A 60,960-nucleotide genomic window follows, 5' to 3' on the forward strand; every position below is an offset into this window, starting at 1 on the left:
CACCTGCGCTGATACCTACACCAAACACACAGTATTCAGTGTAGAAAAAAATGACTGTATGTGTAACCTATGATACGGGGAACTTTGAATGCAATGTAAAGCTTCTCCTTTCTAGAGGGAAATACACAGTCTACTGGGGAACCAAAGGCACAAATGAACATTTATAAAAGACAGGCTATATGTGTTAATCTATGTGTAGTATGTGAACCGATGACATCTGTTTCTCAGCATAAAGAAAGCTGAGGAGAAAAACAAAATGTTGATGACCCCACTTCATTTTGACATCCAATAATTTATTCAAGAGATGCCCTGGTTTAAAAATAATGACCAAGCACATTTCTTTCCTCTCCTGTACAAGTAACCCAAGGGAGATTTGAAAAATATTGCATGTCTAAATCCAGAACTAGGAGAAAATTGAGTCGACTCAGATTGAGTTTCTTCAACCTGAGAACAGGAGCCGGAAATAGAAACTAAATTGAATTGCGGTAAAAAAAAAATTATATATATATATGTTTTTGCATGCCTGAGACTGTGACTTGAGAATTTTACCCGTTATATATAGGGCAGGAATTATGTTTAAGCAGATATTATAGATAGATAATTAATGGTACAATATTTAATGTTAATATGATATTGATGAAAAAGATACTGTAAGTCTAAGACTGAAACAGAATAATGCAGTGGTTCTCAAATTAGGATAAAGATTGGTAACAACTGGAGAGCTTTAAAAAATATGGATGCCTGGATCCTATCCCCTAAAATTTTGATGTAAATGGATGGGACATGGACATGGACACATCAGGGTTGTTCAAAGGTCCCAGGAAGTTCTAATGTGCAGCCAAAGTTAAGAACCACTTGGATAAGAGGAGGGAGGTCCAGAGATTAAAAGAGATTTTGAAAATTTAAAATATGTTTTCTAAAATTAAGCAAAAAAAAAATCACTGAAATAATTGCAATGGAAGCAGTTAGAAAATGCCCTAGAAAGTAGAACAAAAAGACAGAAACCAAAATATGAGGAGAAAAAGTAAATGAGAGTGGTTTAGCCTACCAAGCAGCTGGAGTTCTGAGCAGAGAGAACAGAGGAAATGGAGGAGAGACATTTTCAGACGGATGAGAAATTTTACTAGCACCAGAGGCCATGAATCACCAGAGGACTCGCTGAGAATCAAACATAACGAATGGTAACGGACTCAGAGCTGGCTACATCACTGTGAAATTTTGGCACAGCAAAGAAAAAGAGAACGTCCCAAGAGATGGTGGAGAGTAAAAACCAAACCAAACCAGGATAGATATATATATATATATATATATATATATATATATATATATATATATATATATATATATATATAAAGGAATATGAAAATGACTGGCATCAGAGTTCTTAAGAGCAGTACTGAAATTTGGAAGAAAATGAAAGTATTTTAATTTTAAGAGAAGTTTGTTTTAAACCATACTCAGGAAAACTATGAATTAAATATGTGTGTGTGTGTGTGTGGTGGGGGAGGGTGAATAAAGCCAGATGTAGACATAAAGGACTCAGATACGTTACCCCTCATTCATCCCTTCCTAGAAAGTTATTTCCTGAATAAAGGAACAAATCAAGAAGGAGGAAGACATGGGACACTGAAAATTAGGGATGCTACATGGGAGAGTATTAAAAGCCATCCTGGAATTACACTCATGCTGGGACCCCTATTGCATCTGGAGTGTTCCAGGAAAGAGCTCGGGTGCTGATCTCATATAATGGAATAATTTTTTTTAAATGAAGATAAATGAAGACACTAGAGAGGAAAAGAAAAACAGTCAGAAATTCTAAGGAAACAGAAGAGCTGACTAAGAAAGGAAATTTATCATAATACTGACATTTAGAATTCTTTGATCTACAAAGTCTTTTTATGTAACCAATTGATGTTTTTTAAAAAATGTTTTCTGCTGATACCATGCTTAGAAAGGCCATCCCAACTCAATATTAAACACGTACTTACCTGTCTTTTTCTCTAGTGCACTTATTATTTTTCTTTAAATCTTTAAACCACATGAAATATATTCTGGAGGACTCGTGGGGGAACAGCTCTGTGCTGGCACCCGGGAGGGACCTTGCACGCATCTCCTTTGGCCACCTAGGCAGGACTTGAATGCAGCTGATCTGAATCCTGGCAGAAAGCCTTGGGAGCCTCCTGGAATGTGGGAACATGGGAGGCTTGCGAGGAGCTGCTACAAGGCTATTTCTCACTCACTTGCTTCTCTGTCCCCTAAGGGGGATGCAGAGATGGCTTCCCATGGCCAGGTTCTGATGAGGTCTGAGGCTTTCTGTCTCACCTCCCTTAGGGCACAGCTGGAAGCTCTGAAGCGTAGCTGCAGCTGACACTGGCTTCTCTGCACCAGGGTGTCCTGTCATCGGCGCTGCTGTCATCTGGTCCTTTTTGTTTTGCAGTTGCCCTGCTCAAGGGCCATAGGAAGCTAGCACCCTTGGTTACTTCCTTCCACGGACTATGAAAGTACTCAAATATCTAAATCTAAAAAAGAGCTTCTTTCTTTACTGGCTGGCTCTTTCAGTCTTCCTCTGGCCTCGTGCATGAAAGTTTATTGACTTTCATAAAGTCAATAAACTTTCCTGACACAATTTACTGAATAGTTCGTTCTTTCCCTATTGATTTTCCTATTGTTTCTTTTTAAACATTTTCTTATCTATGAAATTATTTCACATATTTGCATTTGTGTCTGGACTATGATTATTTTACCCCAGTCTGTGGTATTTTGGGGGTTTTTTGTTTTGTTTTTTAATGGAAGTACTGGGGATTGAATCCAGGACCTCGTGCATGCTGAGCACATACTCTACCACTGAACTACTACCCTCCCCCTTGGATTCTTTATTGTGTTACATCCCTCCCCATTCTGTTGCCAGCACCATGCTCATTTTTGTATATTTCTAATGCATTTTTAATTGGTGGGTAAAACCCCTCTCATTATTCCTTGCCAGATTTTTTTCTGGATATTCTTACAGATTTATTTTAACAGAAAATTCTACAGTGATTTGGTCAAAACGTCAATTAAAAAAAAAAACCCAACCTCCTGAAATGTCATAATAATTTCTTTGGGGTAGGGAACTGGTATCTTTACATTATTGCATCCTCGCAACCAGGAATAGGTATTTCTCTCCATTTATTGTCTTTTTCAATACCCCACAATGAACTATCAGAATTTTCTTCAAGGAGATTCTGCATATTTCTTATTAAGTTTATGACTATGTATTTTACATTTTCTGTAACTATCTTGAGTGGGATCACTTTCCATCGTATTTCTTAAATGGGGCTTGCTTGTTGAAGGCTTTAAACAGCGAAATGGCAAGTTAGCAGTTCTTCCAGGGATGGTGGGAGGGCGTGGCCTGGCGGGAGGGCGTGGCCTGCGGGAGGGCGTGGCCTGCGGGAGGCAGGGAACCCGGTTAGGAACCAAAGGTCTGTTGGACCCGCTGCCCCCGGGGAACGTGCTTTGATGCTCTGTGAGCTTTACCACCCTGTCATCCTAGTTTCTTCTCATCCGCAGCTTTTTCTTCCCTTGTGGCTTCTCTGAGGTAGACACTTCCAGAGAGTGACTGCCCAGTGCTCATTTAACCCACACTCTGGAAATAGGCCTCTGAGATCAAGAATTAGACTTTCAAGGAGGTATGAGTATTGAGGAAATTTCAGGATGAAATCAGAACACTTCCCTCTGAAAAAGTCACAAGGTTATTCAAGTCCCCAGACTTTTCCCCTCCGTCCTCAGACTTTAGTACAGAGACGGCATCTCCCAGGAAGCTGCTTCCAATGAGCCTGGGGCCGTTAGGAGACATTACTCTGCCTGTTTTTCCAAAGGAAGGCCGTTTGAAAATGTGGTGAGATGAAGAGATGACCCTGGAGAGGGAGCCTGGAAGAGGCCTCTCCTACGAGTGAGCACGACTGCTTTCTTCCTCCTCCTGTCCCCTCTCGTACAGCGCCTCTGAGAACGAGGCCAGGTGAGAACAGGACATGTTAAAAAATGAAAAACACTGAAAGGAGCTTCTGTATAAAAATTCCAAGAGCTAGGATATGTGTAGGGGGCCCCGGGGCGTGTGATTTAGAGAAAGGTGTGAGTGCTGCGTCCCAGTGACACCAGCACAGACGAAATGGCGCCCTGCCTTTATTGAAAGACAGCTCCCAGGCTCGTCCTGTTTCTTCGGTGCTCCTTGGACCTTGGCCCAGAGAAGAGGGGTTTGGGGCCAGTATCCCAGCCCTCAGAGGCTCCAGCTGAGCTCCTCTGCCTTTCACTTGCTCCACACTCTCCCCCCAGGAGTGGTTCAAGCCAATTAGTCCTAAGAAGGTGTCTCAGAAATAGGACAAGCCCCCCACTGCTCCCTGCTGCTGGTGCTTCCAAGTACCCAGCAGGAAACTGACCCAGCAGGGCCTGCCCCTGGCAGGACTCCTGGGCCTCTGCTTTCTAGGTCCCAGCTCTTCCGCGCATGCCTGGTGGGTGCCTATGCCCAGGCCTGCACTGGGGCGGGGGGAGCAGAGGGCAGCCCTTGTTAGATGTCCAGCATGGTGCCAGATCCTGAGGGGAGACGCAGGTATTACCCCTGAGACGAGTTACAGCTGTCAAGTCTCAGTTTCTAGATTTTGTCTACCATGTGAGTAGCTGAGTATCTCAATCCGTGTTGGTACTGGAGGTTGTACTGTCAATGCCTCCCTGCTCTTGTCCACATTTGTACTAGGTAACCTGGTCCCTGCCCACTGCACCAACTTTGTCTCAGGACACAGAGGCTCTATTAGTCAGTGGACCTATAAGATCATGAAGACTCCTTTCCAGGGAAGCCGGGAGCAGAAATGAACGAACGACCTCTAATCTTGCAGGAATCTAGTCTTGCAGAGGAAGTGGGCACATGCAGAGAGAAGCAGAGTAAGAGCTGAACAAGAAGTACCTTTTAACTATTCTTAAGATAAACTTCCATTGCACTTTGAGTTTCTGTTACGGGTTTCTAATCCTAGCAACCCATAAAACAATCCCTGTCAAGGCCACACCTATCCCCCAACCCAAACTCTGAGGCACTAGGGAACTTCTTAATACAGAACTAGACCTTTATGATCGAACAAAACAACAGGCTTTCAAACTTTTAGGCAGCCCTTGCTATATGCTAGTAGAGGCAGGTAGAAAGGGAACATGAATGAAATCCCTACTATGTGCCCACCAAGTACTTAACCCTTATATGAATTCCCACCTAACCCCTTCCTCATTACTTTCATGACTGTTGTTTCAAAGGTAAGAAATGTCAGAAAGGCTGTTTAAAACAAAGTCAAGAATAGGCTTCTAATAAAAGACACTTGAAAGTCTGAATCCTGGCCCTATCCCCTTAAAGATTTATGACTGCTGGTTTTGAAATCTCTCTTACAAACTGCTATTTTCTTGTTTATGAAAAGGGGGAAATAATAATGCCTGCCTTACAGGGAGTGGTGTTGGTTAAACGGATGCAGCACAAGCACACCTGGGAACGTTCACTTCGCCTCAGTTAAAGCCCAGGTGACAGCTGGGCATCACACCCAGGTCCATCTGGCTGCCATGCCCGGCTCTGGGCACTCAGCACGGGCCCTTGAAGGGACTGGTTCCCTCACTGACCTGCGCAAGATGTTTTGCAAGGAGGGCGTCAGGCGTTTTCACTAGGAAGGCTGTTACTGGCTTTATAAATCTAGGAGCTGAAACTGGCATTTATGTGTGTGTCCTGGATCTAAGACCAGGAAAAGGGATAAAGAAATCACTGAAATTAGCTTTCCTCTGATTCTTCCTGAAACTATTGGGCTCAAACAGGGAAGGTGAAGGAAGTGGGTTTTGGAGTTAACAGTGCACCCGAATCAGGCACCTGGGCATGATACATGCCTTTCAGAAGCTAAGTTTATATTACTAAGTGCTCTTACTTCTTTCCCTCAAGGCTTTAGCCATAATCCCAAGAGCTAGTTTTGCAAATTTAGATGCTTACTTCCATAAGCACATTTTCATGTAGTTTCAAGGCACTCACGTGAGCCCCATGACGTAGTCACATTGACCTACTCAGCCTGAATTTCATTTCCTTAACTTTGAATAGCCCAGTATTTCCTTCCTAAGTGTTGCTATGAACAAAATAGAAAATGAATGTAAAGGCACTTTATAAATTGAGAAGTTGGAAATAAAAATGTTTCAATATTATTTTTTTCAGCATTAATAAAAAAAAACACTTGTCAAGGTATTTGAAATTTTGTATAAATAAATAGCTCAGTTGGAAAAAAAAAAGCAGGGTATGAACCTGGTCAAGACCTGGGCTACGTTTGCAGCTCTCCTCCTGACTCAGGTTACATACAACCTGTGTCCAAGCTTCCACTGGAGGTCCTAGAGACAGGGGTTTAAATAGCCAGGGAAAAATAATGTTACTTTTGCTTTAAAAGCTTTATCTTTAACCTTACCCAGCTCAACATCATTCACAGCTGAGGAATCCTGTGACTGGGTCCCTACCTGTAGAAGGCCTGATTTCAAATTTTCTATCAAAAATGACATCCTTAAAATCACAGGCCAGGTGTAGGAAAACTTTATTTCCCAGCTGTATAGACACCCCCACTTCCCATATACATGTCCTCCAAGATAAAAAACAAACAGAATCCTATTTCCAGAAGTTTTATTTCATGTATTGTTTGACGCTAAACTTTCCTAGGCTTTGCACCTAATGTGTGTCAATGTGCAAACTCTACCTCACACAGAGGAACACGGCAGCCGAGTACCTAGAACATGGGAGAGTGCCACATGCCTCCTAGGTGTGCTTACAGAGCTCTTGTCCTGGGCCAAGAGAAAAGGAAGGAAGCCCGCAGAAGTGAGGGGTACCCCATGGTCCCTCAGACACACACTTGGGGAGCTTCTTGCTTGATGACACTCTTCCATCCCAACGTGGTGACTCAAGATGGAATCCCTTTCATCATTTGTCACACTCTTAAAAGACACAGAGAAGATACTACGAATTAACTGACCTTAAATCAATGTTAGATGAAAGAGGAGAAATTAGTACACAAAGAAACACAATACACAGAAGAAAATATGCAATGTTTCATAAGCTGCATACATTTCAACAAAAATGTTGGGGACACAGTTTGGTTATTTAGATTATTAAAAATATTTATTACAAGCGGATTTCCTTTCCCATATTCAAAAGAAAACACATGACTGGAAATATTCAGAGATGGAAACTGGTTTAAACCACTTCCCAAGTCCTCATCAAATATAAGGTATCAATAAAGAAAAAGATATTTTGGAACTTAGAATTAGGGAAGCCTGCACACAATTTAGATGGGGGGAAAGAGAAAAAACAAACTAACCAAAATAAAGACAGATCGTTTACAATTTACAGCCTTTAATTAAGCACATAAAACTGTACTATTTAATATATTTCTCCATGAACTTTTTGTGAAATTCAGATCGCAGTGTATCATTTACAAATCTTTTGTCTTTCTTCTGATCATCTACACCTTTTGCACAGTTCTTGAAAACAACATCATCATCCCATCTGAAGGAGAAAAAGAAAATAGAAGAATCTTAAAATGCTTATATCAAGGCAAGAACACCATGTGAACTGCAAAGCTCAGTCATTACACAGAAAGATGCGCAACATGTACATCATTTGATGCCACAATTACACCCAAAAGAATAAAGTGTTTCTTAATAGGTTGTTAGCTTGCTTTTTTATAACAGGAAGGGTAATCCCTATCTAGAACCTACACAACAGTCTTATTTCTCCAGGATAAGAAACTTTGGGTTAGAAAGCAGAAACACACCAAGTTTAATTGCATCAGTATTTAATGTCTGCGGGTCTAAGATGAAGAGGCAGCACCTAGTACTACCCCGACTCGTATGAACAGCTCTAGACGGTAAAGGGCCGACTGACTGCAGTTCAGCTTATGTGGTTTAAGGATTTCATACATACTCTTTCATCAGTTAACATCTAGCAGTCATTCACTGCAGTATTTACATTTAGGACAACAAACGAAGAAACCATTGTGTATAATAATTAAGGCTTATATATTGGCCCACATCTATTAACCATGAAGAAAGAGCAGCCGAAGAGCTTAGGGCAGGACTCTGGTTGGAGTCTACTGGTTGGGTTTCATAATGTATAAGCTTAAGAAAAGAAAACCACCCATGGGTGAGCAATAAAATACACATTTTATAGAAATTACAGAGTATTTCAAAATAGCATCTAGCATATAAAAAGAAACCCATGTATGTCATATATATACCCTCACAAACGTAAGTAAAGTGAAAGCATACATAACGTGTGTCTGTGTGTAGGTGTATGAATGCCAGTAGAAACTACGCGTGGAAAACAAGCCAAGAACGTGGGCATCTTCAAAAACAGTGTTGTTAAGCCATCACTGGTGCAGTGCAGACATGTGAAAAGCTGAGCAGAGCGAGGTCAAACGTGACCTGCATATTAAGAGATGTTTCAATCCCCAATTTTATCTGCATCCAAGCGAGGCAGAACAATTGTCTAGTCAATACGAACAGAAATGTACTTTTTTTTTTTTTTCCCTCTATGCACCCTCTCAACTCACTCCCAAGAGTTTTACCTCTCCTCTTCAACACCAAACGGCTCTTCCCCGGTGCTAACCCCAAAGGTCACCTTGGAGAATTCACGTCACTTGCTGTCATCAATACCTGGCCCAGATAATCACTCCCCTCCTCTTGACCCGCTTTGTTTGTGTGGCTCCAAGACACTCACCGGCCTTTTTTGGTTCAACCCTTCCTCACTGGCTCTTTCTCAGCCTAGTTTTTTTCATTCAAAATTCATTTAATCAGTATTTGCTGAGCACCTAGCATGTACCGATTATTGCTACCTACGAATAATATGGTTTTCCTTCCAGGAGTCTCGATTTTGCTATGTGCTTGGCAGAGGTTGCCTCTATGATTAGCCAATAAAAACCTTGGGCACCGAGTCTCTCATGGTTTTTCTGGGCAGAAACACTGCGCACATGGAAAAGAATGTGCTCTGTGTGACCCCTCGGGGGGTGGGGGGGTCAGAGCACAAGGAGGCGCGCACGTGGAGGCCCTCAGTGCCACTTCCCTGCATGCTCGGGCTGTGGGTCTTCACTGGGCTACTCAGGAGAACAACTGTGTGCTGAGTCCTGAGTCCTTCCAGTGAGTCTCCCAGTGTGGAGGGTGGTCTTGGGGACCCTTGACACACACACACCTACAGTGTAAGCTTTGTAGGGTCAGAGGCCTGGTGCATTGTTCTGTCTCTAGTATTTAGAGCAGTATCTGGTACATAGCTGGTTATTTTAAGTATATCCTGAAAATAAGTTTCTTTCATTCTCTTTCCATTATTCCAAAATTTCATAGAGAAGAGTATCAGTGGAAAGTGGGAATTAGAAGCTTTACATAGTACAGTTTGCATAAAACTCATACTCTATTATGTGTGTATGTGTATATACCCAACTCATTACTGTACCTTCTCTTAACTTTGAAGTTGGCCTGAGGCTGGGATGGGCCAGTGAGGTTAAGGAGAGGGTTTCCACTCAGAATGTTTTCCATTCGAATCCTTTCTTCTTCAGCTTTTTGTTCTTGTTCCTGTCAACGACAGGGGAAGGTTCATATTTACTTACATTAACTCTGGGGTCAGTCTTATTATATAGCTCGTATTTCAAATGACTTAGGATTTTATGAGGGAGATGGGATAAGCATCAAAGTAGCATTGTTTTTTATTTGTTTTTTAAGACATGACAGAAAAGTTCTCACTAATCCAAATAAAATAATTGGGCACTTTCATTATAAACATTTCATGCTTGCCATCATACATTCATAGCCCATTTTCGACTTTGAAATTCTTAAGCTGCGTATTTAAATCTATTCTCTTTTCTTGAAATACAAAGTTCCGTACTTGTTTATTTCAAGAGTACACCAGTAAACATATTCTAATTATTTAAGAATGTGTTAAACATGAAAAAGACACATTTACCAGTGATTATCTCAATTTTTAAGAAAGGGTTATACATAACTGTGATTAAAAGTAATTTTACTTTGGATTATTAACAATGTAAACTTGCATCTCTAGGACTGGTGACAAGTTACTGTTAACTAAGAATCACCTTCTAAAATAAGACAAACCATTATGTAAAAAATTGTATTCAGTTAACATGCATTTCTACTAATTTACCTGAGGTTTATCCATTTTACTCTTATGATTTATTGTTACTGACCTTCTATTTTTATGCCTCTCACCTGTCATTAGTCACATGCTTGTCTTCACTTTTATTTCAGCATTAATCTCTTTAAACTCAAATTACCCTCAGTTTGATTCTTAGAAATATAAAATGTCTAAAATCATTAGCTGTAGCTTCTAGATCTACCTGATTCCATGCTATCTTAAACCAAAGATAAATCCCACTTTGCTGTGTTTTGGGGATGACAGAAAATTGCTGACTTAATAGATCAAGGAAAAAAAGACTTTCTGAGAGTCCATTTAAAACGAACCTGTGTTAGACCACTTGGAAAAATAACCTGATTTTCTACACAGGTTAAAGATACTTCATTTTAATAATCAAATGTGAACATCAGATTTCATTTTTACGGGGCCAAATAATTGGGAGGTGAGAAGATGCAATTTTCAGGGAAATAAACAGGAAAATTCCTTTAGGTCATTTTCATACCTTAAGCAAACAAAAGTCAGGAGCATCCACCATAGACTAAGAACAGACAGTTTCCTAAAAGCTATTTTCAACAAATTATACTGATGCTGAAAGTAAAAAGACTTATCTCTGAGGTGCTAGAAAAATTGGGTATCAAGTATACAACGTATCCAAACTTATGACAACATGTGTGATGAAATACAGTCCGGGCCGTTTGACGTTTGGAATGCTGTCTCCTTCAGGGTTACTGGCTGGCTGCCACCCACAGCACTGGGAGAAAAGGAGCCAACTCTTCCCATATTCAAGCACCAGGTACACTGTTTCATGAACATGGGTATAAGGGCTAGACAGCCTGCGGATTGGTCAAATCCGAACCATCCTGCCCTGTAAATAAAATTTTATTATTATCCAATCACATGCATTTATTTCAGTATTGCCTACGGCTGCTTGTACTACAACTAGCAGAACTGAATAGATAAGACAGAGGCCATATGGCCTGCAGCCTGAAATACTTATTATCTGACCCTTTACAGAAAGTTTCCCAGCCCCTGACACAGGCTGACTGGTTTGAAAGCATTTTGGAACGCCTCAAAGATGGGCCATTAAAAGCCAGAAAGTGAAACAGGGATGAAAGAAATAAAGCTGTCATTCAACTCCAAAAACCACCAATATATTCTTGTACAAAGAAATCAGATGAACCCTGCAAAATTGCTAAGATCTTCTGTCTAAAATGTTTACGTTCCCTAAAGGTCAACCAAATGCATTTAAATGTCTCTTTGTGTATCCAGGGCTGTTGGCGAGGCCAAGAAGAACCCTGAATAGAACACCTGCCCTCTTGTGGTGTGCAAGCAGTATCAGGAATGGTCTTACAATTCTTTAGGACTTACGCTCTCCTATGCTAAATTCTGATGAAAAATGGTTTTTTAAAACATATTCTTCTTCTTCCAATCTGAATTCTGGCAGTCTTCAAAGCCTATCACAAGTTCTACTTCTTTTCTGAATTCTTCCCTGATCCTTCTGACCCACATGAACTCTACCTCCCTAGGTTCCAAGCATTAACCCACGTCAGGCTTTGCATTCTTTTAAATAACAGAACAATTTCTGGCTCAAATAAAATCTTATACAGAAGCCCCTAAAAAGAGCTGCTCTGTTCTGGTTGAAAGTAGAGGCAGATATACGTACTTGAATGTCTCACAGTGCATCAAATTCAGTATGTTCCAAACAGAAATCATCTCTTTTCTCTCCACCGAAACATGCCATGCTTCCGCATTCCCTGAATTAGTGTCCGGCACCATCACCCGGAAACTGCCACATCTGATCACTCACTTTCTCTGGACAATTCTACCTCCTTGATAGGTCTAGCAGCATCTGTTTACTTACTGCCTAATAGGAGTTGGATTTGAGAAAGCTCCTCTATTCCTAAACTCATTACCGCACATGAGAATTACTGGAACAGCCTCCTAGTCAGTTTTTTTTTCTCCACCCACCCTCCACTCCTCGGCCAGAGCAGTCTTTCTAAAATGCATATCCAACCTTACCACCTCCTGCTGAATCCACCAGCTCCAAGTGTCCTTCAGAACAGAGTCCAAACTCCTTCAGCTTTGGTCTACAAACCTCTACTGCTCAGACCTGGTCTTGCCTCCCAAGTTTTCTCTTTTATTGTTACTACTATGCGTAATTCACTAGGAGTTTAAAAGTACCTACTATGGACCCTGTTTACTCCTTCTAACTATCTTTGAGTTAGACTTTCTTTTCTTTCATTGTGTAAGTGCAGAGACTGTGGACTCAGAGAAGCTAGGGAAATTGCCCTCGGTGATACCAAATCTATTGACAGACAGCCTCAGCAAGTGCCTGGAAACAAGGCTGGGGCAGAAGACAAGGAGAGGGAGAAAGATGGCCTCATTATACCTGGGGGTTCTTTGTAGGTGATGACTACATCTTAATCATCTCTGGTTCTTCTGAAACTTAACAGACCCTGACTAAATGTCTGCTGAACAAATAAGTGAATGAAGAGCAACTTAACAAGTACTATCAAGTGTGTCTGAATTAGCTAGAAGAATTTCCAACAAAACCAAAAGACTTAGGGTGTCACAGAAATTACAGGTACTGCAACATCGAGACACGGCAAGGACGATTTCTAACACAAGGTGATGTTACTTGAATTAAAAAAGCTTTTTTCTGCTTTTGTTCACATGAGAAAAGGTAAATATTTAACACATTGATTCTACCTTCCTGGCCTGCTCCTCAGCGCGTTCTTTTTTAATTTTTTCCAGCTCTGCGAGAAGGGCTGCAGTGTCGTCATCGTCACTCTCCTCTTCAAAGTCTTCATCTTCATCTTCCTCCTAAGACAGAATGGTGATGGCCCAGGAGATTGGAGACACAACATACGTTATTCATTTTTTTTCCCCATAAAAACTGCACTTATCAAATCTCTGGAGCAGAATTAATTTTCCTGGTCGGAAGGTAAATGTATCTAAATATGATTAAAATCAGCAACCAACCAAAATGCAAAACAAAATCCCACAAAAAAGCTTACAACTCCTTATTGAAATGTCAACCTCTGACATGGTTTAGACATTGTAACAGCAAGTGGTATAATAAAGTACCTTTCAAACGTACAGGGTCAAAAGGGAATTTACATACGAAAATATTCCTAAAGCCAGAAAACGAACACTTCACACTAATACACAGTACATACTTTGACGCTGGGAGTCAAAACAATTTTATACAGCTCCAAACAACCAGAAAGTTAAGGATAATCAAAAGTACAAAAAAAGGGGCTAAATTCTCAGAAGAAAATAATTTCAATTGAATAATCATTAAACCTCACTTAAAATTGGGTTCCCTATCTTTAATTACTGAGTTAATTTTTAATTCAGTCTGTTAACTCTAGAATGGCTAATATATATGCTTAATTAGATATTACCCTTGAAAAGTCACTCAGATTTTTCCTCTGTATATAGAAATCTGCAAATTAATTATAGACTGTGTGGCCCCACTAAACTTGAATGTTGAAGTGCCAACCATTAAAAATCTTTCACTTAGATCACTTCTTTCTTTGAGAAAAACACCATTAAGTGCACTGAACACCTGGAAGGGGCATCATCAGTAGCTAAGATGGAAGGGAAGGCCCCTGCGATCGCTGTGGGGGTTGCTATGGATAAGGAGCCCGGTCTGAAGCGTGCCCTCTGGAGGAGGATAACTAGTCAATCTCCATGGCTGAATATAGGGAATTATTTTTTAAGGAAGCATATCTTTTAGTAGATCTCTTCTTTTTTTGGTTCTGCAGAGAGCAAACTTGTTCTTGAAGTTTGATTAACCACAAGATAATGCTTTTTGTTTTAAAATAAACTATAAAGTTTAGTACTGAAGTCAGGGCTACAATTGAATAGCAGTAAGTAAAAATGAATACACAGCTCTTCTTAAAGCCAAAAGAATAAAAAAGTATTTCAGAAAAATGCTAAGTAAATTACTACATGGAGATGAGAGGAGGAAGTAAAACATACATCTGTCAGAGGATCATCTGCATCGAGGTTGGCAGCAGGAATCTGGTCTAAGCGAGGCTTCTTTGACACTGAAGAGGAGGTTGTATGTTCTGGGAGAAACAAACATTGTTTAGCTTACTGAAACAAATTCTGCATTTCTTCTAACATTTTAGGGACCCATGGGCACAAAGAACTTATGTTTAAAGCATGACAGTAGGAATTATAACCACAGTGCTTGGTAAACAAGTTCTTGGCAAATATTTGTTGAATGAGTTAATGAAAGGATTGATTTTAAAATGGGAACTGTAGCCTTTATCAGGAAAGTTAGGCAATAGTTTACAAATGCTAGAAATAAAAATGGGAGACTTTCACAGACAGAAATGATGGGACCTCAAAAAGTCTGGCTGCTGTAAATAGTCAAAAACTCCTTGATCTGAACTGAAACAGTAACTGCTAAATATCCTCAGATGACCCAGTTCTTTCTAACACAGAAGCATAAGATGGAACTGGAATCAATTTCATCATCATCTCTAATCTAATCCAATCTAATCTAACTAATCCAATCTAATCTAATCATTTAAGAGTGTTGTATCTCACACCAATATTTAAAGGCAAACAAACAAAAATAGTAATCTGTTCCAACTACCACATGAAAGACAAACTATTGTCAACATAATTCTATCCGAGAAATGTCTGGGGTAGTGTTGGTACCTCGGGCTGGGCGGTCTCTATTTTTCTCTCTTGCAGCAGCTCTTTCTCTCTCTTCCAACTCTCTCCTGAAGTCACGGTTCCGAACCTCTTCAGGGGCATCCTGAGTGGTCTGTCTAAAGTAGAAACAAACCCGGGCAACAGCGCTTCTAAAAACACATGGCTGTAGTAACGGAAGACAATTCACAAAAAGCAACTTTGTCCTTAGTCCCTGAAGCATCAAGGCCCATTATGGGAACTGGACAAGATCATTACCCTAATCTGAAGGTTACTAACAAGTATCCTGTGATGTTTCCAATATTTCAAGAACCTCAAACTGAATCACAAACTTTCCCATAATAAGGCTGCAAATTGATTAAAATATCTTTACTTTTTGCTGTATGTCAACTCAGGGCTTGTTACAGTAACACTTTTAATCTCATATTATTAGTACTGACAGTGCTGGTCCCTCAGAGGTAATGTAATAGTTCTTGTTCCATCTATATACAGAAATTCCTGGTTAACTGGAATTTCTGCTTAAGGAATATCCAGCAGCATTTTACAATCATATAGTATAATTTTAACATTAGATAGACTATTGCATTATACTATGAAAACAGATTAACTTAAGTGATAATAACCCAAACATGCTACTATCTCAAGAACATGCCATTTAACAGATTTTGGTCTTGCTTTGTGAAACAAGAAAAACTTTAAATGTTCATTACCTATATTTTATCTTTGTATGAGAGGGTAGGTCTCTACTTGAATACTGCTTTGAGAGTTGGCTCAAATCACCTTCTCCTTTTCCTCTCCCACCTCTTGCAGGTTCAAAAGTTGGCCTAGCCGCTGTTGTCATCTTTTATGCTTTGAAGGAAAACAGTGTCAAGTTATTTCCAATACCACAAACTCTCATCTTATAAACTATTAATCAATATCCATTGATTCCATCGTGAAATAATTTCCATAGCTCAGTCCCAAAGACTTAGTTAAAATAATCTCAAAAGTTCTCAAGAAAACAAATAATGAGGCTCAGGGTGTTCAAGGAATAAAGCAGAAGTTTAGTACAAACAATTCTGTCACGAAGATCTGAGTCTGTGTTCCTGTTCTCCTGGCTCTGTGACCTTGGGCAAGCCACCAAGCTCTGCCATCTGTGGAATGGGGATATTCCTCACATAATATTATGAAATTATGGGACCTGACACGTCAAAGCCCTTGTAAAATACAGTACTGCCATGTCGGAGTTAAAAAAAAAATCTCAGCTCAACCTTACACCACCAGAATCCTTAAGGTTCCCATTTTATCTAAACTTCACACAGCAGAAAAATAGGCTAGCAACTACAAAAAGAAAAACAAAACAAAACAAAATCTAAAAAATTAACTGACAAAGTTACTTTGTATGCTGAAAAGTGTGCTCTAACCTTCGATGACAGTTACATGGGCAAAGTTCTCCAATAACATTTTGTTGATTCAAATTTCTCCTGTAGCAGCCAACACAATATAAATCAGATCTTTTGCAAGTTACAATCTAAGGAATGCTCAAAACACAGGAACCCACCCACAGAGGAATCGGATAAACAAAAACCAGGGACCCGATCCTTCTGTTACTTTCGGTTTTGAGCAGCTAAAGGATACTGCATAGCAGATGTGGCCACAAAAAAAAAAAAAAAAAAAAAAAAACCCTTTCAAGCGTCGGAAAAGCAAGTGTCTGGGGAAACTGGGGGGGACTGGTATACTTGTCTAGATTTTTTTTTTCAAAAAAGGGAAAGGGATGTATCCAAACAGGGAGAAACAGGGAGGGACGCCGCCGCCTCCCACACCCCTGGATTATTATCATTTTCGCCTCTGGGGAGATCGCCTTCGGGTAGTCACCCAGAATCCGCTGACTCTTCACCCAGGGTCCACTCGGCGAGGGACGGGGGCGCCCGGACCCTACTTAACGCCGTCTGCAGAGCCGCCTTCACGCTGCACCCTCCGTGGCCGGGCTCCGCCACCCGCCCGCCTCTCCGGGGCCTCCTCCGCCAGCGCTCGGTTCTCCGCCTCCGCCCGCAACCGCCCTTTTCCGCTCCACTCACAGTCTGCTGTCCTGCCGCTCACGGTGGCGGAGGTCCGATACAGCAGCCTCCGGAGATGAAACAGACCCCAGTACGCTTCTTGCTTCCCAGAAACCTCTGCTTCCAGGGCCAAAACCCAAGACCCGGAAGCAAACCCTAAGTTCTCAGGCCGCCCTTCAGAGGCGGTGGCAGGAACCAATCGGCGGAGGCCAAGGCGGAAGTCGGCGTGACGACAGCAATAGGCGGGGCTGAAACGGCCCAGGGGGCGGGCGTTTGAAATCAGTGCTTTGGAGTAGACTCCAAACATCGTTTTATACCTTCAAGAACCAATTACTTAATATCTCTTCCGTCTTTTCCTTCCCCGACCCCCTCCCAGACTCCTTCATTCCGGTACTGCGCGGACGGAAAGCCCCGGGTAGCCGACAGCACGGCCCCGGCTAGCGAGAGAGCGTAGAAAAGGATTACACCAAACTGTTTAAATCCAACGGCTCCTGCTTCCTTTCTTCTGAGCTAGACCCAACAAGCCTAGAGAGTTGGGCTACGGAAAGACTAGTATTTTCATTTAATTGGATATGAAGAAAGAACAAATATGTACGGGGGCAACCACGATCTTTATAAAGGTACCATTCCTGCAAAAATGTTAGTCTTCAAAGCAAAGGATGTAATCGTATTGTTTGTTAAAAGTTTTATTTTTTGAAAAGCGTAAGTTCTAGTGGGAGGGGAGGTGTCACTATTAGAGGTTCATTCATTTATTAACCGATTTTGAACGTTTAGAACAGTGGGCCCAACTGCCAGGAGCACTAGATGCAATTATTATAAGATGGCTACTTATGCATTAGGTGAAGTTTTAGTAAGAACGAACAGGAAAAAAAAAATGACCAATTGTCCTTACTCCGCCCCCCCTCCCCCCGAAAAAAAAAGTACTCTGGGAGCAGGGATTTTGTTTGCTTAGTTCATCTTGGTATCTAATCATATAGTCCTTGGCCACAGTAGATGCTCGATAAATATTTGTTAAGTAAATGAAAATTCAACTCCCCCAACTTAGTTTCAAATGTAAAGGGCTCATAAAATTGAACATAAGAAAGCTTTTCCCCCCAGAACTCTTTCTTTGAACTTCAAATGAAACGAAACAGTAGAAAAGGTCCCTTACCACCATAAAGTTCAAGATACAAATCTTGATATTTCTCACAGAAGGTGTTACTCCCCTAGTCTTACACAACTCTGTAAAGGACACTACTGTCATACTGGTTACTCAAACCAAAATCCCAAGGTTCCTAATTTTCCTTCACTCTTCACATCCAGTTTATTTGTAAGTCTTGGCAATTCTACTCTCAAAATATACCTTAAATATCATTCCACAGCAACAACCCTAGTTCAAGTCACCATCATTTTCTGCCTGGATTGTATTTGCTCCCAATGAATCTTCCTGCTTCCACTTTTGTCCTACAGTCAATTTTGCATGTAAGCAGTGAGAGTGCCCTTTTGAAATTGTGAATCAGGTAGTATTACTGTTCTGGCATAAAAATCCACTGCATTTAGATTAAAAGTTGGATTTCTTAATGTGACTTGAGGCTTCTTAGGGTCTGGTTTTTTGTTTTGTTTTGTTTTGTTTTGTTTTTACCTATTCCTGGCTTTGCTTCTAATCAGTCACTGTCCTGCACACTAAACTCTAGCCACAGCCAACCCAGCATTTCTGTTTCACAAACAAGATTCCTTTACACTAACTTTTCTGTCTGTGCCCCAAGATAGCTGTATTACCATTCTTCAAGTTTCAGCTCAAATATCACCTCCTCAGGTTTCCCCTGACATCTACATTTGTATTCCCATCCCCCCAACACACAAATATCATCATGTCACCTTGTTTTATTTTTTCATAGTACTGGACACTACTGAGTTTATTCTGTTTGTTGTTTATTGCCTTATTTCTTGGCTGAGAGGCAGCATAGCAAAGTCATTAAGAGAAAGGGGTCTATAACCTGACTATTTTGGTTTTAAAGTCTAGATCTGCCCTTTCCTAGCTGTGAAACCTCAGGCAAGTTATTTTCCCTTTCTGTGCCCTCAATTTCCTCATGTATCAAATGAGGATAATTCTAGTCTCTATTGCATAATGTTATTATAAGGATTAAGTGAATTAATACTTGTGCTTAAAACTGTCTCAGCAAACAATACTTGTTAAACAAATGTTAGCTACTATTATTATTAATATTATTTTTATTATTATTGTCTATCTTCCTGTATTAGAACATAAGTTCCAGGAAAGCAGGAACCTTGTCTCTCTTGTTCACTGGTGTATCCTCTGCATATAGAGCAGTGCCTGGCACATAATAGGTGCTGAGTAAGTATTTTTTGAATGAATGAATGATTGATGCACTGTGAAGTGGAGGATTGGTGTAACAATGGCAAAGTGGTGATGCAATTATAGATAACATCCCAGGGTTTTATGTTCCAACTGCTCTCATCAGCCCTGAGTCAATCACCTTGATTCGTTTATCTCCTGTTCTATCACCTAATCTTTTGCTCACCAACCATGATTAATTTCACTAACACTAATAAACAATATAATCAGTCTACAAAATTCAAAGCTTTGACTTAAATGGTCTGAAAGTATTAATAAGAAAAAGAAACTAAAAAGTTTACTTAAATGATTTTAAAGTACTAATAAAAAACCCAAAACTATGAACTTTTTGACTTAAATGGCTTGAAAGTATTAGAAAAAGAAAATAAGAGTAAGTCAAAAACTTACATTTGCCCTCTCAGCCATCTTTGCTGGCAGAAAATCTGTGTAACCTACCAAGAATTCTCATTTTAAACCCATTACCACAAAAATCTGGTTGGGCCCTTATTCTGCCTGCTAATCCTCTTACACTGTCCTTGTTTATTTTCCCCCTCTGCAATAATACAATTTCACACATTCTCCTCTTTCCTTAGAACTATACACTCTTCCACCTTCCTTTCCCTCCTCACTCTCTCCCCTAGGGATGGATGATCTTCTGACTTCTCTGAGATAACAGCTCTTAAACAGGACTCCTCATCTCCCCTCCAGCAGATCTACCAGGCTGGCTTTGACTATGACCTTACCATCAGCTCTCCATGTGCTAGGAGAGATGAGGTGACCCTGACCCTCCCCCTTGTGTTCTGTATCTGAATCCCTCCAGCCTTCTTAGTAGCCGGCATCTTGCTGTATTGTAGTCTATCTCTCGGAATCTATGAATCTATTTCTTTCAGATCATTCTTATCAGCTTTGGATATGCTGTAGAAAAATGCTTCTTCATTTTAATATGACAAAGGTAGTATTTTTAATTCAATGTGAAAAGGGTGTTGTATTTAATAACTGTGATCACAAAACTGACTATTCTTATGGCAGTATATAACATAGGAATTCCAGCTTCCAAGTTTACACAAGCACTGCGACCAGTTGAATTAAACACCCAAAAGGGAAAAAAAAGAAATCACAAAAACCTAGAAAGAAATTTAAGAGACTTTGTACTGTTTGGGGTCTGTAATGACCTTTTGATCAAGACAGAGCATCAAAGCTATAAAAGAAATAATTTTAAAGATTCATCTATATAAAAAGTTAATTTTATGGCAGAAGATGCCCATAAGGAAGTCAGAAGATGAATGCTAGATTGACAGGTAAATGCTGTAGTGCCTATAACATATAAAATGTTACTCCTGCTGCTGCTACTACTACTACTAATATGCATAATATAAAAAATGCAACAACCCAATTAAAAAATGGGCAAAGAATGTAAACAGGCCATTCAGAAAAAGCAATTCCAAGCAGATAAGCAACACGAATGGCACTCAACTTCTCTATTAGGAAAACGAAAGTAAACTAGCAGTAAGTCCTCATACTACACCATCAGATTGGCAGCAGTTTTTTTTTTAAATTAATAATACAGTTGGATGGGATTGGGAAAACGGGGATCCAGGCAGACAGTGAGGAGGTGTTGGTTCCCATTTCCCTCACAGTAAAGCTTAAAGGTGCTCGTAGTGACCTATAAGGCTCTCCCCTACCTTCCTGTCTTGCTCATGTCCCTCCAGGCTGCATGCCTTCCTGGTGTTGTCTGAACATAGCTCTTGCCTTAGGCCCTTTGCACTAGCTGTTTACTTGTTCAAGAACACTCTTACCTGTCTTCAATTATTTGTCAAGTGAGGTAAACTAACCATGACAATCCTAATTACAGTTGCAACCATTCTCTCACTTTGTCCCCCCAAATCTCGCACTCGTTGTCTCCCTCTCCCTTATCCTGCTCTTTCTACGTAGCACTTAATGACCATCTATGATTCTGTGTAATTTAGTTATATTTATTATTTCTTTCTGTATCTATCCCATGCAGAATATAAATTCTATAAGGGCAGGAATATGTTTTGCCTGGGGAGGTAGACTGAGCATATAAAACAGTGCCTGGATTGGTGCCTGTAAAATGTTTTCAAAATGAGTGAATGAATGAATGAGTAAGTTTTAACAGGAAAAGCAATCACATTTTGTTATAAAAAGTTACTGCCTTAACCACTTATATTTTAAAAGAAAAAAAGTAATTTTCATTCTGCTAGTCTGAAATCCAGATTTGAAATGAAGATATGTCAAGACCCAGAAAGATAATTTCTTTTCAGAAAAGAATCTCTAAATGAAAAAGCATGTGATTATCAGGCTGTATATGTTCCATCAGAATTCTGATTCAGTTAGCCCACTCCTCATCCAAGCACAACTCTAATTTAACCCAGCCTCCCTCCTCTTCTGACTGAATCACATCCTCAATTCTAGTACACCCTCTCTCTTATCTACAAAGTTACTAGCCCACAAAATGTGAAACTTTTGCTTGAAAGTGGAAGAAAAAACCCAATAGTCATGAGTCAGAATCACATTTTAAAGTAATATAAATAATGGCATCTGTTTTAAAATTTTAACCTGAAAATGACCAACTTTCTAATTTAAAAAGTTGATGCTTTCGTCTGTTTTGACAAGTAAAGAGATAAGAAACAGTAGCTTGCCTTCTACCAACAAAATCCTGATTTTAAATGAAGATGCTTTGGAGCCTAGAGAGATGATTTCCTGGTGATAACCTCAGTATGAAATTTGCTGATTGTCCAGGCTAGATTACTGGACAGTGTTATAATTTAACTACCTCTTAATCTGAGCACATGGCTACCTCACTAGCTGGCCAGTCCATTAACACTAAGAAAATTAAAAATAAACATAAAAAATAGTTAAAACTAGACAACAAAAATATAGGAAATAAAGTGACAGAAAAAGACATATCAAATAAATTCTAAACAATAGCAAAGAACTTTAGCAATATTAATTATCCAAAGTATTCTTTAAATAAAGTAGCATTTAATAAGGACGTTAATGTGGGCATCTTATTGCATCACAAAGAAAAATCCACTAGGAAATTATTACACTCATGAACATACATGCAACTAACTACAGTCTGGAAAAAATAAGCAGTAAAAATAAAGAATTAATAGGAAAAACTGCAAATCCACAATCGTGGTGGGAATTTGTTTAACATAAACTTCTCTTAGATTGATAGAGCAAGTAGGCAAATTAACAATATTGAAGCATAGAAGCAACATTGTGCATGGATATATGTGTTTATTGCACTTATATATGTACCATATGTATTTATACTCATTACATTTATATATATTACATTTATATATGTATATAAAATCCTTCAACCAAAACAAGAGAGTACATCCAATCTAATTAAACACCAGAGAGTTCACAGGGGAAAACAAAAACAAAAACAAGAGAATACACAGTCTTTTCAATAAACATTGAATATGTACAAAATTTAATCAAAGTCCCCAAATAAATTTTAATAAATGCCTATGGTTTCATTTCTAAATGATATTTAGTATTGCCAAGTTTTGAACTTTGTATAAATGCATCATATGTGTTCTTTTTTGTTTTGCTTTTTTACTTAATGTGTATTATGTGTAGCTTTTGTATAATCTGTAGAATTTCATTGCATAAAAAATACATAGTATAATTTACTTACTGTAATAATTATGTTTTTAGTATGTGGGTGTTACAAATAATGCCATCATGAGCATTCCTGTAAAAGTGCAGAGGTGCATGTGCATACATTTCATATATAGATCCCATCGTTAGGATAAGAGTTCTCCTTGTACTGTAATCACACCACACTTGATATTGTTCAGCTTTTCAGTTTTAGCTTATCTGCTGAGTGTATAGTGATATCTTATTGAGGTCTTAATTTTCATCTCCTTGATTACTAATCACCTTTTATAAGTTTATTGTCCATCTGGATTTCTTTTGTGAGGCATCTGTTCAGTCTTTCTATTGAATTGCCTTTTTCCTATTGATTTCTATGAGTTCTTAATACTTTAGGCATCAGTTCTCTTTCACTTACTTGTGCTACACATACATTTTCCATATCTTGGCTTCTCTTTTTGGTTTATTTTGATATATAAAAATTAATATTTGGGTAGTTCAATTTATTAATCCTTTCCTTTTTGCTTAGTGCATAGTATTCCTTGCTTTAGAAATTCTTCCCTACTTTTAGATTATATTAATATTCTCAGATATTATTTTCTGAAGGTTTTATAGTTAAGCTTTTCACAGTTCCATCTGGAATTCATTTTTGTGTGTGGTTTGATAGAGAGGTCTTGAAATCTGGTAAAGCAACTCTTCTTACCTTGTCCCTCTTTTTTGAGTACTATTCTCTGCCCTTTGCACTTCAGTATAAAATTTAAAATGTCATGTTCTGTGAAAATACTTCTGGGACTTTGATTGGGGTAACATTGAAACTATAGATCAAATTTAAGAATTGGCATTTCTACAATATTGAGTCTTCAAATCTAGTAATAGGTTATGTCTTTTCTAATTACTTAGGTCTTCTTTAATTGCCCCTAAGTAAATTTATGTTGTCTTCATAGAGATCTTGCAAATTTTTGTGAGCTTTAGTCTTAGATACCACTTAATTTTTAATACTATTGTAAATGATATCTTTCTTAAATTTTAGTTGTCTAATTGTTTACTGCTGGTATGTATAGATATAATTGTTTTTTAATATTTGCTACTATAAATTCAGACTGTTCTAAACCCTCTTACTAATTAAAATAGTTTATTCATAGATCTTTTGGAGTTTTTACATATACAGTCGTACCTATGAATAATGACAGCTTTGTTTCTTCATTTCTGATCCCCTCCCCTTTTTCTTCCATTCCCTTCTTACATTGCATAGGACATCTAGCACAATGTTGAATAAAAGAGGCGATCACAGGCTTCCTTTTCTTTTTCCTGATCTGAAAGGCAAAGCTTTTAACTTTTAATTATTAAGTATGATATTTACTGAAGGTTTGGGGTAGATGCACTTTATTCAATTAGAAATTTCCCTACAATTTTTGGATTTGCCAAATGGATGACAGATATAATCAAAAACTTTTAAGCATCTGAGATTGTCTTTTAACCTTAGAGTGTGGTTGTTATATTCATTTATTTAACTAACAACTAACCTTTCATTCCTGGAATAAACCCATCTTGATCATGATGAATATATTACAAGAATCATTTACTCAGATTCTATTTAGCACTTTTGCATCTATGTTCATAAGTGAGATTGGCCTATTATTTTCCTTTCTCACAATGTCCTTATTGTAGACTTGTATATGCAGTTTGTATTGTAAGATATGTTGGGAAATACTCTTTCTTTTTCTGTTTTCTAGGAAACTTTGTCTAAGATTGGAATTACTTCTTCCTTGAATATTTGGTCAAATTTACTGGAGTAGCCATTTGGGATCTAGAGTTTACTTTATGAAGAGTTTTGATGACTGCTTTAGTTTATTTGATGATTATATAGACACTCAGCATTCTATTTCTTCTTGTGTCAATTTTACTATTTATATTGTTCTAAGAATTTATTTATTTCATCTGAATTTTAAAATATGTTGGCTTAAGGTTGTTTACACTGTCTTTATTTTCTTTTTTATGTCTGCAGCATCTATAGTGATGGCCTGTTTGTCTTTCCTAATATTCACGCCTTCTATTTTTAGTCTTTACATTTTCACCAGGGGTTTATTGATTTTTTAGACTTTTCAAAAAACCCAACTTTTGATTTTGTTCATCTTCTTTACTGTTTCATCAATTTTTGATCTCATTTTTATTATTTTCTTTCTTCTCCTTTCTTTACTGTACTTTTTTTCTGATTTTCTGCAATGGATACTTAGCTCATTTAGTTTTCCAGCCTTCCTTCTTTCTTTTCTTAGGTATTTATTTAAACCTATAAATCTCTCTTTTAATACTGTTTACCAGCATCCCACTAGATTTGAAATGTAGGATATTCACTCTCATTTAGTTAAAAATATTATTAAATTTTACTTCTATTTCTTTCTTAATAAAAGATTTATTTAGAAATATATTTTTAATTTTATAAAATCGGGGACTTTCTAGTTATCTTTTTAATATTAATTTCTAACTTTATTATTTTGTGGTCAGAGGACATGTTCTGCCTGCTTTCAATCCTTTGACATCTGTTGAAACTTGTTTTATGGCCACAATTTTATGGTCAATTTTGTAAAATTTTCGTAGTACTTGAAAAAAATTATATTCTGCCGTTTGGGAGTACAAAGTTCAATATATGCCCTTTAGGTCAGTTTTTAAATTGTCTCACTCAAATACTCTATATTGCTTTTCAACTACTTGATCATTTAATTGGGTCCTGTTTTATGCCTTTCTTCCCTGGGTCTCTGTCCTTCTGAAAAGCATCTCAGGTTAGGTGATAAATGATAGCATGTAACATGTTAAAAGTTTAGAACTGCTCATTAATATCTGAAATGTGTGTAGAATTTCTATGAACTGAGTCAACATTCAGCATTTTATTGGAGATCATATCTATATAAGACTTTCATTCCTAACTGGTTCAAAAAAAAAAAAAGTAAAAAAGCTATGACTACTGGAAGAGATATAATTTTTGTATATATTTTCAGAAAATATTATCTACATGGAAAACTTTAGAATCAATGGTCAAGCTAATAAAATTAGTAGGAAATAAGAAGTATAATGTTGAAAAGAGATATAGGATCAATAAATAATAGAAGTTAATAGAAAAAAGTGTCCACTCACCATGCACTAAAAAATTACAAAGTTCCTACGAATAAAGCAGAGGAAACAGATATATATCTTTATGGATAAAATTCAGAAACTTTTTTGAAATGCTCACAAGATCTGAATAAATGGAGGACTATACCGGTTAATGTGTGGGAATGCTATGTCTACCTCAAACTTTAATTTTATGGAATTTCAATTTAAATCAACAAGGTTTTTATAGAACTTGATAAATTTATTCTAAAATGAATACTTAGATTTAACTTTACTAATCTAGTTAAATTCTTAAAAAGCTGAGGAAGGACATGGGGACTAACTTTACCAATTACCAATAATAATATAAAGCTGTAATAATTTAGATAAAATAATTTGGCACAGAAATGGACAAAAAAATCAACGGTCTTGAATGGAAAGCTTAGAAAGAGAACCATACTTATTTTGGAACTTGGCATATGAGAGTGGAGGATTCCAACTTAGAAGGAAAATGGCAGACGATTGGACTTCTACCAAAAAACCCCAACAACAGTATAGATCCCTACATCCCAACAACAACATCCTAAATGAGTGAAACAAATAAAGATAAAAACCGAATAGATTAAAAGGAAATGAAATCTTCAGGACTTCAAGGAAGAGTAGATTATTTAAACAGGACATAAGGGGACAAAGCATAGTGGAAAAGATTAATAAATTTGGTTACATTTTATTTTTCAAAATAGCTAAAAAAAGACACCATAAACAAATTTAAATGGAGGTAGTGGGCTAGGATAAGACATTTGAAATGATACAATAGATATAGAATTAGTATTCCAGACATTTAAAGAACTTTAACAGATCAGTAGAGAAACAAAAACAATCTAACTAAAAAAATGAACAAAGGATATTACTGGCAATTATCAAAACCTACAAAAGGCCAATAAATCAATGAAAAATCATGTCACCAGGAAACAGATTGCATAACATTAATATTAATATAAAGAAGATAGTTTATTTTACCAATCAAGTCATCAGCAACTAAACAGTGGACGTTTTCAAGTGCACCTAGGGGCATGGAAAAAGAAACTCTCCTGTTCTGCTAGTGAGTGTGTTAATTAGGAAAATCACTAGATAAAGGATAAAGCAACTTGACTTTGCCTAATAAAATACAGAATGCAGTTTCTGTATCATTAAAAAATAACATCAAAATATCTACCCTAAATAAATTCTCACACATAATTACTAAGACATATGTATAAGGTTTTTAATGAAGCATTGTTTACAATACAAAACACTGAAATGTAAACACTCACCAATAAAGAAATGCATTAAAAAAATATATTCTTGAGGGGGAGGGTATAGCTCAAGTAGTAGAGCACATGCTTAGCATGCAAGAGGTCCTGGGTTCAATCCTCAGCACCTTCTCTAAAAATAAATAAATAAACCTAGTTACTGCCCCCCCCACCCTACCAAAAAAAAAAAAAAAAAACTAAAAAGATAAAACAAAAATCAGATTTAAAAAAATGTATATATTCTTATAGCAGGTTATATATGTGTATATATGAATATATCTTGAAACTGTTAATATTGAATTTTAAAGTTATAAATATATTAACGTATTTGGCATAAAATTATTTATATAAAATAAAAGTAGCGGAAACACAAAACAATACTACATTTGTGGATACACAACAAGCACACACACACACACACACACAAATGAAAAGACTTCCACAGATAGAAAGTGCACCAAACTCACGCAGGTTATTTCTTCTGGGGTTGGTCAGGAGAAGGAAATTAGGATTTGGGCTTTAGATCTAAAAAGGGACTTCTATTTCATCTGAAATATTTATTTCTTCTATTTAAAAGTACCTGAAGCAGAAAGAAGACCCTTCAGGATGTCTGTTCACCATTACAATGGAGATTCTAGTGAGGGCAGTTAGGCAAGAGAAAGAAATGAAAAGTATCCAAATTGAAAAGGAAGAAATAAAACTATCTTTATTAAAAGATGGAATGATTTTATATAGAGAAAATCTTAAGGAACCACTAAAAATCTACCAGAACAAGTAAGTTCAAGAAGACTGCAGGATATACAATGTCAGTATACCAAATTCAGTTGCTATTTATACACCAGCAATGAGCAATCTGAAAATGAAATTAAGCAATCTGATGCCACAATAACATCAAAAATAATAAAGTGCTTAAGAATAAGTTTAACAAAAGAACTGTAAGATTTCTACACTGGGAACTACAAAACATTGTTAAAGAAGAGCTAAATAAATGGAAAGACATTTCATATTCATGGGTCAGAAGACAATATTGTGAAGATGGAATTACTTCCCCAGTTGATCTCTGGATTCAGTGCAATCTCTATTATAATTCCTGCTGGGTATTTTCCCCCAGAAATTAGAAGTTGATCCTAGAATTGATATATAAACACTAAGGACCCAGAATGGTCAAAACGTCTTGAAAAAGAACAAAAAATTTGGATGACTCACATGTCCCCATTTTAAACCTCACTGCAAAGCTTCGATAATCAAGACATTGGTATAAGGATAGCTCTATAGTTTAATGGATAGTTATATCCTTAAATGAAATAGAATCAACAAAAGTTTCAAGACATTTCAACAGTGAAAGAATAGTTTTTTCAATGACTGTTGCTGGAACAATGGCTATCCACAAACAAAAGAATAAATCTGGATCCTTACACCATAAACAAAAACCAAGTGAAAATTGATCATAGACCTAAATGTAAACTAAAATTATAAAGCTCTTAGAAGAAAACACAAGGATATATCTCCAGGACCTTGAACTAGGCAATAGTTTCTAAGATAAAACACCAAAATCACAAGCAATAAAGAAACCGATAAATTGGATTCATCAAAATCCAAAACTTGTATATTTCAAAAGTCGTAAGAAAGTGAAAAGATAACCACAGACTGGGAGAAAATATTTGCTAATTATATTCAAAAAGGGACTTGTAATCTGGACGTATAAAGACCTCTTGCAACTCAGTAATAAGACAAATATCCCCAAAATAAGCAAAAGATTTGTATAGAAATTTCTTCAAAAAAGATACATGAATGGCCAATAAGCATAGTAAAAAATGTTCAATATCATTAGTCATTAAGGAACTGCAAATCAAAGCAATAAGACATGACTTCACACTGACTAGAAGTGCTACATAAAAAAAAAGGCCAATAACAAGTGTTGGTGAGGATATGGAGAAATTGGAACCCCCATATATGACTGATGGAAATTCAGAATGTTGCAGGCACTTTGGAAAACCAGTGTAGCAGTTTCTCAAAATGTTAAACAGTCACCATGTGACCCAGCAATTCCACTTTTAGGTATCTATACAAGAAAAATAAAAACATGTCCACTCATAGACTTGTACATGAGTGTTCATAACAGCATTATTCATAAGAGCCAAAAGATTAAAACAACCCAAATGTCATCAACTGATGAATGGATAATAAAATGTGGTATATTCATAACAGTGGAATATTATTTAACCATAAAAAGAAACAAAATTCTGATATATGCTACAACATAAATGAACCTCAAAAACATGCTGAATGAAACAAGCCACATATAAAAGACCACATATTATGTGATTCCATTTATTTGAAAGGTCCAGAATAGGCACATCTATAAAGACAAAAAGTAGATTAGTGGTTGCCTGGAGCTAAGGGTGGAAATGGGCTGTGACTGCAAATGGACATGAGATTTCTTTTTGGAGTGATGGGAATGTTTTAAAATTGGATTGTGATGATGGTTTCACAGCTCTGTAAATATACCAAAAATCATTGAATTGTACACTTAAAATGGGTGAAAAAAATTTTAATGTAAATTATATGTCAATAAAACTGTTAAAAAAAAACACTTGAAGCAAATAGTACAAAATATTAAGATAATTAAGATACCAGTCCTGGATGGTTGGAATGCAGATTTTTGTTATATATTCTATTTTATCTATTTTTTTCATTTTTGGCAGGTAATTAGGTTTATTTATTTATTTACTATGGAGGTACTGGGGATTGAAGGCAGGACCTCGTGCATGCTAAGCATGCACTCTACCACTGAGCTATACACCCCCTTTCTATTTTCTCCATTTTTAATGTTTCTCAAAAATAAAAAAAGGCACCATAAATTCCTGGGCCCCAGTTTCAAATGGGATAAATGCATAATTTTTCAGTCTTTTCATTATACTCTTACCCTCAGATACTGTCAGTTAACACCATTCCCAAAGGAAATGGCTTAGAACATTCTCAGTGAAGCCTATCAGTCATACACAGCAAACCCAACTCTTCAACGTAAGCCAAGAATAACTAGATGTATGAGGAAGGCATTTAACATGGAAAACAGACGCTAGAACATCCTGGAATGGTGAATTCAGAGGAAACAGACACATGTAAAAGCAAATGAAACTTTTAGAAATCCCTATTCTGTTAGTACATCTAGAGAGAGAAGAGAAAAATATGCAGCCATGGGAAAGTATCAGAAATGTATAGTAAGAGGAATATTCAGAGAATAAAAGGAATTTCTGAAAATTAAAAATAATTGCTACAAGGTTTGGAAAATATAACAAAAGAATAAAGATGGAAAATAAGAGAACAAAGATAAGAAAATTAGAGGATCAGTCCAAGGGGTTTACTATCCAACTAATTGTATTTCCAGAGAGAAAGAACTGAGAATATAGTGGGGAGAAATGTATTTTAAAAATGGAATAAGAAAATTTCATAGCAATGAAGAACATGAATCTACATCTACCACAGTAGTTGACAAAAAGGACACACCAATCATATCTTAATGAAATCTCAGAAAATAAAGAGCAAAGGAATAACCCTAAAAGTTTCTGGTGAGTGAAAACAGGTTGCACAAAAAGCATCAGAAGACTGATAGGTTTTGGATTTCTAGAAGCTAGAATTTTATGGAACAATGTCTTCAGAATTCTGGGGAAAAAAGCAGACAAGTAGAACAAAGACAATTTCAGACATGCATTCAGTTATGTCTGTGGCCAAAAACTTTGAATTCTCTTTTTACATTTGAGGAAATTCCCACATTAAGATCCCTGCCTTGCCAAGGTTGAAGCCATAACTCAATCACCCAGCATCTGCTGCATCCATATGACCTTGGCTCTTCCAGTCAGACGTTTCTATGGAAGAGCTCAATTTGAAGAAATGTGTGGAAGTTGATTTTGTACACACTGTGTCCCTAAAGAAGGGTGGTGAGAGACTGAGCTTTCAGAGGCAGTGGTGGCATGCTCTAGTTGGTAATGTCCCTTGCTCAGGGTCTTTGATGCCTGTGACCAGAGGAGGTATAGGAATACCTTAGTATAGATGGTTGGATAATTTGGGTATTGCTTTTGGAGGCACAGTCACCAAAACTTATTCAGTGGTCCTCCTGGAGATTCTGCGAGCTACTTCATAATCCCTAATGAAAATTCCAAGGATGCTCCTGGTGGATATGCTCCACCAACACAAGGGAATAAACCCAAAAAGAAGACTGAGATGCGGGCAGGGGTGGGACTAGGGGATCTGGATCTAACATAATAGAGAGGGGAAAAGAATCCCCACGTTTACAGTGACTGGAAACCCCAGGATGCAGGCTGTGTCACAGCCTAAAGACTAACTGGTCAGATTCGAATAAGCATATGGAGGGCTCCAGGAAGAATATTTCTGAAAAGAGAAATCTGATTTAGTACCTGATGTGCTTTATATATTTAGAAGAGACTGATACTACTAGAAATGAATTGGGGAATAAATATGTATAAAATCAAGCAAATGAAATAAGACAATTATTAACTATAGGATAAATTAAAATAAAATTTTATACATGAAAGTCAGTGCAGTTATGGTACACTACATGGCTCAGTTGTATCTAATTTTATGTGATAAAAATTCAGACTTGATTTACCCCCCCAAATTGATAACAGCTATATGAGAGGAGAGGTTAGGGGAAGTCTGTGTGTGCTGAGATGGCGAAAAGAACTAGATCCACGTCTTTTATAGTATGTGTCCACAATATCTAAAACTGAAAAGTCTAGAAATACCAGAAAAACAAAACACAGGAAACAGCTAAAATATGTAAGAGTGATTGCCTTTGAGGACTGGGAATGAGGGAGAGGAAGTATATTTGTCAGGGTTCTTTATTTGCATCCTATAGAATTAGCTTTATTTAGCTTAAGGTGAAGGAGTTTGTTCTGCATTTATTTGTTTTTAAGTATTAAGCAGTTTATGGAATCTCTGGGAGAATTCGAAGAACCAGGATTACATACTATTCAAGAAATGTATTTAAAGTGTATTGGCAATCCAAAGAAGCATATGTTAGAAGTTGCCTTAAAATCTGAGTGACTCTTTTGGAGATATGGGTTCAAGAAGACTTTTGGCCTCTACCTCTCTCTGCTGCTACTTATCACTCTGACTGCCACAGTATCCATGTAAGAGGAAAGAAAATAGAGTAGACACTGAAGTTTATATTCCCATGCTTAATTTATTATAGGTTAAAATGAAACCATAATGTGACATTTAAGTTGCTGAATTAAAGGTCAAGTCCTAGTCTTTGTCATGATTTAATCTATGCCATTCAATGTCAGGGTTTAACCTGGGCTGTTCATGCCTGGTACTTCCAGCCATGTGTCTTTCTCCTCTATATCCATACTCCTGGATGTTCCTAAATAAGGATCCACACCAAATATTGGCATCTGAGATAAAGAGTCCAGGACAAGCACCTTTTAATCTTCTTTTCTATGCATCTTATTGAGAAGGGATGTTGAAAGCTTGTGGAGCAGAAATATGCAGGTATCTTAGAGAAAGAAGTTGTGGTATATGTATCTATAGATATACATATACATGTATACAATGGAATACTACTCAGCCATAAAAAAGAATAAAATAATGGCATTTGCAGCAACATGGATGAACCTGGGGATTGTCATTCTAAGTGAAGTAAGCCAGACACAGAAAGAAAAATACCATATGTTATCACTTATATGTGGAATCTAAAGAAAAAGACAAGTGGACTTATTTACAAAACAGAAGCAGACTCACAGACATAGAAAACAAACTTATTGTTACCAGGGGAGAAGGGGGTGGGAAGGGATAAATTGGGAGTTTGAGATTTCCAGATACTAACTACTATATATAAAATAGATAAACAACAAGTTTCTACTGTACAGCACAGGGAACTATATTCAATATCTTGTAGTAACTTGTGGTGAAGAAGAATATGAAAACGAATATATGTATGTTCATGTATGACTTAAGCATTATGCTGTACACCAGAAACTGACACAAAATTGTAAACTGACTATATATATATATATACACACACCTCGGAAAGTTGAATCCTAAATTGGCAGCGAGGAAAACCAAGAAGCAACACAACTGTCTCTTAGAACTCAGAAGACTTAAGATTCCATGGCAGCAGGGACCTCTGGATGTGGCAGTTAAAATGAGGCTAAGGAGGATTTACTGAAAGTCTGTCTAAGAAGCAGTCAGAACCTCAGGTCCCCTCCCTTCTGCTGGGCAGCAGGGTAAACTGCTCCTCCCTCACCTTGACAGAAGACTAAGCTTCACTTTCTAGAGTAGGTAAAAAGGATGGTTTCTGGACTGGGCATTTCCCAGACCCATTGAGAGCGTGATTTTCGTAGGGAAAACCAGTTGATTTAGTGAACTTCACAAGTGGGATATTGGAAAATTTGGGACCCTTTTCCCATGTGGGGGGGAAGCCAGGCCCATCTGCTCAGGAGGAAGATTGGAATATCCGTCACCGTTGAATACGACCAGCCCTAGAGATACCTGTATCAGAGGTTTACCCAGGAAACAGCCCAGCCAGATCACCATGCAGGAAAGCAGTCACCAAACTCAAGCATGCATCCTGAGCTTCTAATCAGTTCTTTGTACTGTATTCTTATACTTGAACCGACTGCTAAAGATCACCAGAGCCTTACACCTGAAAGATAGAAACCAAATCAAAACAAAAAGGAATAAAAAGAAATTTTAAAGAAACAGACTGTGCAGGGGGAAAAACAGCTACAAAAGCCATTGACAGTTTAGTGTTTTTTCAGAGATGGAATAAATGCACCCATGAAACAAGAACAGGAAAATGGGAGGAGGGGTAAGGAAGCTATATACATAGAGCCAAAGGAAGAGAAATGAGCTGTTGGAAACTAAAAATTTGATAGGAAAAATGAAAAAAAGACAATAGAAGTAGGTTTGGAAGATAAAGATGAAATTTTTTTCAGGAGATAGAACGTAGTGATAAAGGGATAGAAAAATGGGAAAAGATACAAGAATTAGAGGTCTGATCCATGTATCCAGATGCAGGAGTTAACGTACAAAGGAAAAGAGAAGAGGAAGTTGTCAAGGAAGTAGCTAAAATTTTTTCCAGAAACTAAAGAACCTGAGTTTTGAATTAAAAAAAAATTTAAGAACACTGGAACAAAGAAAATCTCCTATAAACTAAGAGGTAGGGAGAGAAAACACACAACAAACTAAGACTAGGAATCAGATTTACATCTCCCTTATTTGCCACGCTATACTCACAGAACAATTTTTAAAAAGTTAGTAAAATAAGCAAAAAACCTAGTGAGAATTACAGATATAATTAAAATCAGAATTAAAGGTATAATTAACATATAAAAAATGGTAAGGTAATATTTATCTGCCTCTGGATGGGGAAGCAACTTTCTAAACAAAAGCACGTAAATACACACACACACACACACGAAGAAAACTTGGAGGAATTATTTTTTAAAGACATAGAGGAAAGTACTTCCTTATTTCCAGAAATCAATCAAGCTTAAGAAATTCATCAAATTTAGTCATTCTGATAAAAAGAAAATACTTCAATTGTTAGAATTGCCAAGTTTCCTTAGATAAAGATTTTCTGTGTTACTGGGGATACTAAGGATAAAATGGAAGAGTATCTGAAATGAAAGGGTGTTAATTCTCGGCTAGCACCCGTGGCTTTGTGAAAGCAGCACAGAGGCAGCCTCACAGTAAAAGCAGCCGTCTCAGACCCGCAGAGACGTGACACATTTGTCTGGAGAGCTGAAGGATCGCGGTCATTGTCCCTGGCAAATTCTGAGCAGTTTTGATTTGAGCACAGAGTTACACTTACAAAATCAGAGAATCTCCTTTGGATGCTCAATATCTGAAGATTAATATATATGTATTAATTATTTATTACAGACAGATGGTAGCCTGGCCTCATTCTTCCTGGGATCCTTAGAAATGTAGATCGGAAATAGTTTGTAAAACAGATATAAAGTGCTCAACTCAAAGCTTATTTTAATTGTCTATTAATAATTCAATAAGAAATGAGGACTTGTGTGGTATTCATAATCAGCATTTTATTGTTTCTTAGGGGAAAGGCCCTTGGCGTGATATTTAAATTTTTGATATTAATTCTTCTAAACTGTTCCACTTTCCTCTTTTCATTTCTTTAGAGCAGGTTTTCAGATAGAAGAATGAAATATTTGATTACATATTTAAAAAAAAGAATTTTAAATAAAGTCATTGTGGAAAAAATTTTAAGATTAAAAAATGAGGGTGAGATGGGGAGACTATCAGACGGTACAGGTAATCTTGGCCCTTGTAGATCCTCCAGGTCTAGCTTGAGTGTGATAGCTGTAAGTAGAAGAGGTAGGCAAGCTGGATCCTTGGGTTCTTGACTAAGGAAGGTGAAGGGATCACAGAAAGCCTCCCTGGGGTGTATAGCTGTCCTTGCGGTCTCACAGTAGACTATCATGGGGTCTCCTGACAGTAGTCACTGACCACCTGTCTGGGGACAAGGAGATGTACTAACCAACAGTGACTAGGATAACTGTATTGCCATCTGTAGAAACAAGGACATCCAAAGGAGGAAGTCAGTTTCAGAAGGAAGATGAGCAATCTGTACTAAACAAGTCGATTTTCAGGGGCTCTGTGGGCCATCCAAGGTGGAGAAGCAAGGCAGAAGCTTAGGAGAAAGTCAGTGCTATTTAGACAAAGCTATGGCAGTAAGTAATATCTTTAAAGAGAGAGAGTGTGAAACAAGAGAAAGCCAGGAACATAAATAGGAAGTTTAAAAAGAGAAATAAAAAGAGTTAAAAGAGAGATGAGAATTGAGCTGTGAAATAAGCCTGCGCTTCTGTAGTAGAAGCAATGGAACCAGGAGAGAGAAAAGGACTAGAGAGTCGAGTAGTATCAGTGCCCTGGAGTCAGAGACATTTTAGGAGGAAGGAGGAGGTGTTCCAGGCATCACTGACGTGGCAAGAGAAAGGGTGACCTCTGGAGCAGCATGTGGGAGACAGTTTGATGATTTACAGAGATCAATTTCAGTGGAGAAGCGGGGTCAGAGTCAGAAGATGAGAGATGAGGAAATGTGTTTGTGAAGGTAGATTGTTGTTTACATTTTGACACGTTTAGTATCAACAGGAAGGTGAGAGAAGGGACAGTAGCTCAAATCAGGAAAGAGACTGATGACTGATGATTTAAGTAAAAGATGATAGGGGTTATCTAATTGGTGATAGTCCTGGAGTAAGTGGAAAGTATCTAATAAAGGAGTTTAAATGGCGAGATTAACTCTGGAGAAGAGGAGTATCTTCTTTTCCCCTGAGATAGGAGAGCAGGGAGAAAGATGGGGTGTAACCAAGAGGAGAGAGGGTGCAATGTGTGCCAAATGGTTCTACTGAATTGTTTTTCTACTTCTCAATTTCTTCCTCCATGAAATGGGGACAATGACAGTACCAACGTCATAGACTAGTTGTGAGGTTTGAATGAGATACTATATATAAAGTGCTTGATGAAGAGCAAGGCAAAATGAAGTTCAAATAAAGGTGATGCTTGCTGTTGTAGAAATGAGAAGTGCCAGAAGAGAACCATAGGAAATGAAAAGAGTTGGTGCTTTCTTGGGGCAGTAAAGGAAGATAAGGGGTCAAGTTCATTCACTTGGGAAGTGGTGGAATTTAAGGACTGAGCAGGAAGGAAATTTTGGAAGAGAGAATGTGGGAAAAGGGAGACACTTTGACATTTAATAGCATAAAATAAAATGATTTCAAGACATCAATAAAATGGACACAGTTTAAAAGGCCCCAAGTTTAAAAAATAGGTTTCAAGCATCCCATTCTCTTTCTAGCTTACATTTCTTAGTGTTCTACCAGAATTATTTGACCTAATGGAGACATTCAGCCCATGAATCGAATACTGTTTCATGCTCCATCACTGCCCTCATGTTCTCACTTCCTTTTTCACCCTGGATAGATTTACTGGCTCATCATTATAATCACTCTCTTGTCCCTCCATCCAACCCATCAAGATCTTTGTTTCTCCCTCCTTGAGATACACATGCCTGGAAACCACTAACCCTAATGAAACTTTATGATTTACTTTCTTCCCATCTTTTGAGTCCCCTTATCTGTGAAGAATAATTCCACAAAGTCATACAGTATGAGTTAGGGAAACACATCAAGATCAAGGCACACACAGGCTCCCTGTTTCTTCAGCATCTTCACAGAGAGGCATCCCACGTCGAGGAGGGTTTTGTTCTAGTGGAGGCCCCCTCCCCCTTTTCTCTTCCTTCATATAGGGCTTTGACGGCAACAACCTTCTTAAGAAAGGGACATTCAGACTGCTTGGGGAATTGAGCTGCCTAGATGTCATGCCAGCCATTTACCACTGTCTGGGAAAGCAGCGGCCCTGTGCTTTAGAGGGTACCTGGGGACCTTGGATCCTTGTGGATGGCATAGCCCTCCAGTCATGGGAAGGAGTCTAGGCTAGCCTGTTGTTCAGGTGTTTTGGGATCAACATCTAGGGTCATTTTTGGACAATGCTGCTCCTTCATAACAGTCTATCCCCAGGACTCGGAGTGCTCATCAGCTATATGTGGAATAGGAAGAGAGGTTATCTGACTTCCACCCAATCTTTAGAGTCTAAGTTAATTGCATTTGTCATACTTCCTTAAGGATGAGCCAGATTGTTGGTTACTTCCCCTCCCCACCAGTTATTAGCAGTACATTCTCTAGAGAACTTGAGGTTGTTTCTTTCACCCTTTGACACTGAAGTTGGAAAAAGAGAGGAGTGTAATGATCCTCTGTAACCCTCCTTCTGCGTGTTCCTTGGGGCATGAGGCTCCAGCTAGAGCAGAGGTGCCGAGAGCTACCACTGCTCACTCATAGGGCCCCTGCGGGGCTGCAGCAAACATTTGTTTGATGCACTCTTACGAAACCTACCAACAGGGGTCACAGAGAGGAAGCCCTGCCTGGCTATTTTTGCCCCAGATCCCAGACCCCAAAGAAAGGAAAAAGGCTTTATGTTTAGTCAATGAAGCCAACTTGTGGTGACCTCCCTGAGGATAGGGGTGGTGGAGGATTGGTCCCCCGCCCTAGCGCCCTCTTGCAGATAAGCTCTAGGGACCTCTGGTATGTCTTGCAGACCACAGGAGATGTGGGGGGGTTTCTATGACTGAACAGTGGCAGGCAAGGTGATCTTTTATAGTCTTACTGGGGGGACTGCAAGGTGAGAAGATTAAGGGCCTGATCTCTAAAGGCATTTGACCTCCTCCTCGCCCCATTTCTTTGGCACAGGTTTCTTCTCCTCCCTGATTCATGTGCAGACCCGGATGGTGTTTCTTGCCCTGATAACTGCTGACTCTGCTCTACTTCTTTTCCTCCCATTCTGGCAGCTTTCCCAGGGGAATCTTTCAGTTCCCAAAAGGACTCTGAAACCTGTATAACTTTCAGAGCCCACAAAACCTGGATCTGCTCTTGGTTTCTGGCAAACTTCCAGGGAATTTGTCCAGAACCAGTAACTCACAAATGTCCAACAATTTTATAAGGTGACTCCAAGTAGATTCAGAATCTCTAGGAAGTCTCCTCCAATTTCATGCACCAACTGAAGATAAGAGCAGGCACGTCTGTCCCTCCGGACAGGTGAGCCTGGGTAATTTCCCTTGTAGGAGGGAGCCAGGCACTAACCCTCCGCGGGCTTGCCAGCCTTTCCCGTCCACTCAGTGACACGCTGTCTTCTTGGCAAGTCCTCCAATCACAGTAGCTCTGGCTATAGAGGAAACTGAGTTTACAAAATTGCTTTTGTTTTTGAGATATGATTTCAGACTTGTGCAGGGTCAGCAGGTCTTTCTCTCCTGTATTTTCTTGTAAGAAATCTCCAAGGAAAGATTTCAGGCAAAATACCTGTGTTTTGTGGACTGATAGCGTTTAAAAAAGAGGCCTTTTACTAGACAGTTGGAGGAGATGATTGGATAGCTGGTTGGATTCAATCAGGATAGGATCAGGAAGGATGGAATTAGGGTGGGGCTGATTTGAGCAGAATCTTGAAGAGATACTGGGTCCTGATTGTTGGTTCTTGTTTTCTTTGGAAATATTTCCTTGAGGGAGTACATGTTTTCTTGAGAGGAAAATCATCTCGAATTTTATCCAAAGCAAGACTATCAGAGGAGACTTCACTGAGAAGGTGATGTTTGTGCTGAGACTTGAGAGTTGCCTGGGTGCCAAGACCACCAGACAGGAGACACAGCCAGGAGTGTGGCTGGAACTGAGAGAGCAGTGGGTACAAGGAGAAAGGGGTGAGGTAAGAGGTGATCATGTAGGGGCCAGATCATGCAGGGACTTTTAGGACATTTGGACGATTCTAGGTGGGATGGAGTAGATGTACTTGAAGTTTGAGGAGGGGGGAAGGTGTACTAGAACATTTAGAGGCTGGAAATTAGGAGAGTATAAAAGGATTAGGAAACAGTCTTAAGGGGCACTTGGAATGTGTTAATGAAATAGTTTGCTAATGTGCCTTTTTTCCCCTGCCATTAATGGGACTGTTACTTTTGTTTCACTGTTAAGGCTGCTACTTGCTATTTTTACATTGAAATTCTTTTTTTTTTTTTAACATTTTTTATTGATTTATAATCATTTTACAATATTGTGTCAAATTCCAGTGTAGAGCACAATTTTTCAGCTATACATGAACAAATATATATTCATTGTCACATTTTTTTCTCTGTGAGCTGCCTACACTGAAATTCTTTATCTTACAAAAAGAACTTTCTCTTGATGTTTTCAAGTAAGAACTTAAAAACGCCCGTGAATAGACGTTGAATTTCACTAAATCCTTTTTTGGTATCTACAAGATGGTATTTTTCATTTCTTCCTTAATACTCTGAATTACATCATTAGATTTTCCTATATCGAATTATCCTTGCAATCCTGGAATTCTGGGATACATTCTATTAGGTTAGAATGTATTATTCTTTTACTATATTGCTGTTGTTGGATAACACTCTACTTTATGCTTTCATCTATGTTTATAAATAAAAATGGCTTGTAGCTTTATTTTCTGTTGTCCTTTTTTTTTTTTTTTTTTTTTTGGTTTTGCCATCAGAGATCAGAGTAGCCTCATCTGAGTAGCTTTCCAACTTTTTCTATACTCTGAGACAACTTGCATAATAAGAGTAAACTGTTCCAAACAGAAACAGACTCATAGAAAACAAACTTTTGGTTATGGGGAGGTGGAGAAGGAGGTGGGGAGGGAGGTGGACAGAGGGAGCTTGAGGCTTGCAGATACTAACTGCTACATATAAAATAGATAAAAACCACATGAAATCATTGCCATGTTGTATTCCATTGTATGAATATACTACAATGTATTTTTCCATTCTACCATTGATAGGCGTTTGGCTTGTTTGCAGTGTTTAGCTACTAGAAATAATGTTCAAACTATTCTTTGCTGTGACTTTAGTGCACAGCCACACACATTTCCTAGGATGGCTGAATCATAGCACATGGGTAAGCTCGATTTTAGAGATACTGTCCAGATAGTTTTTCAAAGTGAAGGTAATGATTTCTATTCTCCTTGGGGTATGAGAATTTACCTTGTTCCACATCAACACCATCTCTTGTAATGTCGGTCTTATAGAATTTTAGCCTTAATTTCAGCGGGCAGTTATATTCCATGGTGATTTTATTTGTAGTTCTCTTATAACTTTTTCCAAACATTGGCTTTCAACCTTTCTGTATTTTTTTTTTTTCCTTCTAGGTTTTGTTTTCGACACTGTCCTGAAGACACTACATTTAGAATACCCACCCAGGACTGGGTGATTCACTAGACCTCAAAGGACACAGCCAGGTGTCAACTGAGGAACATCATCTAGTTGCAGGCTCAGGCACCATCAGTCCTGGGCTCCCCACAGTGGACTCCCCTGAAGAATATCTCATTTGCATAAAAGTCCACCGGGGGTTCCCGCAGACTCAAAGATATTCAAACCCACTTTTGAAAAAGTAGCATTTTTTAGTATCCTCTCCTATACAGAACAAACCTAAAAATTTGGGAGTTTGTTGTTTATTAATGGAAAGTATGAAGTCTAAGGCCAAATGTACCCAGAACCCAAGTTGTAGAATAATGATATTTCATCCAACCAAAGAAGAGTTTAACGATTTTGATAAATACATTGCTTACATAGAATCCCAAGGTGCACACCGAGCGGGCGTGGCTAAGATAATTCCACCAAAAGGATGGAAAGCCAGGCAGACCTATGATGATATCAATGACATCTTAATAGCCACTCCCCTCCAACAGGTGGCCTCTGGCAAGGCAGGTGTGTTTACTCAATACCACAGAAAGAAGAAAGCCATGACCGTGAGCGAGTATCGCCACTTGGCAAACAGTGACAAATACCGGACTCCACCACACTTGAATTTCGAGGAACTGGAGCGCAAATATTGGAAAACTCGCGGCTATGATTCCCCGATCTACGGCGCGGACATCAGTGGCTCCTTATTTGATGAAAACACCAAAGAGTGGAACCTGGGTCACCTGGGAACCATTCAGGACCTGCTGGAGCAGGAGTGCGGAGTGGTCATCGAAGGCGTCAACAGCCCCTACCTGTACTTCGGCATGTGGAAGACCGCCTTCGCCTGGCACACGGAGGACATGGACCTGTACAGCATCAACTTCCTGCACTTCGGGGAGCCCAAGACCTGGTACGCGGTGCCCCCGGAGCACGGCCGGCGCCTGGAACGCCTGGCCAAGGAGCTGTTCCCGGGCAGCTCGCGGGGCTGCGGGGCCTTCCTGCGGCACAAGGTGGCTCTGATCTCGCCCACGGTCCTCAAGGACAACGGCATCCCATTCGGCCGGGTCACTCAGGAGGCTGGCGAGTTCATGGTGACGTTCCCCTATGGCTACCACTCTGGCTTCAACCACGGCTTCAACTGTGCGGAAGCCATCAATTTCGCCACCCCGCGCTGGATCGACTATGGCAAGGTGGCCTCGCAGTGCAGCTGCGGGGAGGCGCGGGTGTCCTTCTCCATGGACGCGTTCGTGCGCATCCTGCAGCCCGAGCGCTATGAGCTGTGGAAACGCGGGCAGGACCGGGCGGTGGTGGACCACACGGGGCCCACGGCGCCTGGCGGCCAGGGCCTGAGCGCCTGGAGGGACGTCCGGGTGCCCGCCGAGGCCACGATGGGTCCGAGGCACCGCCCACCCCGCCTGGCCTTGCAGAAGCTGGTGGCCGCGGGCAGTAGGACCCGCCGCCAACACTCTGTGCGTCCGGCGTTCCGGCGCCCCTCATTGGCACGGGGTTCTACCTCTGCTGCTCAGTTCAGTGCTGCCACTGCCCGCAAACCCCCGGAGCTTGGCCCAACCCCGCCGCTGACCCCAGGTCCATCCACCGCGGATCTCCATCCAACTGGCAGATATGGTCGCGGTCGTCGTCCTCGGGAACAGGGGACTCAGGAGCTGACTGTCCAGGCCCGGGTTAAGAGGCGCCTCTCGGGAGACGCTACTCAACACCCGGAGGCTCAGCCCTTGCCTTTGGAAGGACCCTCCATGGACAGCCGTGCACTGCTGAGCCCTGGACTCCAGCATCCTGCTTAAATCTTCCGAGGACTGCTGTTTCCCCATCCCCTAACCCCAGGGGATGCCTTTGTACCCACTGCTCTTGTATGTGGAGGATCCTTGAGACTGGCCACGTGTCCATTTCAGAGCTTGGGTCTTTGCAGGTCACTGGTCTTGCATGAGAATCCCTCCCGTGTTGCTGCTGGACCAGCTGGGTCCATGCTATTTACCAAATTCTCCAAAGTTTGTTCTTCCTCCCAGACCCGGGGATCTCTGGAAACTGCTCCCTCCTGTGTCACCAGCTGAGCTTGTGGGCACCACAAGTGTGTCTGGGAACTTGGTTCTGGGCACCACAGTGTGTCTGGGAACTTGGTTCTGCTGAGTTTGCCGGTGTCCGAGCTACCTCAGCCTCCCACCCCGGGGGCCAGCTCTGGGTGCTGCGGAGCTTTTGAAGTTCCTGGGCGTTGTTTACCCTCCACTCTCCCTCCTTTCCCTTTCCTCCAACTCCTTCCCCTCATCCCCCCTCCTTTTTTTTGACCAAACTAGCTCCCTTTGACCAGTTAGGTCAGTGGAGGATCAGATAATCATTTATAATCTTTCTGAGGTGTTGGTTTATTGAAAAGTGTTCTCTGCCAGTATTTGTTCACAAATATGTGAAAGATAATCAGAATGTGAAAATCTGACTTTATTTCTAGTGTAGTTTATTCAATCGAGATGTGGTTACTCTTTTCTGTTCTTTTCTTAATAAATATAATAAACGATTTCAAGAAAAGCGTATTTTTATAAGCTGGTTACATTATGCGGTGTTGGTGAACGAGTTTGGGGGGTGGTTGTTGGGTTCTGGCTGGCTGGCAGGGCTGGGGGATTTGGTTTGCAGCCATATCTTGAGGGTGACTTGGTGGAAATCAGCCGGTACTTGGCTGACCCAAGCTGCTGGGAGAAATGAGAAAACATAAGACAGAGAGTGCCGTCATCTGAAAATCTCCCCTCCAAGTCTCCGCTGTCTTCGATACTCTGTATCTTCCACATGACTGAGTCATTGATTCGTCCCCATAAACACGCCCACAAGGAAGTGAACAAGATCATTTCAGTCAGTGATGTGTGCTGTGAAGGAATGAAAGGGGAGGGGATGGATGCCAGAGCAGAGTGGGCAGGAGCCAGGCTGGTTCAGGTGGTCAGGGAAAGCGTCACAGAGCAGGAGACCTTTCCGAGTCCCAGCTGACAGGAAGGAAGGTCCAGAGCAGATTTCCATTTAGAGGAAAGCGCAGATGTAACAGGCCTGCCATGGACCTGGGTGGTTTTTTCCTTCCAGGGCTAGAAGGGAAGCTCATTTGTGCCTGGGGCACAGAGAGGAAGAAGGAGAGAGGCGGGGTCTAGGGTATGTAGGACCTTGTCGCTTACTGTAAGTATTTGTGTTTTTTCAACTTTAAATAAGAAGGCACTGGAAGTTTGAAACAGTATGACCTACATATTTAAGTTTACTTCCGTAAGTAGTATGAGTTAGAGCTCTATGCCTCCCCCTCCCCGCCCCACCAAAAAGAAAGAGTTATTGCCAATACCGCTACCACATGTTGAATAGTCCATTCTTCCCCATTGGTTTGATGCACCACCTCCATCTTAGTCAGATTCCCACATATACATGTGTCTGTGTTTGACCTCTCCATTCTGTACATACATGTATTTGTCCATTGCAGCTCAAGTATTACAGTTTGATAGGGGAGAAGTCCCCACTCTTTTCTTAAAAAAATCCTTCTGATCAGAGACATTTTCCAAATCTGTTTTTATTTTATTTTCCTGCTTTTTTGGGAGGGGAGAATTTAATTAATTAATTTTTATTTTTTTCAGTAGAGGTACTGGGGATTGAACCCAGGACCTTGTGCATGCTAGGCATTACACTGTAGCACTGAGCTGTACTGTCCCCTAGAAGTTGCCCCTCCTTTGTTTCTCTTTGAAGGAATCATCTCAGAGATTTTTGCTCAAGTGCTTTACTACTTACTAGATCTCTCATCTTGAGCAAGATTCTCACTATCTCCTTGATGCAGTTTCCTCTTATGAGAAATAGGGTTGACAGGATTTACCTTATAGGGTCATTATGAAGATTAAATAAGTTATTCTATATAGAATGCATTGAACAGTGTCTGGCATTAGATAGTCACCATGTATTAACTACTTTTCATAACATTGGTTCTATTAGAGATAAAGAGTGACATCTGTTTATCAAAAGATGTGAAAAAGAGAGTGAAAAGACAAATCAAAGATGGAGAACAGATAACATACTCCTCGTAGTCAGTCAAGAACTGATAAACAGAGCATACAAGTACTACAAAGAGAGAAAGATGGACAAAATGCTTGATTATGCACTTCATAAAGGAACAGATCCAATCAGCCAACAAATATCAGAAAAAGGTTTTCACCCTCAGCAGTAATCGAGGGAATGCAAATTGCTATGCGAGCTCTCTATGCCCTCACCTGATGAGCTAGAACTAAAAAGGTTGATAATCCCTAAAGCTTTGCAACAGTGAAGAGCAATGAGCACCCTCACGTGCAGCAAGAGAGTGTGTACACTGGGGAAAACTGTTGGAAAGCTGTTTGGCGAGATGAAAGTTTGAATTTACTCATTCTGTAGCCAAAGGTCCACTTTTAGACATGAATGTACATGAGCTTCGTTATACATGTCAGAGAATTTTCAGAGCAATACTATAGGAGGTCCCCTTTGGAAAGACTGTGGCAAGTTTGTCTGGTTGAATACTTTACCGCCCTGAAACAGAACAAAGTCCAGCTACCTGCAACAACATCAATTAGAAAAATACACCAAAAGAATACATTAAAGTGCAGAAATACAATTGTATTCATATAAGGTTACAAAAAGTTTCCAAAAATGGACCCAGTTATAATATTAAAATATTTATCAAAATTACTATGCCAATAGTTAGGATGAGTTCAGTCTAGGAGGCTAGGGGGCTGTAATCTGGGAGGAAAAGCACAAGCCAGGCTGCCCTGCGCCTGGCAACATTGGATCTCTTGACCCAGGTGTTGGTGCCACTTTTGTTCACCCTAAAGTGGTTTGTTAAATTGTACATATATGCTTAATAGATTTTTACAAGCACTTTATATTTCATAATTTTAAAATGATTTTTAAAATGCTCTAAAAAATTGTCACGTGGTGGTTCATACAATCATTTGGTTTATAGTTTGTTGTTTTATAGACTTTCAAAAATCTAGATTATATTTCTCCTTTTTTCATTTTGATAATGTTTATTGATGCCGTCTCTTGTTTATTATTTATTTTATTTAGATATACTTAATTTTTCAGGACACTTTTAGATTTACAGAAAATTGAGCACGTGGTTCATAGGGTTCCCATCTGACTCCACTGACATTTCCCCCTATGTAACAGTTCAATTCCTATGGTACATTTATTATAATTAATGAACTGATATCAAGATGTTATTGTTTACCAAAGCCTATAATGTGTTCAGATTTCCTCTGTTTTTACCCAACGTTTGTTTTCTGTTCCAAAATCTCATCCACACACCAAATTATGCTTAGTTTTTATGTCTTAGTTTTCTCTCGGCTGTAACAAGGTCTCATACTTTCCTTGTTTTCAACAAAATGTTTATATAGAAATGTGAACATTTGGAGGAATGCTGGTCGTAAATATTACAGGATGCCCCTCTATTGGAATTTGTCTGAGGCTTTTCTGATGATTAGCTGGGCTTTCTGCATTTTTTGGAAGAAGATTACAGAAGTAATTTTATCATATTTTAATCACGTCACATCAAGGACAAACACTATCCTTGGAATTTATGGCTCTTAACCTTGACCAGAGTGCAACAGTGTTTGGCAGGTGCCTCCTTTATAAAGTTACCTGCCCTTCCCCACACCCCCCACCTCCACTTCCCACTCTGTACCTGCTGCTGTCACTCAGGGAGCAGGGTGTGAACACTTTCTTCCTTTAGGGTGAAGTAGTATGTAATTTATTTGGAATCTTCTGTAGTGAAGATAATTTGTCTCTTCTCAATTTTAATTTCATCAACCATTTATATAATCATGAGGTCATAGACATTTATTTTATACTTTTTGGGTCATCATTCAGCTGAATGATGCTGAAATTGGTTTAACTTTGGCCACTGGGGCTCTGTCCTCTGTTTCATGTGGCCCTTTGATGTGCCCACATCATTGCCTTTGTTTTTAGCATGTTCTTAGTTTCAAGACCTACAGGATGTTCCAGGCTCACCTTTATTTCCCGCTAGCGTCCTGGAAACTTTATTTCCTTTATCAGTATAGCCAGTTCATTCTTTCTTTTATTTTATTTATTGTGTCACATTTCTCTTTTAGTAACATTTCTATTTTTGTATATGGTTGTTTTCCCTTTTGTTTTTTAAATCATTCTATCATTTTTTTTTTAATCTTTCCTTTTCTTTGGCATAATGCTGGGGGGTTTTGTTTGCTTGTTTTGCTTTTACTAGTCCCTTGAGTTCAACATAAAAATCAATAGATTTTTGCTATTACGTGGATATTACTGTGGACACTCTGTGGATATTAACTTTTAAATAAATGGGGTTGGGTTCATTTTTTTAATTGTGGAGTTTCAATTTTGTATGTGGTCAAGACTTCTGACCACGACTGCAAATATGTCAGTCTTACCTCGTAATTCTCAGTGTTTGTAGTGCATGTCTCAGTGCCATGTGTGGGTAGGTGTGTGAAGTGCATCGCTGTAATATTTACGCTGCGAGATTTTCTTTTGATAACAATGAGATGTCCATCTTTAATCTTATAAATATATTTGATATTAATTGGGCTAGACCAGGTTTCTTTCGTTTAATAATATTTGTATGGTTTGACTTTTCCTTTTCTTTCCTTTCAAACTCTTAGTTCGCTTTAAGATTGGTTTAAGGAAACCAAGGGGATGGACAAAGTGAGGTGAGGAGCCAGGACCCTAGTCACGTGATTCCAGATGATTGATGCTGATCAGATTAAACCCTGGCCCAGGTATAAAGCCAGGGGAATAAGGACGGGGGTCTGCATTTGGAGGCTAGCTGCCAAGACAGCGCCATCTCTCTGGGTCCCTGAATACCTCCTCTCTGGGTCCCTGAATACCTCCACCTGGAATCCAGATTGTGTTGGTAGCAGGTGGGTCACTGTATTACTATTAATTGTGCCTGTGAGCTAAAGAGATATTTTTATGTCACAAGTTTAAAGAAGTGACTGTAGTTACCTATGTATTTCTGTGTGTGTGTGTGTGTGTGTGTGTATATATACATGAATATAAACATATAACAGAGAGAGAGAGGGAGAGAGAGAAGCACACATTGGGATATCAAGTTCCTAGTTTTTATTTTTAAACTGTTTTTAAACCTGTGGAATTGAGTGTTTTTAACATTTTCTTGGAAAAATCACAAAGATTTTCAGAAAAGAACACCTCATTTAGTGATACTGCAGATATCTCTTGGATATAAGGTTTTTTATTTCCTTTAGATATATACCCAGAAGTGGGATTGCTGAATCATATGGGAATTCTCTTAATTTTTGGAGAAATTGCCATACCGTATTCCATAGTGGCTGCACCAAATTGCATTCTTAGCAAAAGTGTAATTTTTGCCCTTAAATTCTAATTTTGAAATTAGCATTGCTATACCAATATTTTATAATGTGCTGTAAAATCAATGTTTCTATTGTCATGCATGCACTTACTTTCACATATTCTGTATTCCTTTCTTTAGGTTTGGCTTTGAAACTTCCAGGAAGAGACATCCTGCTGCAGTGAGGTGAGACGTCACCCACGCACTCAAGCCTGTGGGTCTGCCTCGGAGGCTCTTATCCCCCTAACGGAGGAGACTCGCAGAGCTGCAGGCTGAGGCACGACTTGGCTCAGAGAGCCTTCTCCACTGGGAAATATTCTCTCCTTTCGGCACAAAATACTGACCAGCCTGGAGTCCCTCTGCTGGATCGACAAGCCTGGAAGAAGAGACAGCACCTCGCTTGTTGACAAGTTCAAGTCCCAGTTACTGCCCCACAGATATATCGTAACTTTTCTAACGATTAACAAAGAACAGAGACGACATCCGTCCCCAGCATCCTCAGGTGTCTGAAGCCTGCCTGAGAGCCTGGGAGTCTGCTGCTCATCCTAGTGCAGCCATGAGGGCCAAGCACCTTGGTCCCCAGAACCCAAGGTGTGCGATTATGACCTTCCGCCCAACCACGGAAGAATTCCAAGATTTCAACAAATACATAGCCTACATGGAATCCCAAGGTGCACACCGAGCGGGCCTGGCCAAGGTAATCCCACCCAAAGGCTGGAAAGCCAGGCAGACCTACGATGACATCGATGACATCTTAATAGCCACTCCCCTCCAGCAGGTGGTCACTGGCAAGGCAGGTGTGTTTACTCAATACCACAGAAAGAAGAAGGCCATGACCGTGAGCGAGTATCGCCGCTTAACCAACAGCGACAGATACCAGACTCCGCTGTACTACGATTTTGATGATCTGGAGCGCAAATACTGGAAAACACGCGGCTATGATTCCCCGATCTACGGCGCGGACATCAGTGGCTCCTTATTTGATGAAAACACCAAAGAGTGGAACCTGGGTCACCTGGGAACCATTCAGGACCTGCTGGAGCAGGAGTGCGGAGTGGTCATCGAAGGCGTCAACAGCCCCTACCTGTACTTCGGCATGTGGAAGACCGCCTTCGCCTGGCACACGGAGGACATGGACCTGTACAGCATCAACTTCCTGCACTTCGGGGAGCCCAAGACCTGGTACGCGGTGCCCCCGGAGCACGGCCGGCGCCTGGAACGCCTGGCCAAGGAGCTGTTCCCGGGCAGCTCGCGGGGCTGCGGGGCCTTCCTGCGGCACAAGGTGGCTCTGATCTCGCCCACGGTCCTCAAGGACAACGGCATCCCATTCGGCCGGGTCACTCAGGAGGCTGGCGAGTTCATGGTGACGTTCCCCTATGGCTACCACTCTGGCTTCAACCACGGCTTCAACTGTGCGGAAGCCATCAATTTCGCCACCCCGCGCTGGATCGACTATGGCAAGGTGGCCTCGCAGTGCAGCTGCGGGGAGGCGCGGGTGTCCTTCTCCATGGACGCGTTCGTGCGCATCCTGCAGCCCGAGCGCTATGAGCTGTGGAAACGCGGGCAGGACCGGGCGGTGGTGGACCACACGGGGCCCACGGCGCCTGGCGGCCAGGGCCTGAGCGCCTGGAGGGACGTCCGTGTGCCGGCCGATGCCGTACTGGGGCTGAAGCAGCGCCAGCGCCCCCGCGCCCCGTCGAGATTTGTGGTCCTGGGTAATGGGACCTGCCGGAGTGCCCCTGTGTGTCCGGAGTCTCCGGGCCCCTCGCTGGCTTGGGGTTCTTCTGTCGCCCACCTCAGGCCTCCATCCACCAGCAACTCCACGGAGCCTGGCCTGACCCTGCCGCCTACCCCAGGTCCATCCATCCCTGATCTCCAACCAACAGGCAGATGTGGTCCTACTCGGCGTCCACGGGAACAGGGGATTCGTGAGCCGACTGTCGGAGCCCGGGCTAAGAGGCGCCTTTTGGACCTTGAGGCTCAGTGCCTCCTTGCCAGTGAGCCCTTGATACACAAGACTTCACCGCGGAACTCTAGTCGCCAGCATCTTGCCAAAGCTTCTGGGTGCTGCTGTGCCCCTGATCTTCAACCCTTGGGACCCCCATTGGATCCAGAAAATCCTATGCACCCTGGCCCGTGCCTCACATCCTTGGACAGTATTACAGCCAGTTTCCTTGACAGCATCCCTCTGATTCCTCCCAAAGTCACTGCGACTGAGAGAATGTTCCCCAGAGACCCAGCTGAGGACTGCAGGGCTCCTGTGAACCTCTGTGAGGTTATAAGTTTGGAGCACTCTTATGCCTGTAGAAACCAGGTCCCAGATGCCGAGACCAGAATCTCCCACATCCCTGGCTGTGATTCCCTGGAGCTAAAACTAGAGGTAGCTGCCTCTCTTGAGTCCTGTAATGGGTTCTCCACCAATGGATGCTCTTCAATCTATGAGCCCATGATGACTGAAGAATTTGCCAAATATGTCTTTATCTGAGTCTCAACCCCAGAAACCACAGAAGCTCCCAGCCAAGTAATAATCTGGGCTGGGCTTGTCCCCAGTGGAGATGCTTTATGTCCAAGAAATGACACATTTCCGAAGCTGCCAGATGCTTTCTCCTACTATGACAACCAGGGCTCCCAGCAGTCTCCAAAGTGGACCTTCCCATCGGGACAGCTGCCATGAAATGTACTTCTCAGGGATTCTCACCCCACTCCTGAACACTGATGGGCCTTTGGCCTCTGCCTTGGCCTAGATGCCATGGACACTGCTTGTTTCTGATGGCACCCTCAGGGTACCTCCCTGCAGGGGTGTGCCCCTAATCCCCACAGTAATTCGGGGCAACACTGGATGATACTGAGAATCTGGCTAGGCCCCCTCCATCCCCAAGTCTCACCTGGGCCTCTCTGTCACTGATCCTGGCCACCAGTGGACAGTGCCGCAGCCACAGGGAGCCTCAGGAGCTTCTCACCCTGCTGGGATTCTGACACACCCTACCTCCCGGGCCACTGCACATGCCAAAACTAGCTAGACCTTTGCCCATTTGGATCTGCTCACTAGTTCTGTCTCATGGATATTTGTAACTTTATTGATGTTTACTAAAGTTGTTATCCTGATGTGTAGCTGCAACTTTCTTTCTTTTTTTTTTTTTTTTTTAGTTTTGAAAATCAGAAGAATCCCTGAAAGAAAGTCCCCTGGCAAGCACCCACCTGCTCTTTTGCCTGGTATAATGTCCTCATTCCCACGCCCTTCTGCCTACGTCTTTTATTCGGTACCGCTCTGCGGTGCTCCTTTCTGCTAGACCGGATGATGCCAAGTTTGAATTACATTTTGCACAAATAAACTTTTAATATACCTCAGTTTCTCTTTTTAACAATCTAAAACAAAGGGATTCAAGAAAAAGAACATGAAAATGAATATATGTATGCATAGGCATGACTGGGACGTTGTGCTGTGCACCAGAAACTGACACGTCGTAACTGACTGCTTCAATTCAAAAAAATTAAAAAATAAATAAATAAATAAAGGGATTCAGAAAAGTTAAAAGTGAAAGAACAGAGCTATACCAAGAAAAATATAAACGGAAACCAGGAGTCATGAATCTTTAATGTCACACAAACTAGATTGAGGCTCAAAGGTAAATGAAAGGGTCTAAAAGCTAAATTTCACCATGAGAATATAGCAATCATGAGGACCCAAGCAACCTTGGAAAGTGTTAATTACAGAAAATAAAACAAGCTGAAAGGAACACATTAAAAATAGGAGAATTTAAGTCACCTTATGTGATCTTGTGATGTATAATATGAATACATATTTAGTCTTCATCCCTGTTCCTGGTCCCTAGCTCCTAAAAGCCTTGGAATTTTCTAAGTGAAGGGAGTGGCAGAGGTGTCTTTTGTTATGTTAATGACGCAGGTACTGGAAAGCCCCTAGGTCACAAAAGGATGGGGGCTGGTTGCCAGGGGAACCGATCCTTTGGTTAGAGGGTTGGAATTTTGAGCCCCACCCCAGACCTGCAAGGAAGGGAGAGAGGCTGGAGGTTGAATCAGCCACTAATGGCCAATGGTTTAATCAATCGTGCTTTGTAGTGAATCCTCCATAAAACTCCCCAAAAGGATGAAGTCGAGGGAGCTTCTGGGTTGGTGAACATGTAGAGATTCGGGGACAGTGTCATGCCTAGAGAGGTCTGGAAGCCCGGTGCCCTTTCCCCATACCTTGCCCTGTGCATCATTTCCCCCTGGCTGTTCCTGAGTTATTACAAAAGGATACAAACCAGTGATCTAGTAAGTAAAATGTTTTCTGAGTTCTGTGAGTCCTTCTAGCAAATTAATCAAACCCAAAGAGGGGGTTGTGGGAACCTCTGACTTAGGCAGCTGGTCAGTACAGGTGACAACCTGGACCTGCAACTGATGCCTGAAATCCAAGGAGAGGGTGGTGGGAGCTTCCAATCTGTAGTTGCTGGCTGGGAAGCACAGGTGACAACCTGGAGCTTGTGACCGGCTTCTGAAAGTGTGGGGGGAGGGCAGTCTTGTGGGACCTGCTCCTCAACCTGGGAGATCAGATGCTATCTCCAGATAGGTGATGTCAGAATCGGGTTGAATTGTGATGCTTGGCTAGTATCCCAGGCATCATTGGTGGCGCTGTGGGGGAACTGGAACACACATGGGAACTGGATGTTCAGAACTCCCTTTTACCTTAGTGCAAGACAGACCTTTGTTTAGACGATAACGAAGGAGTGGAAAAGAACATTTTGGAATCTGTAATTGGTCTGCCTGCAATGGAATTATATCAGGGCTGATTGAATAAAATAATTCTTTCAGTCATATCCATCACATAAATCTTCACTAATTTTTTTTTTTTGGCTGAAATCCCATTTCCTTTGTACAAGAAACTGCTGAATCTAGAATTCAGATCCTGAATGAACCGAAAAGCTGGGAGATATTTTGATAACTCTAGTTGCTTAGAGTTGAGGGTAGAATTGTTGATTTTGAGTGACATGCATGCGAGTTTGAGGTTGTAAGGTTAATACTTAACGTTTTGTGTGATAAGGATTCACGTGGCTCTCTAGCAACTAATGCTACATCCAGAACAGCTCCTGGGATTTGGGAGTTCAATGCTTATTAATTTAAAACCATAGCATCTGAGGAACATGCCATCTGGAATCTAAGTTTTACAATAATAACACTTTGTCCAGTCGTGGGAAAAAAATCATTTCACAATTACATTGCTCACATGGAATCCAAAGACTGAACAGGTCTGGCTAAGAAGTAGAAAACCAGGATGTCTGATAGTATTGTCATAGCCACTTGGTCCAGCAGGGGGCGAGAGGGAGGCAGGTGTGTTTACAGGGAAAGAAAAACCCCAGCGGTGAGGGAGCATCTGGGGGGGGGGGGGGAACTAAAAGCATCAGACTCAGGCATAGGTGGGTTTTGAAGATTTGGAGGGAAAATATTCGGTGAATTGCTTATACCTACGATCAAATTACGGGGTTAAAAGTCAATGGCTCCTTATATGGTAAAAATTCTGAAACCTGGGAACCATTCAGGACCTGCTGGAGCAGGAGTGCGGAGTGGTCATCGAAGGCGTCAACAGCCCCTACCTGTACTTCGGCATGTGGAAGACCGCCTTCGCCTGGCACACGGAGGACATGGACCTGTACAGCATCAACTTCCTGCACTTCGGGGAGCCCAAGACCTGGTATGCGGTGCCCCCGGAGCACGGCCGGCGCCTGGAACGCCTGGCCAAGGAGCTGTTCCCGGGCAGCTCGCGGGGCTGCGGGGCCTTCCTGCGGCACAAGGTGGCTCTGATCTCGCCCACGGTCCTCAAGGACAACGGCATCCCGTTCGGCCGGGTCACTCAGGAGGCTGGCGAGGTCGTGGTGACGTTCCCCTATGGCTACCACTCTGGCTTCAACCACGGCTTCAACTGTGCGGAAGCCATCAATTTCGCCACCCCGCGCTGGATCGATTTCGGCAGTGACCTGGGAATATGGATTCTGCATGATCTTTGCTGAAATCTGAATCAGAGTTAAGGGAGATTTCAGGTGAGCATCTTTAAGAGGATAGAAAAAGAGGGGCAAGTCCAGAAGGAACCTATAACCACCCTCTGGGAAAGGTTAGACTAATGACATTAAGACAAGAGCTTTGTAAGGTACTGATATTGTGTGTGTGTGTGTGTGTGTGTGTGTGCGTGTGCGTGTGTGTGTGTGTGTGTGTTGCCGTCTTTTGTTTTCCTGCAGCAGTAAGAAACGAAGACTTTGTATTCTTGGAGCAGCAAGGAGTTAGGGAGTAGGGAGATTTTATCTTCCTTTACAGCCAGTCTTGGAGATAAAGGAATAAGATGAATTTCGCCATGGAGAGGCGAGGACGATGGCCGAGTCCCTGGGATGCACTCTAGAGAAGAAAGCAGACTTGGGGTGGCCTGCCTGGGTCTTTATGGGCCTGGGGAACAGAGCTTATATTGTAACAATGTCTCTGTGTTGTTCTCATCCAGGGCCTGCGAGGAGGTTCAGTGAAGGACGTCTTTCTCTTAATGGCATAACCAGAACTGTGGCATGAGATTCTGATGTCTCTGGAAATGCCTATTGTAGGGGATGGGTGGGGGAAGCTCTGCCTGCCTCCTGTTAGAGCTTCTGATGGACAGTGGGTTCTTTTGTATTGTTGGAGACCTGAGACTTGGCTGTTGGCCAGGGAAGCTTGGTCCTGCAGATGGAGAAAACTGCAGAAGGTGGAGTTACACAGGGTGACCTCTGGCACCTGAGATAACGAGTTACAAGGGCTAAGTGAGGGCAGTGAGGGGGACTGTGAAGGGAGTTGGTGCTGCTGAGCTGGGCCCCCAGATAGGCTGCGGTAGATCAGAGGTGCTGTGATTAGGCCCCGGTCCTGAGCAGCACAAAACTTTCTAGTCTGAGTCCCCCCACTGCTGCGCCTGCCACTGTATTTTTGCACTGTCTCACCGGTTCAGTCCTCCCATCAGTACATCCAGGGCCATGGGGGCTGCTTCAAAGTGGAGCCAGATTTCCTGGGCCTGAGCCATGACCCTGCACTGTTACCAGGCTGTGAGGCATCTTCCCTGGCTCCGCTGCACAGCTGCAAAGTTTCCTTCCTTCCTGCAGAGAGGGGTGACTCCCCGGGTGACTCCCGGGAGAGCCTGATTCTGTCCATGATGAATCTCCTTTCATCCTGGGTATGGGAAATTCCAGAAAGGCTATTACTCTGGATGGTAATAGTAATTTTCTATTTAGTATTCTTTCCCTAGCACCTCTCCTGCAGCCTCTTATTTTTTTTTTTAATGGTGAAGGAACTAAATGTGATGTTGTTGATGTGGTTGGTTCTGTGTTTTCCCTCCATCCTCAAACTCAGTCCATCGGTGGACCCGCTCGGTATGCAGATGTGCAAAGCTGATTCTGAAGTCTGATGTGTTTAGTAAAGCAGCCCTTTCCGTTATCACACCTTTAACCTTTCCAGCAAGTGCTTAGAGAGGGGGGAACTGGACCTAGAGTTAGCAGAGCAGCATTCACACCTGCACTTTGCTTCTTTCAAGTCTTGTGACCTTCAGCAAGAAATCACTGATTTTCCTCTGAGCCAAAATGACAGCGTGAGAGTTTTGTGAAGTTGCTGGGGATGTAAATGTGACAGGCATGTAGGAGGTGCTCCGTTAATTTGCATGTGCATCCATACACTCTCGCCATCTAGGGCAAGCCCGTGGCCAAGGACATGTATTTTTTTCTCTGATGCTCAGTTGTTACTTTTCTCACCACCCCTAAAGGCTTACCCATTACTTTTTCTTTAATTAATAGACTTTATTTTTCAGAGTGGTTCACAGCAAAATTAAGTAGAAAGTACAGAGAATTCTCACATACCCCTCCACCAGCATCCACCTCATTACTACCCCGAGTCCGCAGGTTAATTTATGGTCTACTCTTGGTGTTGTGCAGTCTATGGATTTGAAGGAAGTCTAATGACAGGTATCTACACTTGTAAAACCATACAGAATAGTTTCATTGCCTAAAAACCCTCTGTACTCTGTCTACGCACCTCTCCCTCCTCCCAAACCGCTGACAACCATTGATCTTTTTACTGCCTCTTTAGTTTTGCCTTTTCCATAATGTCATTAGTTGGATTGTACAGTATGCTGTCTTTTCTGACTGATGCCTTTCACTTAGTAACATGCTTTTAAGTTTCCTCTGTATTTTGTGATTTTATAGCTCATTTCTTTTTATTGCTGAATAATATTCCATTGTGTGATGTGCCACCGTTTATTTATCCACTCACCTGCTGAGGGACATCTTGGTTGCTTCCAAGTTTTTCTGCAATCATGACTAAAACTACTATAAACATTCATGTGTGGGGTTTGGCGTGGATGTAAGTTTTCAACTCATCTGAGGAAATAGCAAGGAGTGAAATTACTGTATCATATGGTGAGAATATATTTAGTTTTGGAAAAAACTGCCAAACTCTCTTCCACCCATTATTTTTACTGGTAGAAAACTTCTTTTTTTTTCCCTCATGATCCACCACCTATTTGTGCATAAGGTCACACGCACTCATTTGCAAATTCCACTCCTTGCTGTGTTTGTCCTCACTGAAGTGTTACCAGGGCAAGGTCAAGATTTCACAATCGGTCAGGAGCCAGAAGACCCAGCCTTTATTCAGACTCCTACACCGATGTGTTGAGTAATCTGTCAACAAATCAGGTCTTTCCGTTGGCTGTCTGCTTCCCTGTGGAGGGAAAGGGAGCTCTTCGCGACAGTGTGCCTGTGTTAGGGTCTGCACGTAAGTGTAAGTGCAGGCCAGTGCAAACGTAATTTGTGCTAAATAAATATCAGCTATTACTATTATTACTTATAAACCCAAACTTGTAAGATGGACATTAGAACCTGGGCTTAAGTGTAACTTGTAAGAGGTTGGTGTTCAGGTCTTGGGACTCCTCTAAGATTTATGAATAGCCTCAGTTATGAATTTGCCTGACTGCCTGTCTGACTACCTGGCCGCCCTGAGTTATTCATAGAGATTAACCATTACAGCACTCAGTTTCCGTGTGTGTAAGGAGTGCTTTCCAGGCACTTAGAAATAACTTCGCCACGATGTTGATTTCATTGGATGTGGCTATGCAGGGATTTTGAAGTTGCTTGCCCCCGCCACAATGCTCAAGGTGGTGGGAGTGGCAGCAGGGATCTGGGTGGGCAGAGACACATGTCCTTACTTAGTTAATACAAACTCCTCCAGAAAACCACTGAGTGATGGGAGTGATTGGTGTTTTAGGGTGAGCTGGGCCTGGAGGAATTTGGGGACCACAGGGCCTTTGAAATCGCTCATAATTCACAGCCGTCCCTGGAAATGGCTCTATCTTTCCTACCGGATACAAATCCTGACAACAGGAGGTGTGTATGTTCTGGTTTCGTGCAGTACCAGCTAATGTGGCTCGTGTCTGACTCACATTGAATTAGATGGGACTCTAGCAGCAAACTGGCGTTCACTCAGTTGAGAATGGCCATTCCAGCAACTTATGAGCAACCCCAAATCAATGCCTTGCAGTCAATGTTTTGGAATTTTGCTGAGGCCTGTATTTGAATAATGCAGAGGGCTATCAAAGAAGGCGACAGCTCCTGGGGAGACTGCAGCAGAAATTCTCTGGAAACACATCTCCCAGGTGAGAGGTCAGGTATGAGAATTGAACAGGCAGTGGGTCTGAGGCGATACACGAGGAATCCTGGCTTCAGATGAGGATAATATTTAGTAAAGCGCTAGCATTAGGAGTCTGCATAGATCTCAGGATCCATTCCCTGTGAATGTCAAGGGTCCACTGAATAAATTTCTTTTTCCGGAGAAACTTCTTCTTTTTTGCATTCTTCTTCATGGAAGTCTAGTCAGTTTATAATGCTGTGTCCGTTTCTGGTGTACAGCATAATAGTTCAGTCATACATATACACACATGTTCGTTTTCAGGATTTGCAGATACTAACTACTATATATAAAATAGATAAATAAGTTTCTTCTGTATAGCACTGGGAACTGTATTCAGTATCTTGTAGTAACCTATAATGAAGAAGAATATGAAAGCTGAGAAGCTTCTTAGTAACTAGGTGGCTTAGCCTCACCTCTCCTGTGCTGGTGTCACGTTGACTGTCCTTACACATCTCCCTCTAGGACCCCAATTACTATATATACCTATGGTTCATCTTAGATCTGTATTATCTGATAATACAATGTTTGTCTCAGATCTGATAATCTGTATTACCAGATTAATACAATCGGTTATTATCTTTCTTGATTTTCTCTGTAGAGTGGAGATGCAGTGACAATGGTTGATTCAATCAATGACTTGGCACCAGCGATAGAAATGAAAAAAAGAGCTAGCATTGTAAGAAATAGCTAAAATAAATGAATAGTTCCTATTATAATGTTATTGCTTTCCCATTAATTGTCTTTTAGAATAAGGTGTCCAGTTCTGAGCTGGGAGTTGAGCCAGGTAACTTGCAGAGCCGGAGAATAAACTGTATTTCTCATCTTCCAATACAAGACTTCCGTTTATTCACTCAACAAATGTTGTTAAGGCCCCTCCCTGGGCCAGGCTGGTACCAGATGCTAAGAAAACATAATACGGAGTTTACAGTTTGTTTGGAGACAGACCAACAACTAAGCAGTTTCATTGCATCACAGCTTCTTCCCAGCAACCATAGCCATAGCCAGGACCCCCCCAGTCCACTGGCTTCAGAGCCCCTGAAGAAGCATATCTTTTACTGGGAACAGTAAAAAGGCCCATGAGGCTTTCAGAGGTGTTTTAGTCTGTTCTTGGGCCCATGGCAGCTTTCCTGATCACTTTTCTCAGCCGTGCCTGACAAATGGGCACAGGTGACTTTTGCAGGGAATGACGGCTGCTCCAGGCCTTCCTGTCCTGCCAGGGCTGCAGAGGCATGGGGCTGCCTTTGAATGCCCCCACCAGCCACTTCACTCTAGGAGTGAGTGCAGTTCACTGTGAAATCCCTCCCTTCCTCCACCCACGCCACTGACATCCCTCGGCTCCTTTAGGGAGCCGGTCATTTCAATTCCCTTTCCTGTGTTCCATTCTGCCTTCCCACTCTCTACCCGCTACTATCTTCCCCAAACATGTCTTACTAAAATCCATATCTTGACACCCTAATCCCCGATGAGGGATTTGCAGATGGGGCCTTTGGGAAGTGACTAGATCCTGAGGGTGGAGCGTTCGTGAATGGGATTAATGTCCTTCTAAGAAAGATGAGTACTCTCTTCACCATGTGAGGTTGCAGCAAGAAGGTGGCTGTCCGTAAGCCAGGAACCAAGCCCTCACCAGGAACCTGACCATGCTGGCACCCTGGTCTTGCACATCCAGCCTCTGGAACCATGAGAAAAATGTTGTTTAAGTCACCAGTTTAGGGTATTTTGTAAAGCAGCCCCGTGGACAGAGACATACCCCTAACTACTTGTCTGCAGTTCACACTGGCTACTCTAGGAGAAAGGTAAAAAGAAGGAGGCTAGCAAGATAGGACACATGGTTACCATACTATGAGGGTCCACAATGTACCAAGACCCCTGACTCGCAGTTTATATACCATAGTTCACTTTGCCTTCCAAGAGCTCAGTGTGGAGTCTGGCTGATGGAGATTGGAAGCTCAGCTCCACCACTGACTAGTGAGAGTGGACAAATGACTCAGCACTGGGAGAGCCCAGCTCCCGGGAGAACCCAGTGGTCATGGCACACACCCTGCGTGGGAACCCCTGCCCTGCACTTATAAACCTTGTGACCTTGGCCAGCTGCTTTTGGAAGTGATAATAACAGTACTTACAACAAGAGGGTGGTTCTGGGGGTAGGTGGATGTGGTAGAGCACGTGCTTAGTATGCATGAGGTCCTGGGTTCAATCCCCAGTGCCTCCACTAAAAAAAAATAATGAAATAAAATTTTTTAAAAAGAAGGTGGTTGTGAAGCTCAATTGACTTAATATAAGTAAAAGATTTTAAATAGTAACCAGCCCGAGGTAAGAACAAACTATTATTTCACGTATAGTAAAATATTTCTTTAAAAAGTGTAACTTCAGCACAGTGTTTAGCAAGAAGCACACAGCCAAGTCGAGCTATAATTGATGTTTTTATCATTATTACTTATTTTGTATTACTTGAACAATATTATTATTATGACTTTTAAAAATTAATGCTATTATTACTTTCAGACTTAGAGGTGACAGACCGGCAGTTGTCCCTGCTAAAGTACTTAAAAAGAGAATGACAGAGGTAAAGGCTACAGCTTCTGTCACTCAAAGCGTGGCTGGGATCTGCGACACAGACATCGCCTTTGAGTTTGGTGGAAGTTGGGAAGCTCAGACTCCAGAGCAGACCTAAGACTCAGAATAGGTTACTCTAATTCGGAAAGATACATGCACCCAGTGTTCATAGCAGCACTATTTACAACAGCCAAGACATAGAGACAACCTAAATGCCCTTCAGCAGATGACTGGATAAAGAAGGCGTGGTATATTTACAATGGAATACTACTCAGCCATAAAAGAGAATGAAATAATACCATTTGCAGCAACATGGATGGACCTATGGATGGACCTAGAGATCATCATACTAAGTGAAGTAGGCCAGAAAGAAAAAGAAAAATACCATATGATATCGCTTATA

At 40.8% G+C, this 60,960-nt stretch overlaps 3 protein-coding genes across 4 annotated transcripts; 2 read left to right on the top strand and 1 right to left on the bottom strand.

The window, feature by feature from the left end:
• Positions 1–6,635: 6,635 nt before the first annotated feature.
• On the bottom strand, positions 6,636–17,052 carry CWC15 (CWC15 spliceosome associated protein homolog). 2 transcript variants are annotated; one of them, XM_010973342.3, is made up of 7 exons: positions 16,894–17,052; positions 15,547–15,685; positions 14,843–14,955; positions 14,153–14,241; positions 12,875–12,988; positions 9,470–9,588; positions 6,636–7,531 (listed from the first exon to the last, which is right to left on the bottom strand). In XM_010973342.3, the coding sequence occupies exons 2-7, from the start codon at positions 15,675–15,677 to the stop codon at positions 7,402–7,404; spliced, it is 696 nt and encodes a 231-aa protein (XP_010971644.1). In that variant the 5' UTR covers positions 15,678–15,685; positions 16,894–17,052; the 3' UTR covers positions 6,636–7,401. The 2 variants fall into 2 exon arrangements, with proteins under 2 accessions (XP_010971644.1, XP_010971645.1); XM_010973343.3 differs by lacking the exon at positions 16,894–17,052 and adding an exon at positions 16,691–16,887.
• Positions 17,053–17,135: 83 nt separating this feature from the next.
• KDM4D (lysine demethylase 4D) lies at positions 17,136–43,501 on the top strand. Its single transcript, XM_074373074.1, has 3 exons — positions 17,136–17,492; positions 19,114–19,207; positions 40,951–43,501. Exon 3 carries the CDS (start codon positions 41,260–41,262, stop codon positions 42,784–42,786), a length of 1,527 nt encoding a protein of 508 aa, XP_074229175.1. The 5' UTR covers positions 17,136–17,492; positions 19,114–19,207; positions 40,951–41,259; the 3' UTR covers positions 42,787–43,501.
• Positions 43,502–48,885: 5,384 nt separating this feature from the next.
• Positions 48,886–50,814, top strand: LOC105083591 (lysine-specific demethylase 4D). The gene has a single exon (XM_074373092.1). It carries the CDS (start codon positions 48,886–48,888, stop codon positions 50,812–50,814), a length of 1,929 nt encoding a protein of 642 aa, XP_074229193.1.
• Positions 50,815–60,960: the final 10,146 nt, after the last annotated feature.

Source organism: Camelus bactrianus, chromosome 10 (genome assembly GCF_048773025.1).
Source record: "Camelus bactrianus isolate YW-2024 breed Bactrian camel chromosome 10, ASM4877302v1, whole genome shotgun sequence".
NCBI classification, from domain to species: domain Eukaryota; kingdom Metazoa; phylum Chordata; class Mammalia; order Artiodactyla; family Camelidae; genus Camelus; species Camelus bactrianus.

Coding starts and splice junctions, on each gene's coding strand:
- KDM4D (XM_074373074.1), top strand. CDS start 41,260: ATGGAAAGTATGAAGTCTAAGGCCAAATGTACCCAGAACCCAAGTTGT.
- LOC105083591 (XM_074373092.1), top strand. CDS start 48,886: ATGAGGGCCAAGCACCTTGGTCCCCAGAACCCAAGGTGTGCGATTATG.
- CWC15 (XM_010973342.3), bottom strand. CDS start 15,677: ATGACAACAGCGGCTAGGCCAACTTTTGAACCTGCAAGAGGTGGGAGA. Junction 14,242..14,842: donor TAGAGACCGCCCAGCCCGAG/GTACCAACACTA, acceptor TGTTTCTCCCAG/AACATACAACCTCCTCTTCA. Junction 9,589..12,874: donor CTGAGGAGCAGGCCAGGAAG/GTAGAATCAATG, acceptor TGTCGTTGACAG/GAACAAGAACAAAAAGCTGA.